Genomic DNA, 72,089 nt, shown 5'->3' with positions numbered 1-72,089 from the left:
TGGGCCACGGGAGCATTGACCCCAGAACATCTTCAATGTATATTCCAGGTATAAATCCAGGTGAGTGCTTCTTACCTGATGGCATCGAACAGGTATATTATCCTATTTCCTATTGTAATAAACTTCAGGAAACACTCATTAGTAAAATCTAGAAAACATTAAAATTATCCCAAGATATAATAATATTGTACTTGTGTTACAAATATAACAATCTTTGGCTGCATGATCAAGTTTGAATAAACTAATGGGACAGCTGGGTTCTGGTAGGAGCCAGATTTGAATGTGAGACAGGAACTGGTTCAGCCAATGACGTGCCTGATAGCAGCTGTAAGGTGCTGATTGGTTATGCTAGGTGACTCAAGAAATCGTAATGACACGATTGCAAACAAACCATACCCCCGGCCGGGATTGAACCCGCAGTCATAGTCTCAAAACTCCAGCCCGTCGCGTTAGCCACTAGACCAGCTAGCCACAATAAGATTCATCCAACTAGGTATATTTCTACACCATAGGAAGGTTAGCACAGGCACCACTGTGACCACAAATGCAAGTTTTTACAGACGAATCTCCAGCCAGCGTGGCCGTGACGAACTCTAGCTCAAGTCCCTTCACTGCCGTCAACATGACTCAAGAAATCGAAATGACACGATTGCAAACAAACCATACCCCCGGCCGGGATTGAACCCGCGGTCATAGTCTCAAAACTCCAGCCCGTCGCGTAAAAACTTGCATTTGTGGTCACAGTGGTGCCTGTGCTAACCTTCCTCTGGTGTAGAAATATACCTAGTTGGATGAATCTTATTGTGGCTAGCTGGTCTAGTGGCTAACGTGACGGGCTGGAGTTTTGAGACTCTATGACCGCGAGTTCAATCCCGGCCGGGGGTATGGTTTTTTTATGCTAGGTGTAATCGAGTACTCTGCACTACTATCATTGACTGTTTTGAGCATGTATAGTCCCTTTATATAAATGGAAGGGGGACAAAAGAGATTGTAAAAATTAGAGGAATAAATTTACTGAGTATACCCAGAAAAGTGTACGGTAGGGTTATTACTGAAAGAATTAGAGGCAAGACAGAATGTAGAATTGCGGATGAACAAGGAAGTTTTAGAGTGGGTAGGTGATGTGTAGAACAAGTGTTTACATTGAAGTATATATGTGAACAGTATTTAGATAAAGGTAGGGAAGTTTTTATTGCATTTACGGATTTAGAAAGGGCATATGATAGTGGATGGGGGAGCAATGTCGCAGATGTTGCAAGTACTATGTGAAAATTTGTGTGGACTGCCTCCAAGTGAGTCGCCTACCCTGGCAAACTCTGTTGACACCGAGCTCTGAGGTGGGTACCTCAGCCTCACAAGTGGCTTATAGGACAGATTTTCACAAATGATTGATGTTGCAAGAAAACTCACCTGCATGCACATATAAAGGGCTAACTTACTTGGTGTTGCAGCATATATCCTGATCTTCAACTTCCCTAAGCTTAGCCTTAGCCCCTCTGGACTTTCCCTCAGAAACCACGGGAGCCTTAATTCCTGCAATATTCAATCGTTATTAGTGTCCTGCCTGCACCTCAGAAATTCCTATATCCAAGAGGGTATGTATCCCCTAGTATAACTATGCAGACATGGACACTAGCTTCCAGACTGCCTTGAGACACTGGTACTTACTGGGCATGCTCTGCCAGCTGCAACACAGGCCCACAGATCAAACTCACTCACAATCTCCCCAGACACTGGCCAGAAATCTACGAGATAAAGTGGAGGTCTTGTCTTACTGTATGGGCCTGACGGAGGTCATCTACGGTACATCGAGGTGCCTCAACCAGATTTCCCCAGGTCTCAAATCTGAAGACACATGGGGGGCGCCGTCTGCTGATCACGGCACGTCTTGTCCAGTTGGTGTCTGTCTTAAGAAGAACGAGCTGGTCTCTCTTCCAGACCCTCGTCTCTTCGTTCAAACTAGGGCTGCCAGTTCTCCCTAGCTAACTTATCCTAGTGTTTGCCTACATTATCGGCCTATTACTACCTATGTTAAGGTCTTAGGTCTACATTATTATCTACAGTTGCCTTAGTAAACCTAATATTAATATACTAACAGTAAAACTACCTACTCCTTCCCTGAAGAGTAAATCTATAAATTAAATAAATGCCTACCATCCACGCCATCCCCCGGGGAGAGAAATGTGTTTATGATTGGGGAGAACGCCTTTTGTTTGGGTGAGTTTAAGGGCCACCCAGCTCAGCCGCTCCATTACGGCCATGTCGGACTGGTCCTGTGGAACTTTAGGGACCAAATAAATTTCCACATACTATATGGAATAGGTGGTAAGCTACTAAATGCTGTAAAGAGTTTTTATGAGGATAGTGAGACTCAGGTTAGGGTGTGTAGAAGAGAGGGAGACTACTTCCCATTAAAAGTAGGTCTTAGACAGGGATGTGTAATGTCACCATGATTAATATATTTATAGATGGGGTTGTAAAAGAAGTAAATGCTAGGGTGTTCCGAAGAGGGGTGGGATTAAATTATGGGGAATCAAATACAAAATGGGAATTGACACAGTTACTTTTTGCTGGTGATACTGTGCTTATGGGAGATTCTAAAGAAAAGCTGCAAAGGTTAGTGGATGAGTTTGGGAGTGTGTGAAAAGGTAGAAAGTTGAAAGTGAACTTAGAAAAGAATAAGGTGATGAGGGTATCAAATCATTTAGATAAATACACAAATAACCCGCACATAGTAGTAGTGCAAGAGATGTATTATATACATCTCTTGTACTATTACTACTACCACCACCTCTTCCTGCCTATATATAGCCGTCCTGCTCCTCCTCTGGTTAGTGTGACTTTGTCAATGGTCCAAGTCGGACCGAAACGTCGTCGTAAGCTTCTCTCTTTTATGTGCGGGTTATTTGTGTATCATTCCAGTCACGGTATTGTGCCTTTTTTGTCATTTAGATAAAAGAAAATTGGATATCAAATTGGGGAGGAGTATGGAAGAAGTGAATGTTTTCAGATATTTTGGAGTTGACGTGTCAGTGGATGGATTTATGAAGGATGAGGTTAATCATAGAATTGATGAAGGGAAAAAGGCCAGTGGTGCATTGAGGTATATGTGGAGACAAAAAACGTTATCTATGGTGGCAAAGAAGGGAATGTATGAAAGTATAGTAGTACCAACATTCTTATATGGGTGTGAAGCTTGGGTTATAAACACTACAGCGAGGAGGTGGTTAGAGGCAGTGGAGATGTCCTGTCTAGGGGCAATGTGTGGTGTAAATATTATGCAGAAAATTCAGAGTTTGGAAATTAGGAGAAGGTGTGGAGTTGATAAAAGTATTAGTCAGAGGGCTGAAGAGGGGTTGTTTAGGTGGTTTGGTCATTTAGATTGAATGGATCAAAGTAGAATGACATGGAGAGCATATAAATATGTAGAGGAAGGAAGGTGGGGTAGGGGTCGTCCTCGAAAAGGCTGGAGGGAAGGGGTAAAGGAAGTTTTGTGGGCGAGGGGCTTAGGCTTCCAGCAAGTGTACGTGAGCATGCTAGATAGGAGTGGAGACGAATGGTATTTGGGACCTGACTAGCTGTTGGAGTGTGAGAAAGGTAATATTTAGTGAAGAGATTCAGGGAAACCGGTTTTTATATAGCCGGACCTGAGTCCTGGAAATAAGAAGTACAATGCCTGCACTTTAAAGGAGGGGTTTGGGATATTGGCAGTTTGGAGGGATATGTTGTGTATATTTATAGGCATATTCTTCTAAACTGTTGTATTCTGAGCACCTCTGCAAAAACAGTGATTATGTGTGAGGTGAAAGTGTTAAATGATGATGAAAGTATTTTCTTTTTGAATATATATATATATATATATATATATATATATATATATATATATATATATATATATATATATATATATATATGCAAAACAACCACTCTGAAAGAATAGAGAAATTCCAGAGTGGTTGTTTTGCATATTTTGAAATCACCTGTTTACTGTGATCTTACTGCATATATATATATATATATATATATATATATATATATATATATATATATATATATATATATATATATATATATATATATATATATATATATAGTAGGGCCCCGCTTTACGGGGTTCCGCTAATACGGTCATTTCAAATTATGACCAAAACTCGCTATACGGCTCCCCCCACCTGACTTTCTAATACGGTCACAGCGCCCCACCCAGTTTGTTTACATTCTTCGTGAGCTCAGTAAGCACTAAGTCTCTCCATTTTGTCTGGAAACTCCAAAATTTCAAATGTTTTTAAAAGTTATTTCATATTTTATATATACAGTGGACCCCCGGTTAACGATATTTTTTAATTCCAGAAGTATGTTCAGGTGCCAGTACTTACCGAATTTTTTCCCATAAGGAATATTGTGAAGTAGATTAGTCCATTTCAGACCCCCAAACATACACGTACAAACGCACTTACATAAATACACTTACATAATTGGCCGCATTGGGAGGTGATCGTTAAGCGGGGGTCCACTGTACTCTGATAATTATGCTTATGTATACCTGTACTTAAATAAACTTACATACTGTGCTGGCATGCAGGTACACATTAAAATCAGGGTGTTCTTTGTCTCACATTTTCATTAATCCATCTATATTTTTTCAAAATTATATAATAAACACGATGCATAACATATAAATATGATCAATACACCCCGCAGTAGAATAAATAAACATAAATATGAGATGTGATAGCAGACGACTTGCACAAGTGACGCCATGTTACAAATAATAATAATAATTATAATCACCGAGTCTCATTAAATATCGTATATTACGTTAATATACACATTTTCATTAATCCATCCATGATATTTTTTTCAAAATTATATAATAAACATGATACATTGCATACAAAGATGATAAATACAAACCACAATAGAATATATAAACATAAATATGAGATGTGGTAGCCAGATAACTTGTACAAGTGATGCCAAGAATAACATTTTCTCTAATCTAACACAAGAGAAAATGTGTTACTGGGGGTAACTGTAGAAAATTATTCCTTTCGTATGTATGTAAGTTTATTCAGGCTTACACAAATATAGTTACATAGATTATCATACATAACAGCATATGTGTAGAGAACCTAGGATAACCCAAAAAAGTCAGACAGAGTGACTTATTCCCAATGCCTTCACTCAGAGCGTCATTTCTTCTCAAAATGTTGTTACATGAGAATGGGAGTGTTCTTCTTTATTTATTCTACCGTATCAATGTAGAGACAACCTGTATACGATGAAACTTGTACACAAACCAGACGTGTACACTTTGTTTACAAAACTTACCTTCGCCTGGTTTGTTTACATGACTCTGCGCCTGTCCTCTCATGCACTCATTCTTTATTCGATTCATCTCATTTATTTACTCCTGACCCTACATTAAGACAACAAATATTTTAAGGTAAGTAATGAGTGAAATGTATATACATTTTATTGCTCTGGGATGCTTAAATATCATAGAATATATGTGTGGGTGGGTTGGCCTGGTATGGTAGCCCAGCTGACTACCATACATACCACACTTGATTTTATTACAATAAATACTACTTGTCTCACCCTAAATTATGACTACAAATATTTTAAGGTAAGTAATGAGTAAACTGTATATGCATTTTATCGCTCTGGGATGCTTAAATGAAATAGAATATTATGTGTAGGTGGGGTGGCCTGGTATGGTAGCCCGGCTGACTACCATACATACCACACTTTATTTCTTACAATAAATACTACTTGTCTCACCCTAGATTAAGACTATAAATATTTTAAGGTAAGTAATGAGTGCACCCTTGACTGGTCCGAACCCTGGACTGGTTTCAAACGGTTTCGTTGTGCACCACCTAGCAGGTTATTAATAGAATATTCAAGAGGTTGCTAGTAGAATTGCAGTAAATCAACCATTCAAATCATTATGAAGCTGTGTGTAGTCTGTGGTCAGTCAAACAAACGGGCTTCCACATGCATAAATTGTCATTTCTGTGGAAATTGGTGTCACGCCCCTTGTGCAGATATCCAAGAACTAGCTACAAGCAGTATTAAAACAGGGAAGTGTTTTTGGGTATGCCCAAATGAGATAAATCTGTGGACTAAAATCACAAGGGTATTAAAAGAGGTCAACATCAAAGCTGCTTTCATAGAAAACCTGGAAGCTTTCTACAACAGATGGGAACATAAAAGTCCGGGCTGAATGGTACTGCCCTTGATACTGGCCATGTAGTCAGAAACTGTAAGGCTGGAGATGATGTCCTGGTAGTCAGTAAATGGGGGGCTGATAGTGCTGTCCTGGGAGACAGTAATGGGGAAGCTGGAGGTGCTGTCCTGGGAGACAGTAATGGTGAAGCTGGAGGTGCTGTCCTGGGAGACAGTAATGGTGAAGCTGGAGATGCTGTCCTGGGAGACAGTAATGGGGAAGCTGGAGATGCTGTCCTGGGAGACAGTAATGGTGAAGCTGGAGATTTTGTCCAGGTAGTCGGGAATTATACGCAGGAAGGAATACATATGAATGACCTCATAGGGGACAGGAGCCATAGTAGGGAAACAAGTGTAGTCAAAGATAAGATAAAACCAATATTGCAAACTAGAAATACCGCAGGAAATAGCAAACAAGAGGACTCCACTAGCAATAGTGAGGATATATTACCAAAAACAAATGGTGGGAGCTCCATTGTTGGTGCTAGGGAGGATAGAAGTAAGACAGGGAAACATGCACCAACAGGGAATACAGTCACAGAAACCCAAGGCAAACGGAAACCAAGCCTGTGCACATACTATGCACTCGGTATCTGCTGGCATGGGAAATCTGGAAAAACAGATGGGACGTGCAACTATGACCACCCTAGGAAATGCCATGCCCATATGACAACAGGAAAATGCAAACTCCCTTCCTGTAAGCTTTTTCACCCTGAACTGTGTACCTCTTCAGTACAGGAAAGACTGTGCTATAACTTAAATTGCCAGGCATACCATCTAAAGGGGACAAAAAGATACAAAACATCCAGGCCATGGGAAAACCTGGGTAGCCACAGCCACTCAAGAGGGAGAGGTTTTTTAGTGCCAGGAAGGAAAAAAAACTGGCAGGAAATGGCAGAAATCGTACACCAAATCCAGTCATTCCTGGAGTGGAACCACAGTCGATGGCCTCCACTCCAAACCAACAGATACAGATACTAATGCCGGAAAAAAAATCCCCCCCCAGTACCAACAATACCACCAGTCCGATAACATTCTTCTTTGCAAATATACAGGGTCTAAAGCCAGCAACAAACAACAAAATACCTTTCATCCGTGGACTGCTTGCAGAGGCAAAGGCAATGTTCGCGGCTTTCACTGAGACCCACATAAAGGATCACTTGGACAACGAAATATGGATCCCAGGTTACAACCTATACAGATGTGACAGAGTGAACAGGCAAAAGGGGGGGGTTGGCCTGTACATTGCAGAGTCACTTGTTTGCACAGAACTGCTAAATGCCTCAAATGATGTAGTGGAAGTTTTAGCAGTAAAGGTCGAGAACCAAAACCTAGTCATTGTGATAGTCTACAAGCCTCCGGATGCAACATCCCAGCAATTCCAGGAACAGCTGTTAAAAATTGACCACTGTCTGGAAAACCTTCCAGCTCCTGCACCCAACATCTTGCTCCTGGGGGATTTCAACTTAAGGCACCTAAAATGGAGGAATATAGCAAATAATATTGTTGCAGTAATAACACCAGGAGGCAGCTCTGATGAAAACTCACACTCACGCGAGCTTTTAAATCTCTGCACAAAATTCAATTTAAACCAGCAAATAATAGAGCCTACTAGACTGGAGAATACACTAGACCTCATCTTCACTAACAATGATGATCTGATAAGAAATATCACCATATCAAAAACAATATACTCAGATCACAACATAATTGAGGTTCAGTCATGTATGCGCGGAGCCCCAGACCGACATAAGGAGATTAGTCACGAGGGAGCATTCACCAAATTCAACTTCAATAACAAAAACATAAAGTGGGACCAAGTAAACCAAGTCCTAACCGATATAAGCTGGGAAGATATACTAAGCAACACAGACCCCAACTTATGCCTAGAACAGATTAACTCGGTAGCACTCGATGTATGCACAAGGCTTATTCCTCTAAGAAAAAGGAGGAGTAGATGTAAAACAGAAAGAGACAGGCGCTCCCTTTACAGGCGACGGAAAAGAATAACAGAGCGGCTAAAAGAGGTCAATATATCTGAAATGCGTAGGGAGACACTGGTCAGAGAAATAGCAAGCATCGAACTTAAGCTAAAAGAATCCTTTAGGAGTCAGGAATCGCGGGAAGAACTAAAAGCCATAAATGAAATCGAAAGAAACCCAAAGTATTTCTTCTCCTATGCCAAATCAAAATCGAGAACAACGTCCAGTATTGGGCCCCTACTTAAACAAGATGGGTCCTACACAGATGACAACAAGGAAATGAGTGAGCTACTCAAGTCCCAATATGACTCAGTTTTTAGCAAGCCGCTAACCAGACTGAGAGTCGAAGATCAAAATGAATTTTTTATGAGAGAGCCACAAAATTTGATTAACACAAGCCTATCCGATGTTATCCTGACGCCAAATGACTTCGAACAGGCGATAAATGACATGCCCATGCACTCTGCCCCAGGGCCAGACTCATGGAACTCTGTGTTCATCAAGAACTGCAAGAAGCCCCTATCACGAGCCTTTTCCATCCTATGGAGAGGGAGCATGGACACGGGGGTCGTCCCACAGTTACTAAAAACAACAGACATAGCCCCACTCCACAAAGGGGGCAGTAAAGCAACAGCAAAGAACTACAGACCAATAGCACTAACATCCCATATCATAAAAATCTTTGAAAGGGTCCTAAGAAGCAAGATCACCACGCATCTAGAAACCCATCAGTTACACAACCCAGGGCAACATGGGTTTAGAACAGGTCGCTCCTGTCTGTCTCAACTATTGGACCACTACGACAAGGTCCTAAATGCACTAGAAGACAAAAAGAATGCAGATGTAATATATACAGACTTTGCAAAAGCCTTCGACAAGTGTGACCATGGCGTAATAGCGCACAAAATGCGTGCTAAAGGAATAACAGGAAAAGTCGGTCGATGGATCTATAATTTCCTCACTAACAGAACACAGAGAGTAGTCGTCAACAGAGTAAAGTCCGAGGCAGCTACGGTGAAAAGCTCTGTTCCACAAGGCACAGTACTCGCTCCCATCTTGTTCCTCATCCTTATATCCGACATAGACAAGGATGTCAGCCACAGCACCGTGTCTTCCTTTGCAGATGACACCCGAATCTGCATGACAGTGTCTTCCATTGCAGACACTGCAAAGCTCCAGGCAGACATCAACCAAATCTTTCAGTGGGCTGCAGAAAACAATATGAAGTTCAACGATGAGAAATTTCAATTACTCAGATATGGTAAACATGAGGAAATTAAATCTTCATCAAAGTACAAAACAAATTCTGGCCACAAAATAGAGCGAAACACCAACGTCAAAGACCTGGGAGTGATCATGTCGGAGGATCTCACCTTCAAGGACCATAACATTGTATCAATCGCATCTGCTAGAAAAATGACAGGATGGATAATGAGAACCTTCAAAACTAGGGAGGCCAAGCCCATGATGACACTCTTCAGGTCACTTGTTCTATCTAGGCTGGAATATTGCTGCACACTAACAGCACCTTTCAAGGCAGGTGAAATTGCCGACCTAGAAAATGTACAGAGAACTTTCACGGCGCGCATAACGGAGATAAAACACCTCAATTATTGGGAGCGCTTGAGGTTCCTAAACCTGTATTCCCTGGAACGCAGGAGGGAGAGATACATGATTATATACACCTGGAAAATCCTAGAGGGACTAGTACCGAACTTGCACACGAAAATCACCCACTACGAAAGCAAAAGACTTGGCAGACGATGCACCATCCCCCCAATGAAAAGCAGGGGTGTCACTAGCACGTTAAGAGACCATACAATAAGTGTCAGGGGCCCGAGACTGTTCAACTGCCTCCCAGCACACATAAGGGGGATTACCAACAGACCCCTGGCAGTCTTCAAGCTGGCACTGGACAAGCACCTAAAGTCAGTTCCGGATCAGCCGGGCTGTGGCTCGTATGTTGGTTTGCGTGCAGCCAGCAGCAACAGCCTGGTTGATCAGGCTCTGATCCACCAGGAGGCCTGGTCTCAGACCGGGCCGCGGGGGCGTTGACCCCCGGAACTCTCTCCAGGTAAACTCCAGGTAAACTATGTGTGTATTGTACTTTTTATTGTTTTTTGATGCCTAGTTCTATTGCTAACTTAATATATGTTAGTGTAAACTTGTTATCTAGTATTTGTATGCATTTATAAGTGGAAAAAAAGGGTGTTCCACTTTACGGCGATTTCCGCTTTATGGCGGTAGACTGGAACCTAACCTGCCGTATAAGTAGGGCCCTACTGTAAATATATATATATATATATATATATATATATATATATATATATATATATATATATATATATATATATATATATATATATATATATATATATATATATTTATCACACTGGCCGATTCCCACCAAGGCAGGGTGGCCCAAAAATGAAAAACTTTCACAATCATTCACTCCATCACTGTGCTTTACACTTCAGTTTTTAAACTGCAACATTAACACCCCTCCTTCAGAGTGCAGGCACTGTACTTCCCATCTCCAGGACTCAAGTCCGGCCTGCCGGTTTCCCTGAACCCCTTCATAAATGTTACTTTCCTCACACTCCAACAGCACGTCAAGTATTAAAAACCATTTGTCTCCATTCACTCCTATCAAACACGCTCACACATGCCTGCTGGAAGTCCAAGCCCCTCGCACACAAAACCTCCTTTACCCCCTCCCTCCAACCTTTCCTAGGCCGACCCCTACCCCGCCTTCCTTCCACTACAGACTGATACACTCTTGAAGTTATTCTGTTTCGCTCCATTCTCTCCACATGTCCAAACCACCTCAACAACCCTTCCTCAGCCCTCTGGACAACAGTTTTGGTAATCCCGCACCTCCTCCTAACTTCCAAACTACGAATTCTCTGCATTATATTCACACCACACATTGCTCTCAGACATGACATCTCCACTACCTCCAGCCTTCTCCTCGCTGCAACATTCATCACTCATGCTTCACACCCATATAAGAGCGTTGGTAAAACTATACTCTCATACATTCCTCTCTTTGCCTCCAAGGACAAAGTTCTTTGTCTCCACAGACTCCTAAGTGCACCACTCACCCTTTTCCCCTCATCAATTCTATGATTCACCTCATCTTTCATAGACCCATCCGCTGACACGTCCACTCCCAAATATCTGAATACATTCACCTCCATACTCTCTCCCTCCAATCTGATATCCAATCTTTCATCACCTAATATTTTTGTTATCCTCATAGCCTTACTCTTTCCTGTATTCACTTTCAATTTTCTTCTTTTGCACACCCTACCAAATTCATCCACCAATCTCTGCAACTTCTCTTCAGAATCTCCCAAGAGCACAGTGTCATCAGCAAAGAGCAACTGTGACAACTCCCACTTTATGTGTGATTCTTTATTTTTTAACTCCACGCCTCTTGTCAAGACCCTCGCATTTACTTCTCTTACAACCCCATCTATAAATATATTAAACAACCACGGTGACATCACACATCCTTGTCTAAGGCCTACTTTTACTGGGAAATAATTTCCCTCTTTCCTACATACTCTAACTTGAGCCTCACTATCCTCGTAAAAACTCTTCACTGCTTTCAGTAACCTACCTCCTACACCATACACCTGCAACATCTGCCACATTGCCCCCCTATCCACCCTGTCATACGCCTTTTCCAAATCCATAAATGCCACAAAGACCTCTTTAGCCTTATCTAAATACTGTTCACTTATATGTTTCACTGTAAACACACACACACACACACACACACACACATATATACATATATATATATATATATATAATATATATATATATATATATATATATATATATATATATATATATATATATATATATATATATATATATATATATATATATATATATATTACATTATATTATATATTATATTATATTACATTATATTATATATTATATTATATTACATTATATTATATATTATATTACAAAAAGAAAGAAAATCCCAGAAAGAAAATACTTTCATCATTCAGTACTTTCACCTCACTCATACATAATCACTGTTTTTGCAGAGGCACCCAGATACAACAGTTTAGAAGCATATACTATAAAGATATGTAACATATCCCTCCAAACTGCCAATATCCCTAACCCCTCCTTTAAAGTGCAGGCATTGTACTTCCCATTTCCAGTACTCAAGTCTGGCTATATAAAAATAACTGGTTTCCCTGAATCCCTTCACTAAATATTACCTTGCTCACACTGCAACAGCTCGCCAGGTCCCAAAAACCATTTGTCTCCATTCACTTCTATCTTACACGCTCACGCACGCTTGCTGGAAGTCTAAGTCCCTCTCCCACAAAACCTCCTTTACCCCCTCCCTCCAACCTTATCGAGGATGACCCCCTACCTCACCTTCCTTCCCCTACAGATTTATACGCTCTCCATGTCATTCTCATATTCATATAGTTTATTTGGACATGATGCAAAGTTGTACAAGGAATTAAAGTAGTCGGGTGTTGTTGCAACCCCTGAATGGGTTGCAATGATTATTATGTATATATATAATTATTATCTTTTCATATAATTTTATATTGCTTGTATTTGCGATAATAGCTAAATCGTAAATGTATTGCTTTATATTGTTATTTGACTTGTTAGGTAGGATGTAACATAATATGTGCTCAGTTCAAGTCTTGATTGTCAAACTACTGTAATTATCGCTCCTTGCTCGTTATATTGCCGGCTTCTTGCTGGGCGACTGCTGTCCACGGAGCTATCACGCGATCGAGGGGGGGGGTGTCCTCACCTCGCCTAAAGTATTCAGTCTGCTCTAGTCTCTCTTGGTGGTTGGACAGATTGTCTGTCTCATTATTCTTGTTAGTTCTGTAGAACTCTGTTCACAGAACCTTGTATAGACTTAGTGAATTTCGACGTTGTACTGAGGTTGTGTGTCTCATAGACACTCTGAGTAACTCAGGTCCTGAACTATAGCTTATGACCTAATTTGTACTGGTTTCTGTGTATTATCACAGTCGGGGATTTTCTTATGCTGAACTTAGATTCAGTAGTATGGGAGTTTTGTGACTTTTGTGGAGGATCTGCAGATGGTCCCTACTTAGTGTCGTTATATTATCTCCTTGTTCCTCATTCTGTGTCGCAGTTGCTTGTTGTATTGCTATTGGGCTTAGCATTCTTTTTATTGTTCAAGCAGACTGTTCTGGTTGCCAGTCGGTCAAGAAGTTAGTTTATTTGAGGACTTTGTCAGTCACTTGTTTAAGTCTAGTCGAGTCGTGAGACATAGCGAACTACTTAGAGCACTTACACACATACATACTTACTTGTACATATTTGTAATATCTTATTAAATGTTAATGTACCAGACGGTACTTAAGAATTATAAATGTGATATGTGCTTTCAGCACAATAATATTGTAAATGAGAGAAGTGATATTATTTTGATTATTGTGATTAATTTAATTTAATTTAATTTGATAATATACCTCTAGACTTAATAAATTTATTAAATTTTAATTTCTCTAGTTAGTAGCCTACCAGTTATAATCCTGAAGCACTATTAATTCGCACTGAATTTTAATGGATAACTGGACAAGGATACTGACTAATTGTTACGAAAACCCAGTAACAGGCTGGATGCTAGAAGGGCAGTCCTTTCTAGTATTCACTGGAGATCTCTAAGCTTTTAGAATCGCGTTTTTTGTAACAGGTGTATATGCCAAAAGCCCCTTGTATGCAGAGCATTATGGGCAGGCTTAAATTTTTGTTTTATTAGCACACTGACCGATTCCCACCAAGGCAGGGTGGCCCGAAAAAGAAAAACTTTCACCATCATTCACTCCATCACTGTCTTGCCAGAAGGGTGCTTTACACTACAGTTTTTTAAACTGCAACATTAACACCCCTCCTTCAGAGTGCAGGCACTGTACTTCCCATCTCCAGGACTCAAGTCCGGCCTGCCGGCTTCCCTGAATCCCTTCATAAATGTTACTTTGCTCACACTCCAACAGCACGTCATTAAAAACCATTTGTCTCCATTCACTCCTATCAAACATGCTCATCCATGCCCGCTGGAAGTCCAAGCCCCTTGCACAGAAAACCTCCTTTACCCCCTCCCTCCAACCTTTCCTAGGCCGACCCCTACCCCGCCTTCCACTACAGACTGATACACTCTTGAAGTCATTCAGTTTCGCTCCATTCTCTCTACATGTCCGAACCACCTCAACAACCCTTCCTCAGCCCTCTGGACAACAGTTTTAGTAATCCCGCACCTCCTCCTAACTTCCAAACTATGAATTCTCTGCATTATATTCACACCACATATTGCCCTCAGACATGATATCTCCACTGCATCCAGCCTTCTCCTCACTGCAACATTCATCACCCATGCTTCACACCCATATAAGAGCGTTGGTAAAACTATACTCTCATACATTCCCCTCTTTGCCTCCAAGGACAAAGTTCTTTGTCTCCACAGACTCCTAAGTGCACCGCTCACCCTTTTCCCCTCATCAATTCTATGATTCACCTCATCTTTCATAGGGAAATCTTAAAGTGGTGCCAGAAACAGAGGACTGTCGGCAGTTATTTTGTGAGACAGGGGTCCAGTGACTCTCAAGCTGGTCCTAGTGGCATTAAAAGACAGAGAAGGGAAGTAACCCCAGAGAAGGCTTTGATACCTAAAGTCCTTATGGAAGGGGATTCCCCTTCCAAACACTAACCCCAGCTCCCTCTCTCCTCCTCCTTATCTTCCAAATGCCATCACCAATCTTCAATAAAGGTAAGTAAAAATGTTATTTTATATGTTTATTTAAATTTATTAATACATAATTGTACACTATATTTGTTGTGTGTATGTAAAACTATAATTAATCTCTATAAAATGTATTTTTTTTTGTGAATATTTTTGGGTTAATGGAACGGATTAATTGTATTTCCATTATTCTTATGGGAAATATTGCTTCACTTTTCAAACTTTTCGAATTTAGAACTAGCTCCTGGAACGAATTAAGTTCGAAATTTGAGGTTCCACTGTAATTATTATAATTATTATTAATTTAGAGAACTGAAGCTCGCTCATTATTATTATTATTATAATTATTATTATTATTATTATTAATTTAGGGAACTGGAGCACAGATCCAATTCCCTAGATCAAGAGCCCCTAACCAGCCTCACAAACACTCAATTTTCAGAAGGGGAAGAATGGGAAGATATGGTCAGTGTGGCAGTGGCAATGGCTGCTGCCACCCCTCCCATAATGACATATTTTATTCATTATAGAGTATATATATACAGTGGTCCCTCGTTTTTCGTAATTAATCCATTCCTGGAGCCGTTACTATAAAAAAAATTTACGATTTGCGAATCAATTTTTCCCATAAGAAATAATGTAAATACAATTAATCCATTCCTGACACCCAGAAGTATTAAAACAAAAAATTTTTTTACATGAAATATACATATAGTACATAAACAATACAATGGGAAATGATGAATGAAACATTAACAGCATAACACTTACCTTTATTGGAGATTCTTCTTAGTGTATGGGAGACTGGAGGAGGAGAGAGATTGGATTGTTTACAGTTTGGAAGGGGAATCCCCTTCCAGCAACACCTCAGGTACCAATTGCTTCTCTGGGGTTGCTTCTCTTCTCTGTTTCTTAATGCCACTAGGACCACCTTGAGAGTCACTCTAGTCCTGTCTCGCAAAGTTACTGTGGAGAGAGCTCTGTTTCGGGCGTCTCTTTAACACTTCCTGAAAATGGCCCAAGACTTTGTCACTGTACATATTTCTCACCTTCTTTACCACAGGCTTGGCACTAGGAACTTTCTTTGGAGCCATGGTAGCTTATTTAGTAATTGCAAGCACTAAAATGAGTGGAATATTATGAAATACAGTACATGTATATCGTAGGAGCACTTGAGGGGACCTTCACTCACTGGTAAACAATGCCAGACTGGCTGGGTAGGGAGGCCGCCCCGGCTCACACCGTGCGTACGCGTCCCAGACGAACTACTATTTGCGAGTCAACCTATGAAAAGCGAGTCCATGTTTATACGAAAATACCCCTATGATTGGCGAAATTTACGATTGCCGAGAACTACGAAAAGCGAGGGACCACTGTATATATAGTGGACCCTCGGGGAACGGCATTAATCCATTCCAGAGAGCTTGCCTTTAACCGATTTTGTCGTTAGCCGAATTAATTTTCCCCATAAGAAATAATGGTTCCAGACACCCAAAAGTATTAAACAAAATAATTTTTTTACATGAAATATACATTTCCCTACACAGAAAACAATGAGACATGCAGAATAAACAATACTGAAATGACACTTACCTTTATTGAGGACTTATTGATGAGTGATTAGATGGAAGGAGGGCAGAGGATGGAGGAGTTTACAACTGTTTGGAAGGGGAATCCCCTTCCATAGAGACTTCAGGTAACAAGTCCTTTTCTGGGGTTACCTCCCTTCTTTGGTTTTTAATGGCACTAGGACCAGTTTGGGAGTTAGTGGACCCCCTGTTGCACCAAACAGCTGTGTCAGAACTGGCAGCCTCACCATGCCTTATCACACTGTGTATGCCACTATGATTCTTAAATCTCTCAAACCAGCCTTTGCTGGCCTTAAATTCATCAATATGAGCACTATTTGGAGGCATTTTCTTAATGAGATCCGCATGTAACTGCCTTGCCTTTTCACGTATTATTGACTGAGAAACACTCTCCTGATAATTGTTTCTCGTTGATCCACACCAACAACAGTCTCTCCACAGCTTCGAGTATTTGCAATCTCTGTTTTGTAAGCATACTTGCACCTTTCGCAATAACAGCTTCCTTGATTGCCTTTTTTGTTGGCCAAGATAGTAGTGATGGTTGAATGGGGTTTGTTACATAACTTGGCCAACTCGGAGACATGCACTCCACTTTCGTATTTTGCGATGATCTCTTTCTTCAATTCAATAGTATTTCTCACCCTCTTTACCACAGGGCTCTGGTGGCCTGGTGGTTAACACTCTCGCTTCACACGGTGAGGGCCTGGGTTCGATTCTCAGCCAGAGTAGAAACATTGGACGTGTTTCTTTCCACCTGTTGTCTATGTTCCCCATCAGTAAAATGGGTACCTGGGTGTTAGTCGACTGGTGTGGGTCGCATCCTAGGACACTGACCTAAGGAGGCCTGGTCACAGACCGGGCCGCGGGGGCGTTGACCCCCGGAACTCTCTCCAGGTAAACTCCAGGGCTGGCACTAGAAGCTTTCTTTGGGTCCATGGTGGCTTATTTAGCAGTTACAAGAACTAAAAACAATGGAATACAAAATATATCGTATGTACGCATGGAATCGTCCTCACTGGCTTGTAAACAATGGCACACTAGCTGTACATGGCGGCATGGAGTGGCTGGGCGGCTCAGGCGGACACGTTCAGGTCAAATGTCCTTAACTGAGTTCTTGAGCGTTAGCCGATCCAATATTTTGACGCAAAAATGTGGCGCTATCCGATTTTGGCGTTAGCCGATGATGCCATTACCCGAGGGTCCACTGTATGGTGTTTCTATGTTATTTATATTGTTTATTATGTCATATTGGATTAATTGTCATAGATAAATGAGCCATAGAGTCGATACTAGCGCTATATTGAAGTACAGTGGTACCTCGGGACATGAACTTAATTCGTTCCAGAAGGTTGTTCAGGTGGCGATACCGAATGAATTTATTCCCATACGGAATAATGTAAATTAGATTAATCCGTTACAGACCCCCAAAAATACATTTATAAAAGCACTTACGTAAATAAACTTACTATATAATTGTTCGAGTTTTGAGCTGTTCGTAACCCGAGGTACCACTGTACTGTATTTTGTCCTGCCTCCCGAGAGCAGGAATTCTGCTGGAACAGATTAATGGCATTTCAGTTAATTTAAGTGAGGAAAATTTATTTGATATACGAGCAAATTGAGTTACGAGCTAGGTCACAGAATGGATTTAACTCGCAAGTCGAGGTTCCACTGTATATATATATATGGTATAGCTTTCAGCCTTGTTTTAGCCAGCCCCAGAAGGCTATCAGCCAGTGAACAGACAACAAGGAAAAGCCAGAAGCAGAGAACAGTGCACCATGTGACATGCAAGTACATTACTGCTAAGACACCCGTGGATCCTGCACCTGGTCATTACTCATCAATGTCATTTAGCTAATCAGCCACTGGGTAACCAGGCCATGGTCAGTAAGTGTCCAGATCATGGCCAGTAAGTGTCTAGGCCACAGCCAGTGGAAGAACACAGTACTAGTTATCAGCATACAGTTTGTACTTGCCCCTCTGTTTCCTTAGGAGCCTCAGTGAGGAGTCATGTGGATAGACAGCTAAAGTCAGTACCTGACCAGCCGGGCTATGGCTTGTACATTGGTTTGCATGTGAACAGCAGTAACAACCTGGTTGAACAGGCCCTGATTCACCATGAGGCCTGGTCACAGACCAGGCCGTTAGGGTGTTGACCTCTGAAACCCTCTCCAGGTATACTCCAGGTATTAGTGACAGTGTCATACTAAAACTGCTATTGTCAAATTCCCTATGAATAATTTCTACAATGTAGTACATACTGTAGTGTGATCACTCTCAGTCACCCAATAAAGTTGTCACTGTGCATTTTTAATTGTAGATGAATGGTTCAGAGAACCGACATGTAGATAAATTAGACACATGTGCAACTCTTGGGTATCTTTATTGAGGAAACGTTTCGCCACACAGTGGCTTCATCAGTCCATACAAAGGAGAATCTTGAAGAATAGGAGGAGAATGAGGTAATCAGTCCCTCAACCTTGAGTCGATGTGGTCAGTCCATCAATCTTGAATAGATTGATGGACTGACCACATCGACTCAAGGTTGAGGGACTGATTACCTCATTCTCCTCCTATTCTTCAAGATTCTCCTTTGTATGGACTGATGAAGCCACTGTGTGGCGAAACATTTCCTCAATAAAGATACCCAAGAGTTGCACATGTGTCTAATTAATTTTTAATTGCATACTTGCTTGAGCTTGTCAAACATGTATGCCAACACCCTAATTCCAAGGTGGTCATTTGCAATAATACAGTGGACCCTCGACTAATGCTATTAACCCGTTCCTGAGAGCTCATCGTTAGTCAAAATTATCGTTAGTCAAGTTAATTTTCCCCATAAGAAATAATGGAAATCAAATTAATCCGTGTAGGACACCCCAAAGTATGAAAAAAAAATTGTTTTTTTACCACATGAAATATTAATTTTAATACACACAAACTGAAGAAGACATGCACAGTTACATGACTCTTACCTTTATTGAAGATCTGGTGATGATTGATGGGATGGGAGGAGGGGAGAGTGTTGATGGTCTTAGTGTTTAGAAGGGGAATCCCCTTCCATTAGGACTTGAGGTGGCAAGTCCTTTTCCGGGGTTACTTCCCTTCCCTTTAAATCTCTCAAACCAACCTATGCTGGCCTTAAATTCACTCACATCACCACTAGTTGCTGGCATTTTTTTAATTAAATCGTCATGCAACTTCCTAGCCTTTTCACATATGATCGCTTGAGAAATGCTATCTCCTGCTATCTGTTTTTCGTTTATCCACACCAACAACAGTCTCTCAACATCTTCGAGTACTTGCGATCTCAGTTTCGAAAACATAGTTGCACCTTTGGCAAGAACAGCTTCCTTGATTGCCATTTTCTTGCCCACAATAGTAGCAATGGTTGATTGAGGTTTTGTGTACAACCTGGCCAGCTCGGAGACACACACTCCACTTTCATACTTAGCAATGATCTCTTTCTTCATCTCCATAGTAATTCTCACCCTTTTTGCTGTAGGGTTGGCACTAGAAGCTTTCTTGGGGCCCATGGTGACTTATTTTGCAGGTGCAATCACTAAAAAGGCTGTGATAATATGAAATGTTCCGAATGTATGCTTGGAAGCGACCGCGGTGGCTGGCTGGCTTGTAAACACTGACCAGAAGTGGACGCGTCTCAGACGGAACGAATAGTACTGGTCGAGTTTTTTAGCGCTAGTCGAGGCAAAATTTTTGCGTTAAAATGTATCACTAGTTGGATTTATCGTTAATCGATGCCATCGTTGGTCGAGGGTCCACTGTACATTAAAAATTACTGAAGGTATTTACAGGAAATCCTGTCAAAATAATATCCTCACATATAGAATTAGTATCACAGATAATTACAGTACACAGAATTACCACATGATTAAAATACTCACAGCAGCATTTCAGTAATTTCCCAAACTACACCTGTAGTACTCCATGTGACCATTTTCAAAGTGTAATAAAAATATATATACTGTACAATCCATGATCCCAATCCCTTACTGTAACACATGATCGAAGTCATATCTTACAACAAGTACAGGTCAGTAACTGCTCTTGATTATCTTAAGAAAATTTATCCTTTGTTAGTGCTGCTTCCTTAATTCGTTAAAGCCTACATTCAATCATGAAATTTTAAATCTTTAAATATAACATTTAACTTACTGAGGCAATATAAAACAATAAATTTACTTTATAAATAATTTATCACCTAATTCCTATTGGCTTTATCAAGTGGAAAAGAGCACTTCGATGAACTTAAGGCAAATTTTAAAATTTTGTCGTTATTGCACCTATTATACAAAGGACACAGCTGCCTTTTGCTGCATTGGACGGTTTAGTTAGTTTGATAGTTTTATCAGGTACTCCATACCCATTCCCTGGGCAATGATCCAAAGATTAGAAGCACATAGTAAGTGAAGGGACTAGGCTCTAACACTGATGTTAGCTAGGTAAATTACCTATAGAGACAGGTGACTACATGGGCACCTTGACTATCCAGTCTTCCTCTTCTCTTAAACATTATTTTCTCTTTATAACACTGTTACTGGAATATTACAATACATTACTTACACAGCTGAACCTCATAATTTGCATGCTCTATAATCTGTATCATTCAAGCATACTATTTTTAATGAAGGCTATTTAGAGAAGAGCTTCAATTATTAACAGCTTTTCTTGGTGACCACTGTTATTTTCTTTTACTTGGCAAATCAGAGCAATATTTAGAGAAATAAAGGCAATTTTTTTTAAATAACTCATACATGTGAAATTTTCTATTATCTGCAGCTTCACGATTTACAGTACCTCCAGGAACCTAACCCCAAGAACTACAGGGTTGCATTGTACACTTAAAATTTGTACAGTATAGTGCAAGTATTGTATAGTATTACAGTCTTTTTAATGCCAAACACCATTCAAAATACAGTGAGTCTATGATTAAACAGTAAGTTATCATAGCCTTTGGTGATATGTTTAACTGCGGTTGAATTCTTGAATAAAGTCTAGAAGAGCATCAGTATGAGGATCAGGAACCACTGCCAGCCAGGCTAACACTGCTAATGATGACCGAGCAACACACACCCATCGCCACCACATCACTAATTCTGTTACCTGAAATAACAAATAATGCTTGGATCTTTAGAGTACAGTCAATTTTAACACTGTAAATCTATTAATTTTTCCCCCCAAAAAGAAATTAGATTGCAACCAAGTGTTAATAATGGAAGAGTTTTAGTAGCATCAAATGACGCACACACACATGCACACACACCAAATTGAGGGGGAGAGATTACAACATTTTTGCAGGTCATATTATGTGTAGTAAAGTCTTTACTCGAGATGTTAATCTTCTCACTGTCTTCCATGTAGATCTGCCAGTGTCGCTCATAGAGATCTACATCTTAGGGACAGTGCCCTCAAACATTTAATGAGCAGTAAATTTTGGCCTAGACATGAGAAGATGGTTCTGTGTGGAGGGTGTGCACAGCATAGAAAAAATCCTGCCTTACATAGTGCATGACAGGTTTAATCTAGAGACTTTGACGAGCTTTCTGGGATGGTTTTTATGGTTTTACTGGCTGTTTTTCAGCATCAGTTGATAGATGAAGATATAATATGAAACAGGGATGATTCTGGACAGTTTCAGACCAAAAGTAGATTATAATAGGCCTGAAAGTGGTAGAAATAACTGATTTTGGGCAATTTTCTTGAGGAAGGATTGAGTCCCCTACCCAATCAATCTGTTTTATGGCTTTATACTAGGTCTGCTTCAGTTATTAGGATGGCCTAAACATAACCAATTATATTTGATTATATTTCATTATCTGAGAAACAGGGTAAAAATCAAAGATTTTTTGTGTGATGGTGGATTTAAAATGTGAGGGCAGATATTATATAAGAGAAGCTTGGGAATGTAATTAATGAACAGAGGAAAGGCTGCTTTATTGATTGAAACAACTGTTTTCAAATTGGAATTTGTTGAATATTGTGTAAAACTGGCTAAATTACTGACTTCTGTGCACTTTATAGGATAGCTGAATGGACCAGTTTCTTGCACTCAATCAATAGAACAGAAGCTAGGAAATGGAATGAATTGAAAGGGGATATTAATAAGGTCTTGAGGATGTCTCTCCAAGAGAGAACCCGCAGTAATGGATTTAAATTAGATAAGTTTAGATTTAGAAAGGACATAGGAAAGTATTGGTTTGGAAATAGGGTAGTTGATGAGTGGAACAGTCTACCTAGTTGGGTTATTGAGGCTGGGACTTTGGGTAGTTTCAAATCTAGGTTGGATAAGTACATGAGTGGGAGGGGTTGGATTTGAGTGGGACTTTCACATCAGAGCTTATTTCTTGGGTGGCATTGAAAATTGGGTTGGGCAAATGTTTTGTTAGTGGGATGAATTGTAAAGGACCTGCCTAGTATGGGCCAGCAGGCCTCCTGCAGTGTTCCTCCTTTCTTATGTTATGTTCTTATGAGCAATGTAATTAGTTAAAACTGCACACAGACTGCCAACTTTGCTCCTGTGTACCTACATAAGTTTTCCATAAAATTTAGCATTTCTGATGTCATTACCTTCAGAAAAAGATTACCATTTCAGAACTATTTTTTTTTTTTTTTTTTGGGGGGGGGGGAAATTGCAACACTGTCAGCCCTTTTAATTTCAGGGGTCATGACAGTGAAAGGGTTAATAATCTCTCAACACACGTGAGGTTGTAAGTGAGGCAATCAGAAAAGATCCTTAGTTCTTCTTTATTACTATTATTTAACTGGAATTCATTACCAGAAGATACTAAAAAGTAACCCGGTCTGAAAATCAATTTAAGACTACTCAAAAGCCACTTAATCACCCTAGACTAAATGTTAAATACTCAGTACCCACATACTCAATATGTATTCCCATATCATAATTTCAACAATTACTTTTAAACCTTTTATCCATTGTTGACAGGAATATAATTGAATCATTGTTTTCACAAAAAGCATTTTTGAATATATGAATATATCTCTTGTCTTATATAAATTAGATTCACTTATAATTAATAATCTACTGAACAACTATGATATAATTCTTAGTGTTAAGTAGTCAGTAAGCCAATAATGTTAAGTCAGCCCATAATGCCTAGGCATAATAGAGGCTCTCTTTGCATTGCAACCCATTATTGTAAATACATAATCTATTTGCAAAGACATAAATAAATAAAAAATAAATTAAAATAAATTTTGTGAATGGTTGCTTCTTCTAGACACCTAAGTCTGGTTTTATCTGGATCTCGAACAGTAACAGTTTACCTGTTTTGTTTTGTTTTTCATTGCAAGAGAGGAGAGTGTAGGTTGTTAAAAGGTGTTACACAAGCACTGATAGTGTTCCTTGTTCTCCATGTATATTTGCATTCTTTAACTCTTTTGCTTAGAGTGTTGCAGTTTTGTGTCTCTCCAATGAGACACAGAACTGCAATCTATACAATGAATCTTGTAAAGACCAGCAGTAGTGTTGTAACTATTGTCATGTTTTGGATAACTTAAGCTACAAACTTGGCAAAAAATATGCAAACTAATAAATTTACAAATCTCAGCGATGGTTTGAACAGTGTGGCATGCTAGTAAAATAATAAAGGTCAGCCATAACATTTTTCTTTGTCTTTATTGAATTTCGTCTAGTTTTTTCTTAACCCTTTGACTGTCGCAAGCCCATTTCTGAAACTGTCATTCTATGTCGAAAAATATTCGGAAAAAAAAAAAATTCTTACCAAAATGTTAGGATTATTTTACTGAGTGTTTTAAGTCTAATTTTTTTTTTTTTTTTTTTTGCCATCAGTACTTACTGAGATATAGAGATGCAAAGTTGGCAGAAAATGAGCCGCATATGGCAACAGCGGCGAATGCCGCTCACCTGGTATTCTTTTATTTGCTCCAATTTGAAGATTTCTTGTATTTCTATCTAGGCTGGAATATTGCTGCATACTAACAGCACCTTTCAAGGCAGGTGAAATTGCTGACCTAGAAAATGTACAGAGAACCTTCATGGCGCGCATAAAGGAGATAAAACACCTCAATTACTGGGAGCGCTTGAGGTTCCTGAACCTGTATTCCCTGGAACGCAGGCGGGAGAGATACATGATTATATACACCTGGAAAATCCTAGAGGGACTAGTACTGAACTTGCACAAGAAAATCACTCACTACGAAAGCAAAAGACTTGGCAGACGATGCAACATCCCCCCAATGAAAAGCAGGGGTGTCACTAGCACGTTAAGAGACCATAAAATAAGTGTCAGGGGCCCGAGACTGTTCAACTGCCTCCCAGCATACATAAGGGGGATTACCAACAGACCCCTGGCAGTCTTCAAACTGGCACTGGACAAGCACCTAAAGTCGGTTCCTGACCAGCGGGGCTGTGGCTCGTACGTTGGTTTGCGTGCAGCCAGCAGCAACAGCCTGGTTGATCAGGCTCTGATCCACCAGGAGGCCTGGTCACAGACCGGGCCGCGGGGGCGTTGACCCCCGGAACTCTCTCCAGGTAAACTCCAGGTATTTTCCAATATTTTTCTTTTCTAAGTAACTTATGTGGCCTGTGAGACCAAAGGAAGTGCACTGTTCAAATATACACTCATTGTATACAACACAATAACTGCACAAACATTATAATTATTATATTGTTTACAAAACTTGTTTACATAAATCAACAATACAAAAGATTGTTTATTACTACTGTTCTATAATATATATACATATGTACAGTCACTGAACACTTTCTAGAACTGCTGCAGCTTGTGGAACTCTTTGAAACATGGGTATATGCAGAGTGGCACTTGACACTCCTCACATATAGAACGAGTGTCTCTGCATTTTTGTGGGCATTTTGTGGTATGTGCACAGACAAAACACCTCTTCCGAGTACTTTTCTTGAAAGCAGTAGGAGGCAGTTGTATGGGGTAGTGATCACCAGGCCTCAGACGAGATGGCATGTGTTGGTAATTTCGTGGGTGCTGGTTTATTGCAGGTGTTGCTCCTTGGTACTTGAATATTATTTGTCTGATGACTGACAAACAAAATTCACCATATTTTGGTTTGTTGTTGGTCTTCAACTTGTATATGTTATAAGCATTCAGCATGGAAATATCAAGAAGATGGAAAAAAAGTTTTATGTACCACTTATAACTCTTGCATACACAATCAGCAAACCCAATCTGCACGTCACATTTGTCCACTAAGCGCATACTGAGGTTGTAGTCCATCACAGCTGTAGGTTTTAGAATGTGACATCACGTTTGTCATGCCACCGAAATGCCATGATGTCATTGGCAACAAAGGCCTGCACCTCACCTCTGCGAGTGCCACCGTCGAACCTAGGTATATGCTTATGATTACCACGCACTGTGCCACACACATCTGTCATGTTCACTCGCAAGAAATCACTGAGTATGGGGCTTGTGTACCAGTTATCAGTATATAATATATGCCCCTTACCAAGATATAGTTCCATCATTGTTCTAACCACATCACCAGAGATACCCAATAACTTCCTGGTATCTCTCAATGTATTACTGCCAGTGTACACAATTATATCCAAAACCAGGCCACTTTTGCAATCACACAGTACAAATAACTTTATACCAAAGTGTTTCCTCTTGCTTGGTATATACTTCTTGAATGACAGTCTGCCTTTGAACAAAATCAAAGACTCATCAATAACAAGCTTCCTGAAGGGATAAAAATGCATACAGCACTTTTGTTTCCGGTACATGAACACAGTCCTGATCTTACATAACCTGTTGCTTCTGTCAGGCCTGGTTTTGTCTGAGAAGCGCAGCATACGTAACAGTATATAAAAACGATTCACTGGTATAACATCCCTAAAACCTGAGGTTGAAATCAGGCATTCCGTTGACCAGTATGTGGTGACAGTGTGCTTATACACGTGTGGCATAAGCATTATTGTGGTAAAGAACAGGTACATCTCTGCCACAGTTGTGTCCTTCCACTGGTGTAGCCATGACCTTGGTGAAAGAATTGTGTTTGCCATGGTGTACTCATAGTATGTGTTGCTTTCCCTGACAATAATTACCATCAGGGGTTCATCGAAGAATAACTGAAAGCATTCCAGCTCAGTGGCATTGTTCTCAAGTGTACACGATGGCCGTATTCCACTTTGTGTTTCATCAAAGTCACGAGGATTGGGAACAAAACTGGCAAGTTGCTGCCAATCCCAGATGCGGTCTGCTGGTGAGTTCCGGATATTGAAAGGTGGTTGTGGTTGTGCAGGTTGTGGATGTTGTGGGAGTGTGGGGATGGTTGAGGTTGGTTGTGGCTGTGCTGAGTTAGCACAGCCATCACCACCACCATCACCTGCCCCATGCACATTACACATCTCCATTGTAACAATATCGTCATCGTCATTCTCAGGTCGTGGTGTAGGGCCACGGGAAGTACTCCAAAATTTACTCCTTTGCCTTGGAAGGGCATATGGCACACTACCAGAACGCATGCTGCGTCATACATACTGCCGTTTCACTGGCGAATATTTCCCCTCACTGTCACAACTCGAGCTGCTTTCAATAACTTGGAAATCACTATCATTATCACTTTCACTGCTCAGATCCGAGTCCTGTAGACAGGGAAATAGTTTCCTTTTTTGTCCTGGTACAGGTGAACGTGAATGAGACAGCCCAGCACCAGAGGTGGAAGGTTGAGGGTCATCTGGGTTTTCATCACTAAATATGTTATCCTGGGCACTGCTTTCGGTCACACCCTCTTGAAAACCACAGAATACACTTTCACTGGCACTTCCATCACTGTTAGAACTATCACTTGGGAACAGAAGACCTCCAATTCGGCAAGGAGTGAGGTACTTCTTATCGCGAGGCATGGTGAACATGGACTACCAAGATGGCATTCCCACAATGCACCACTGAGTCCCTGATTTTTTTCACAGGGCACACACCCACCACGCAGACCCATTCTCTTACATGTAGGCCAACCAGCTTTCTCACACTTGATCTGAAGCCGCTAGAATTTACGCGTATTAATACATCGGAAACATTGGCATGTAAGACATACACCTACCATCCGACTTACGACCTGCTCAACTTACGACCACTCGACTTACAACCGTGTTTTTTATGCCAAATTTCTGGGAAATAAACAACTATTTCTGTTGTACACAGTGTTTATCCTAAACCTTACAATATAAAATACAGTACTAACAGCATAAAAAGTAAAGTAAAACATGAAATACCAAAATAAAACAATAAAATAAAGTCATTACAAAAATGTTTTGTTGATATTCAGTAGTAAAGTTCGACTTACGACCATTTCGACTTACGACCGGTTTCTCGGAACCGAACTCGGTCGTAAGTTGGATGGTAGGTGTATATACACGACCGAAACAGTCAAAGGGTTAAAGATAGTCAAAATAATCTTGGAGCTGTAAATATTAAGGGCTCTTAAAAATCCATGATTACACCTCTCTTTATATTTATGTTATGATTGCAAAAATAATGTATGAGGTTTGTTTATATGATGGCATCCTGTAAACGTTTGAAGAAAAGTTTTTTGTCTTCCTTGATGAGTGGAGTACTTAGAAAGGGAAGCTGGTGGTTAAACCCTGTCTCTAGAGTGAATTACCAGCACTTTCCATATAAATATAATGTTGATGCATTTATCATTGCAGTTAGTGAAAACTTTAACCTAAGCACAGTATTTTAATCCCTTGATATATTTTTTTTAAATTAACTTCAAACACTATAGTCACAGTCTATACATTTTTAATGGATACATTTTATGGTACAGAGAAATTTATATTGAAGACAATTTGTTAATACCATACTTTATATTCAGACAACTTACCTCTTTCTCTGAAAATCCTGAGCTCTGATAAACTTGGAAATTAATGAGGACATTTTCAGTGCGTATAGCAACCAGAGATAGCACCAAGGAAGAGATGTAGAATGCTGTGGTCCATGGTACCTTAATACCATGACCAGAAAACACCCCAGTTCCAATAAGGTCACTTCTGCAATCATTTAGTAAAAAAATAAACAAATACAATTAGTTTCTCACTAAAATAAATAAAAATAATACCCCTAATACTCAGTCTTAATTTAAAAAAAATCTAATTCTTATCTGATGTCCTTTACTAAATGCTCAATTTTCACTAAATTTTGTATTGCAATATTATACTATAATTTTATATTTTAGTATATATGTATTATATTTATATTCACTGAGCAATATATTTTATTTGTAGTATACAGTGGACCCCCGCATACCGTTGGCCTTACATAACGTTAAATCCGCATACCAATACATTTTATCGCTAAGATTTTGCCTCGCATACCGCTAAAAAACCCGCTCAACGCTGTTCATCCGAGACGCATCTAATGTGCGGCCTTAGCCAGCCTCACATGTTCCCCCAGTGGCATTGTTTACCAGCCAGCCTCCGCGGTAACATCCAAGCATACAATCGGAACATTTTGTATTATTACAGTGTTTTTGGTGATTTTATCTGCAAAATAAGTGACCATGGGCCCCAAGAAAGCTTCTAGTGCCAACCCTACAGGAATAAGGGTGAGAATTACTATAGAGATGAAGAAAGAGATCATTGATAAGTATGAAAGTGGAGTGCGTGTCTCCGAGCTGGCCAGGTTGTATACAAAACCCCAGTCAACCATCGCTACTATTGTGGGCAACAAAAAGGCAATCAAGGAAGCTGTTCTTGCCAAAGGTTCAACTGTGTTTTCGAAACAGAGATCGCAAGTGATGGAAGATGTTGAGAGACTCTTATTGGTGTGGATAAATGAAAAACAGATAGCAGGAGATAGCATCTCTCAAGTGATCATAAGTGAAAAGGCTAGGAAGTTGCATCAGGATTTAATTAAAAAAATGCCTGCAACTAGTGATGATGTGAGTGAATTTAAGGCCAGCAAAGGTTGGTTTGAGAGATTTAAGAAGCGTAGTGGCATACATAGTGTGATAAGGCATGGTGAGGCTGCCAGTTCGGACCACAAAGCAGCTGAAAAATATGTGCAGGAATTCAAGGAGTACATAGACAGTGAAGGACTGAAACCTGAACAAGTGTTTAATTGTGATGAAACAGGCCTGTTTTGGAAGAAAATGCCAAGCAGGACCTACATTACTCAGGAGGAAAAGGCACTCCCAGGACATAAGCCTATGAAAGACAGGCTTACTCTGTTGATGTGTTCCAATGCTAGTGGTGATTGCAAAGTGAAGCCTTTATTAGTGTATCACTCAGAAACTCCCAGAGCATTCAGGCAAAAGAATATCCTCAAGGCTAATTTGTGTGTGCTGTGGAGGGCAAACAGTAAGGCATGGGTCACTAGGGACTTTTTCTATGACTGGTTACACCATGCATTTGCCCCCAATGTGAAAGATTACCTAACTGAAAAGAAATTAGACCTTAAGTGCCTCCTGGTGTTAGACAATGCCCCTGGTCATCCTACAGACGTGGCAGAGCGACTTTATGGAGACATGAAGTTCATTAAGGTGAAGTTTTTGCCTCCTAATACCACTCCTCTCCTGCAGCCCATGGACCAGCAGGTTATTGCAAACTTCAAAAAACTGTACACAAAAGCTCTGTTTGAAAGGTGCTTTGTAGTGACCTCAGAAACTCAACTGACTCTAATAGAGTTTTGGAGAGATCACTTTAATATCCTCAATTGTGTAAACCTTATAGGTAAGGCTTGGGAGGGAGTGACTAAGAGGACCTTGAACTCTGCTTGGAAGAAACTGTGGCCAGAATGTGTAGACCAAAGGGATTTTGAAGGATTTGAGGCTAACCCTGAGAGGAGTATGCCAGTTGAGGAATCAATTGTGGCATTGGGGAAGTCCTTGGGGTTGGAGGTTAGTGGGGATGATGTGGAAGAGTTGGTGGAGGAGGACAATGAAGAACTAACCACTGATGAGCTGCTAGATCAACTTCAACAGCAAGACGCCAGACCTGAGGAAACTGGTTCGGAGGAGGGGAGAGAGAAATTGAAGAAGTTGCCTACTACAAAGATTAAGGAAATCTATGCAATGTGGCTGAAAGTGCAAACCTTTATGGATGAAAATCATCCTCACACAGCTATTGCAAGCCGTGCTGGTGACTATTACACTGACAATGTTGTGAAACACTTTAGGGAAGTCATAAAGGAACGAGAGGTACAGGCCACTATGGACAGATATGTTGTGCGACAGAAGTCCAGTGACTCTGAAGCTGGTCCTAGTGGCATTAAAAGAAGAAGGGAAGTAACCCCAGAAAAGGACTTGACACCTCAAGTCTTAATGGAAGGGGATTCCCCTTCTAAACACTAGACTCTCTCCTCCTCCCATCCCATCAATCATCACCAGATCTTCAATAAAGGTAAGTGTCATGTAATTGTGCATGCCTTTTTCAGTTTGTGTGTATTAAAATTAATATTTCATGTGGTAAAAATGTTTTTTTTTCATACTCTGGGGTGTCTTGCACGGAGTAATTTGATTTCCATTATTTCTTATGGGGAAAATTCATCTGCATAACGATAATTTCGCATAACAATGAGCTCTCATGAACGGATTAATATCGTTATGTGGGGGTCCACTGTATTGTTAATATTAATCTTAGCTTAAGACTTGCAATAATATGTGGTCCTTATGGATTTAGAGCTTAATTTGATTACAATAATAATAATAAAACTGTAATTAGCTTAAGATTGCTTGAAATGCTATACATAGTTCTAGAGTTTTCCTTATTAACCTGCTATTGTAATTCTAACTTATATACGTATACGTATGTATTTGAAAAGTAGTTATCTAATCTTTTAATTTCATACATTTTTTACCACATCAGTCATTTCTCACCAAGGTAGGGTGACCTAAAGAAGAAAACACATTCATCACCACTCATTCAATAACTGTCCTGTCAAAGGTCAAAGACATCACAATTCAGATAACCCTCTGAACCGCAACATCCACAAGACCAATTTGTTTTCCTCAAATGATTTCATTCCATACATTTCATAAGTTTACACAACAGAATATACTGTACAGTAGCTTGTGTTTACAGGTGATTACAAACCATAAAAACATGTGAACAGCTAAGCATTCATCAATATCTGATGTGAGAGCTACCCTCGTCCACTGGGATCCCAAGCAGTTGGAGATGACTTCATTAAAGGCTCTTTCATTCCCCTACACACATGACTCACACACAAAAAAAGGAATATTTTGGTACATACCTATCACAGGCAGCCACCAGACATATGGTAGTGAGAAAAATGATGAGAGCAAAAAATGCATGAGCCAAGCTTGAGGGATACAATAGGCCAGGAACTTTCATGGGATCTTTGTCCAGCAAAAATATCTGAAACAAAATTTCCTCTTAATTTATATAAGCTAACCTATAAAGATTCATTAACTTATATTAGGTACAACTTCCACCTGAAGTTCTCACAGATCACATACTTTTGGTCTATCTCAACTCATATCTGCCTTATACAACTTCACATTACCTCAACATTATTTTATTTAATGAATGCTTTCAAACAACTCATAAGTTACAGTATGTATAATCTTTTTATATTTTTATATGTATCCTTTTTTTACCTATATATTTTTTTCTAATTTTTTGAGTATTTACTATATGTACTCTGAATTCTCTTATTTTCTACAATATTGTGCAAGTTACTAGTACATGTAATATAGTTTCACTTGCTCTTATTTCCAACTACTGATATTGCAATTTGTTTTGTAAGCATATACTGTACTGGAATTACTTAGTAAGTTTATTTAGGTACAGGTCCACATAAGTACAATTATCATATACTGTATAGTAACATAAGTGTAAATTACTTAAGATAACCCAAAAAAAGTCAGACAAAGTGACTTATTTCTATTGGATTCCTTGTAATATCTTATTATCTTTTAACTGCAATACATTTTTTACCATATTCACTGTAGCAGCAAATCATTCCTTGTATCAATTTCTTGCACAATTCACAGTTTACGTATTTATTTCTCTTTGATCAGAAGTTTAAATTACCATTAATTTTTAAATATCTCTAGTGTTTATTAGCTTAAGAAATACCCTCACACAGAATACATACAATAAACTCTCTCATTCATTCATGTTGATTCGCCGGTACTTCCAGCCCGGGTCTTCTCCAGATGGTGACCCGGCATTTAAAATTTTTTTATGTTAATGCCCAGGGTTTGTTACCTGGACCTTAGCAATGAGAGTCGCTACTCTCACCGCTGGGCAACAGCGACCAGTCCAATAAACTCTCTTATAACTTGTGCAATACATTCCTGAAAATAAGTACTTAATGAAAATTACAGGCATGTGAAAAGAACATATGAGAAAAAACAGGGTTACATTCCAAACACCTCCAAATTTGCCAAACATTGTTTTTTATATTGACAAAGATGTTAGGCCTCAATCTGAGAAGAACCAGACTGGCAGAGGCCCATTAGTCTTATGTTTTAATAGTGAGTGAAGTATGGAGAAACTTAAAACTGTATTGCCAAGTTGATTTATCCTTGATCAGGCAAGCAAGCAGGTAGGGTGGGTAAGTGGGTGGATTTGGGTAGGAAGGTGGCTAAGTGAATGAGTCTGGGTAGGTGAGTGGGTTTGGGTAGGTTTGGGTAGGTTTAGGTAGGATTGGGTAGCTCAGAGTTGGTGGGTGGGTGTGTTTGCATTTGTGCATGCATGTACAGTAGGCATATTTTTTTTTAACATATCAGTTATTTCCCACCAAGGCAGGGTGACCCAAAAAGAAAGAAAAAACTTTCATCATCATTCAACACTTTTACCATCACTCATACATAATCACTGTCTTTGCAGAGGCGCTCAGATACAACAGCTTAGACATCCCTCCAAATTTCCAATATCCCAAATCCCTACTTTAAAGTGCTGGGATTGTACGTACTTCCCATTTCCAGGACTTGAGTCCGGCTAACCGGTTTCCCTGAATCCCTTCACAAAATATTACCCTGCTCATACTCTAACATGCTCACACATGCTTGCTGGAAGTCCAAGCCCCTTGCCCACAAAACCTCCTTTACCCCCTCCCTCCCTCCAACCTTTTCGGGGATGACCCCTACCCCGCCTTCCTTTCCCTACAGATTTATACGCTCTCCAAGTCATTCTACTTTGTTCTGTTCTTTCTAAATGACCAAACCACCTCAAGAGCCCCTCTTCAGCCCACTGACTAATACTTTTAGTAACTCCACACCTCCTAATTTCCACACTATGAATTCTCTGCATAATATTTACACCACACATTGCCCTAAGACAGGACATCTCCACTGCCTCCAGTTGCCTCCTCGCTGCAGCATTTACAACCCATGCTTCACACCCATATAAGAGTGTTGGTACCACTATTCTCTCATACATTCCCCTCTTTGCCTCCGTGGATAACATTCTTTGTCTCCACAGATACCTCAATGCACCACTCACCTTTTTTCCTTCATCAATTCTGTGGTTAACCTCATCCTTCATAAACCCATCCACTGACAAGTCAACTTCCAAATATCTGAAAACTTTCACTTCTTCCATACTCCCTCCCTCCAATGCGATATCCAATTTTTCTTTATCTAAATCATTTGATACCCTCATCACCTTACTCTTATCTATGTTCACTTTCAACTTTCTACCTTTACATACGCATGTACGTATATCAATAAATTAAAGAAAAGTTAGCTTTGTGTTAAATAAACACATATGAAGTGAATATATTCTTTGATGGTAAAGGTTTCAGTAACTCAAATTACAGTCAACTTACCAACAGACAATGTGCTAGAGTTATCCCTGCAAGGAGACCTTGGCTTAGTACTGAGAAGGTTCTGAAGCCTCCTTGGAGAAAAATTGCATGGGAAGATCGTGTTGGAACCTGGCTAACATCATGAAGGTCTTCATTCTTTCTACGTACACCATTAAATTCATTTCTGGCCACAACAAATCCACCCAGTTTTTCATGATATATTGTACTTATATTATTAAGTGGATGTGAAGTTGAAGCAGCAAATATGAGCTTTGGTACTGATAATGGACAATCTTTATCCTCTTTAGTAACATTTATTATGTCATCATCCATTTCTTTTAGCTGAAGGCTTATGTAAGATTCTTCATTTGCATTGGTCACCAATAGCAACGTTGAATCCCTTTTTTTTTTGTGCTTCTTATTCTTAGGAGTCTCTTCTTCATCCGATGGTAGAGGTGGTGCTGAGGCCACATAATCTGATTCTTCATATTCATTTTTCATCAGAGGAATATCTGCCACTTTGAGTGACTTCGTTTCAAACTTATCATTAAGTATCTGTGCTTTATCATTTCCTTTCAAAGGTTTAATTTTTAAGTTATCAATGATGTAATCTTCTGACACATTGTCTCTGGTTGGTCTCTTTTCCTCTTGATACTGAAAATTATTTTCTCTGTTTTTATTTGTATCTAAGTCAGGTTCAGATTTCTGCTGTTTATCTTTTTGTTTTGCAGATCTCCTCTTTGTATCTTTAACTGTTACACTTGCTTCATCAAGTAATGCAGAAATCCTAGAAGAAAGAAGGTCTGTATCATTGGAGTCTTTCTCCTCATTAATTTTCTGTGGTGGAGCTTTAGGGAATGATGCTTTTGTGTTATCTCTGTAAGAATTACTAAAGCTGTTCTTCTCCTTTAGGGATTCTGCAGATGGTTCAGTTTTTATTCCTTTCTTATTACGATATGTCTTCTTTTCTGGAGATTCAATTTCTATAGCCAAGGAGGTTTCAAAGGATTCTTTGGATTTAACCTCCCATCGTCTTCTGCGGCTACCTCCAATACTTTTTGCAGAAGGTACTCTTTGCAAATCATTCATTATCCTGCAATGCATTGTTACAATTTGTTAATTAGTATATTGCATTTCAATATGAAATGTCTATACAATTTAAAATAATGGTTTACTTTGTTAAGTTAAACATTCCATACCATGTTAAGTTAAATGAAAGAAAACTATTTTCATGCCAAGTAATATATTATAATAATAATAATAATAATAATAATAATAATAATAATAATAATAATAATAATAATAATAATAATAATACAGTGGAACCCCAAGTTGCGGTCATAATTCGTTCCAGAAGGTTGTTCAAGTGCTGTTACCAAACGAATTTGTTCCCATAAGGAATAATGTAAATTAGATTAGTCCGTTTCAGACCCCCAAAAATACACTTACAAAAGCACTTACAATAATGCAATAATACATACTTATAATAATACATAATTGTTCGAGTTGGGAGGTGGCCGAAACTCAGGGTACCACTGTACAGTAATTTTATAATTTTATAATAATTTATAATAATTTATAATAATTTATAATAATTTATAATAATTTTATAATAATAATATTAATAATAGAGTGGAACCTCAGTACTCAAACAGCTCCCTACTTGAACAATTCAAACACTTTGTTCAGTAAAAAAACTGCTCGGTAGCTGACCATTTGCTTGTTACTCAACCAAACAAAAATGACTTGCCAGAACTTCACTGAAACTATTTCATGTTCACATTTTTGGTGTGTTTTTTGTATTATTTGTATAAATAAGTCATCACCATGGTGCCTACAAAGATTAGTGATAACAGTGAACCAAAAAGAAAATTGGTTGGGAAAAATTCATTTAGTACTCGAACAGCCTTCTGGAATGAATTAAGTTCGAGTACCGAGGTTCCACTGTAATAGTTTTGAATTTTGTTATTCTTGAGCACCTGTTCCTTCAAGTCATAAATGCATCAACAACAATGAATAGGAAATACCAAAGTTTACATTCAAGAGTGACGGTATACTATACTGGTAATTAAGAAGTACATACATTATTACTGAAGTAATAATGTACATGTATCAGAATTGGGCCTTTAAAAACCCAGCAACTATTTTAAGACAAATTGCTATTACAGGCTGAGTGACAAGCATGCGTACATGCACGTTATTCTGTAATTTACTTCCTATTGTAAACTTAAGAATCTGGGGCTTTGTTTAGTTATCCTTGATAAAATCTTCATAATTTATCACAACTATATGCTTAGAACAATTATGTGCTTAACAGAAATAATTTAGAAATTAAAAAGCACCATACCTGTATATAATATCATGAAACCTAGCAACTCCTCTGTACTCGCCTAGTTATGATTGCGGAGGAGGGGGTTGGAAGCAAATCTCACATTTTGTTCTTTCCCACCTATTAACCTCTGGGATCTTCCTCACTCATCAGGATCTGCATATCTCTTCACTTGTCAGCCTCTGCAGCCTCCCTCATCCATCAGCCTTGGGGCTCTTCCTCACCTGTAAGCCTCTGGTATCCTCCTCACCCATCAGCTTCTGGGATCCTCCTTACCTGTCAGCCTCTGGGATATTCTTCACTTATTAACCTCTGGGGTCTCACCCATCACACTCCAGAATCCTCCTCACCCATCACCTGGGATCTTACTCACCCATCCCATCACCCTCTAGTATCCTCCTCACCCATCCCATCACCCTCTAATATCCTCCTCACCTATCCCATCACCCTCTAGTATCCTCCTCACCCATCCCATCACCCTCTAGTATCCTCCTCACCCATCCCATCACCCTCTAGTATCCTCCACACTCATCCCATCACCCTCTAGTATCCTCCTCACCCATCCCATCACCCTCTAGTATCCTCCTCACCCATCCCATCACCCTTTAGTATCCTTCTCACTCATCCCATCACCTTCTAGCATCCTCCTCACCCATCCCATCACCTTCTAGCATCCTCCTCACTCATCCCATCACCCTCTAGTATCCTCCTCACTCATCCCATCACCCTCTAGTATCCTCCTCATGCATCCCATCACCCTCTAGTATCCTCACCCATCCCATCACCCTCTAGTATCCTCCTCACTCATCCCATCACCCTCTAGTATCCTCCTCACCTATCCCATCACCCTCTAGTATCCTCCTCACTCATCCCATCACCCTCTAGTATCCTCCTCACCCATCCCATCACCCTCTAGTATCCTCCTCACCCATCCCATCACCCTCTAGCATCCTCCTCACTCATCCCATCACCCTCTAGTATCCTCCTCACTCATCCCATCACCTTCTAGCATCCTCCTCACCCATCCCATCACCCTCTAGTAAACTCCTCACCCATCCCATCACCCTCTAGCATCCTCCTCACTCATCCCATCACCCTCTAGTATCCTCCTCACTCATCCCATCACCTTCTAGCATCCTCCTCACCCATCCCATCACCCTCTAGTATCCTCCTCACTCATCCCATCACCCTCTAGTATCCTCCTCACCCATCCCATCACCCTCTAGTATCCTCCTCACTCATCCCATCACCCTCTAGTATCCTCCTCACTCATCCCATCACCCTCTAGTATCCTCCTCACTCATCCCATCACCCTCTAGTATCCTCCTCACTCATCCCATCACCCTCTAGTATCCTCCTCACTCATCCCATCACCCTCTAGTATCATCCTCACCCATCCTATCACCCTCTAGTATCCTCCTCACTCATCCCATCACCCTCTAGTATCCTCCTCACTCATCCCATCACCCTCTAGTATCCTCCTCACCCATCCCATCACCCTCTAGTATCCTCCTCACTCATCCCATCACTCTCTAGTATCCTCCTCACTCATCCCATCACCCTCTAGTATCCTCCTCACTCATCCCATCACTCTCTAGTATCCTCCTCACTCATCCCATCACCCTCTAGTATCCTCCTCACTCATCCCATCACCCTCTAGTATCCTCCTCACTCATCCCATCACCCTCTAGTATCCTCCTCACTCATCCCATCACCCTCTAGTATCCTCCTCACTCATCCCATCACTCTCTAGTATCCTCCTCACTCATCCCATCACTCTCTAGTATCCTCCTCACTCATCCCATCACCCTCTAGTATCCTCCTCACTCATCCCATCACTCTCTAGTATCCTCCTCACTCATCCCATCACCCTCTAGTACCATCCTCACTCATCCCATCACTCTCTAGTATCCTCCTCACTCATCCCATCACCCTCTAGTATCCTCCTCACTCATCCCATCAGTATCCTCCTCACTCATCCCATCACCCTCTAGTATCCTCCTCACTCATCCCATCACCCTCTAGTATCCTCCTCACTCATCCCATCATCCCTCCTCACATATCCCATCACCCTCTAGTATCCTCCTCACTCATCCCATCACCCTCTAGTATCCTCCTCACTCATCCCATCACCCTCTAGTATCATCCTCACTCATCCCATCACCCTCTAGTATCCTCCTCACTCATCCCATCACCCTCTAGTATCCTCCTCACTCATCCCATCACTCTCTAGTATCCTCCTCACTCATCCCATCACCCTCTAGTATCCTCCTCACTCATCCCATCACCCTCTAGTATCCTCCTCACTCATCCCATCACCCTCTAGTATCCTCCTCACTCATCCCATCACCCTCTAGTATCCTCCTCACTCATCCCATCACCCTCTAGTATCTCCTCCTCACTCATCCCATCACCCTCTAGTACCATCCTCACTCATCCCATCACTCTCTAGTATCCTCCTCACTCATCCCATCACCCTCTAGTATCCTCCTCACTCATCCCATCACCCTCTAGTATCCTCCTCACTCATCCCATCACCCTCTAGTATCCTCCTCACTCATCCCATCACCCTCTAGTATCCTCCTCACTCATCCCATCACCCTCTAGTATCCTCCTCACTCATCCCATCACTCTCTAGTATCCTCCTCACTCATCCCATCACCCTCTAGTATCATCCTCACTCATCCCATCACCCTCTAGTATCCTCCTCACTCATCCCATCACTCTCTAGTATCCTCCTCACTCATCCCATCACCCTCTAGTATCCTCCTCACTCATCCCATCACCCTCTAGTATCCTCCTCACTCATCCCATCACCCTCTAGTATCCTCCTCACTCATCCCATCACTCTCTAGTATCCTCCTCACTCATCCCATCACCCTCTAGTATCATCCTCACTCATCCCATCACTCTCTAGTATCCTCCTCACTCATCCCATCACCCTCTAGTATCCTCCTCACTCATCCCATTACCCTCTAGTATCATCCTCACTCATCCCATCACCCTCTAGTATCCTCCTCACTCATCCCATCACCCTCTAGTATCCTCCTCACTCATCCCATCACCCTCTAGTATCCTCCTCACTCATCCCATCATCCCCTGGTATCTTCCTCACTCATCAGCCTTTGGAATTTTTCTTCAATCATCACTCTCTGGGGTCCCCCTTACCCGTCACCTTCTAGAATCTTCTTCACTCGTCACTCTGGGATCTTTCTCACCCATCAGCCTCTCTGATCTTCATCCGTCATCCTTTGGGATAAATTTTACCCAACAGCCGCTGGGATATCGTTCTCACCCATCAGAGTGGAATCTTTCTTACCTGTCAGCCTCTTTAATCTTTACCCGTCAGCCTGTGGTATCTTCTTCACCCGTCAGCCTCTGGGATCTTCTTCACCCGTCAGCCTCTGGGATTTTTTTCCTCACCCGTTAGCTTCTGGGCTCATTTTTAGAGCTGGAATCTGTTGTTGTATTTGTTGTTAGAGGTTCAGAGGGCCACCACAGATTTTACCGTACTGAAGCCTGCTTCCTGGGAGTCCGGGGAGTATTTATTGCACATATCTGGGGTGGAACTGGAAAAAAAAATTTCCTTCGGAAACAGAAACAGTAGCAATTGTTCCTTATTAGGTTAGAGATTGTTTTTTCTTTGCACGAGCCCCGGCAGAATGGAATGTAAGACGCCGCCAATTAGTATTGCAGTTGTTAAAGGCTGCCGAAGCTGTTGCCTTACTAAGCAACTGTTCCTAGCTCCGACTAACCCATACGAAGTCTCCCTTATTATCAACGCACTAAAAAACAAGGCAGGAGATTTAAATACCTTACCACCCTTTATATACAAAAAACTGTCACAAGTGCTATCACCAATCATTGCAACACTCTTTAACAAATCCATAAAATCCTCCACCTTCCCTACAGTACTCAAAATAGCAAGGGTCACCCCGATCCACAAAGGAGGAGACCAAACAGAGTTGAATAACTATAGGCCAATATCCAACTTACACCCTCTCTCAAAAATCTTCGAAAAATTAATTCATAAACGAATCTACTCCTACCTTATCTCCCAAAACATACTCAACCCCTGCCAATTTGGGTTCAGGCCTAATAAAAATACTAATGATGCTATTATACACATGCTAGAACATATATACACTGCAATAGAGAAAAAAGAAGTCCCACTGGGGATCTTCATTGACTTACGTAAAGCTTTTGATACAGTTGACCATGACTTGCTCCACGTAAAATTGTCACACTATGGTATAAGAGGGCACTCCCTCAACTACCTCAAGTCATACCTCAGCAACAGAAGCCAATATGTGTACGCAAATGGGGCAAACTCTTCTGCGCAACCAATTACAGTTGGTGTCCCACAGGGAAGTGTCCTTGGCCCTCTTCTCTTTCTCCTATACATAAATGACCTTCCAAATGCTTCGCAATTACTCAAACCCACACTATTTGCAGATGACACTACATACGTCTTCTCTCACCCGAGCCCAGTCACGCTAGCCAATACTGTAAATACCGAATTACAGAAAATATCTACCTGGATGAGGACTAACAAACTTACACTAAACATTGACAAAACCTACTTCATTCAGTTTGGTAACAGAGCTACAGATGTCCCTCTTAACATAATGATAAACGGATCACCTATCACAAAGCTAACAGAGGGAAAATTCTTAGGAATCCACCTTGATAATAGACTCAAATTTCATACACATATACAACAAATTTCTAAGAAAATTTCCAAGAATGTAGGCATACTATCGAAGATACGGTACTATGTTCCACAGTCAGCCCTCCTGGCCCTATATCACTCTCTTATTTACACCTATCTCACCTATGGAATTTGTGCATGGGGCTCAACAACAATTAACCATCTCAGACCACTAATTACCCAACAAAAGGCTGCAGTTAGAATGATAACAAATTCTCACTACAGGCAGCACACTCCACCAATATTCAATACACTAAACCTTCTCACCATACAAAACATCCATACTTATTACTGCACCTATTACATACATAGAACACTTAACTCTGATATTAACCCTCCCCTCAAACATCTCCTTGCCAACCTCAACAGAACACATGACCATAATACAAGGCACAGATCACTCTTTGATGTTCCTCGTGTCCATCTCACACTATGCAAAAACTCAATGCACATAAAAGGCCCTAAAATCTGGAATTCATTACCTGTAAATATAAAAGAAACACTACCTGTTTATAAATTCAAGTCTCTTCTCAAAGATCACTTACTCACCCAAAACCAAATAAATACTGAATAACTGAACCTTATAAATTGTATATCTTAAATGTTTCTCACAATTATATCACATAAATGTTAAACCTAAAACCCAATCTAACTTTATTATTTTTTAAATACACTACCTAACAGAATACTCCATACGACTGAATGTACAACAATGCATGCAACCATATGACCTGTCTTTGTAATACTCATTTGTGCTTTATAGTTATCTGTTTACAATAATGTATTATCACTGATTTCATCATTGCTTAGTTAATTTTAAGCCAGCCCGAAATGCTATGCATAGTATAAGTGGCTTTGGCATGCTGCTCTTATCTGTATTTTTTTGTACCTCTGTATGTATGCTCAAATTGTTAATAAATAAATAAATAAATGAATAAGCCTTACCTTCTTGAGAATTGGAACTATGCTCCAGTTCCCCGAATTAAGCCTGAATGCCTTCCATATCCCCCCCCCCGGGCGCTGTATAATCATACGGGTTTAGCGCTTCCCCTTTGATTATAATAATAATAATTCTTGGGAGTCGGAAAAATGTTTTTATTTTTATTTATTTATTTTATTTATTAATTTGAACATGATACAGAGAAGTACAAGGAATACAATTTTTAAAGTGCAGCATGTCATAGCCCCTTGTATGCAGAGCATTATGGGCAGCTTAAAATTAACTTAAGATTACTAAGCAATGATATATTTAGTGGTACAAAAATTATTGCAAAACAGATAACAATTTAGTACAAATGAGTATTACAAAGACAGGTCATATGGTCATTACTGTGTTGCTGTGTAATCAGTAGTATGGAGTATTCTCTTAGGTAATGAAGTTAAATAGTAACAAAGTTTGATTGGGTCACAGGTTGACATTTATGAGATACAATAATGAGATACAATTATTCAGTATTTATTTAGTTGTGGGTGAGTAAGTGATTTTTGAGAAGAGACTTAAATTTATAAACAGACAGAGTTTCTTTTATATTCACAGGTAATGAATTCCAGATTTTAGGGCCTTTTCTATCTAGGCCTTGTTCTATCTAGGCTGGAATATTGCTGCACTCTAACAGCACCTTTCAAGGCAGGTGAAATTGCCGACCTAGAAAATGTACAGAGAACCTTCACGGCGCGCATAACGGAGATAAAACACCCCAATTACTGGGAGCGCTTGAGGTTTCTAAACCTGTATTCCCTGGAACGCAGGAGGGAGAGATACATGATTATATACACCTGGAAAATCCTAGAGGGACTAGTACCGAACTTGCACACGAAAATCACTCACTACGAAAGCAAAAGACTTGGCAGACGATGCACTATCCCCCCAATGAAAAGCAGGGGTGTCACTAGCACGTTAAGAGACCATACAATAAGTGTCAGGGGCCCGAGACTGTTCAACTGCCTCCCAGCACACATAAGGGGGATTACCAACAGACCCCTGGCAGTCTTCAAGCTGGCACTGGACAAGCACCTAAAGTCAGTTCCTGATCAGCCGGGCTGTGGCTCGTACGTTGGTTTGCGTGCAGCCAGCAGCAACAGCCTGGTTGATCAGGCGCTGATCCACCAGGAGGCCTGGTCACAGACCGGGCCGCGGGGGCGTTGACCCCCGAAACTCTCTCCAGGTAAACTCCAGGTATATGTGTTTGAAATTTGAGTCTATTATCAAGGTGGATTCCTAAGAATTTTCCCTCTGTGAGTTTTGTGATAGGTGATCCATTTATCGTTATGTTAAGAGACACATCTGTAGCTCTGTTACCAAACTGAATGTAGTAGGTTTTGTCAATGTTCAGAGTAAGTTTGTTGGTCCTCATCCAGGTTGATATTTTCTGTAATTCGGTATTTACAGTATTGGCTAGCATGACTGGGCTCGGGTGAGAGTAGACGTATGTAGTGTCATCTGCAAATAGTGTGGGTTTGAGTAGTTGCGATGCATTTGGTAGGTCATTTATGTATATGAGAAAGAGAAGAGGGCCAAGGACACTTCCCAGTGGGACACCAACTGTAATTGGCTGTGCGGAAGAGTTTGCCCCATTTGTGTACACATATTGGCTTCTGTTGCTGAGGTATGACTTTAGGTAGTTGAGGGAGTGCCCTCTTATACTATAGTGTGACAATTTTACGTGGAGCAAGTCGTGGGCAGCTGTATCAAAAGCTTTACGTAAGTCAATGAAGATCCCCAGTGGGACTTCTTTTTTCTCTATTGCTGTATAAATATGTTCAAGCATGTGGATAATAGCATCATTAGTATTTTTATTAGGCCTGAACCCAAATTGACAGGGGTTGAGTATGTTGTGGGAGATGAGGTAGGAATAGATACGCTTATGGATTAATTTTTCAAAGATTTTAGAGAGAGGGTGTAAGTTGGATATTGGCCTATAGTTATTCAAGTCTGTGTGGTCTCCTATATGTATCGGGGTGACCCTTGCTATTTTGAGAACTGTAGGATTATTATTATTATAATCAAGGGGGAAGCGCTAAACCCGGAGGATTATACAGCGCCTGGGGGGGGGGATGTGGAAGGCATTCAGGCTTAATTCGGGGAACTGGAGCTCAGATCCAATTCCCTAAATCAAGAGCCCCTCACCAACATCAAGGAACCTTCCTTGAGGGGAGAGAACTGTAGGAAAGGTAGAGGATTCAATGGATTTGTTAAAGTGTTGCAATGATTGGTGATAGTACATGTGACAATTTTTTGTATATAATGGGTGGTAAGGTATTTAAATCTCCTGTCTTGTTTTTTAGTTTGTTGATAATAAGGGAGACTTCAGTTGGGTTAGTCGGAGCTAGGAACAGTGTATTCGGGTAGTTGCCAGTGAGGTAGTCACTGGGTGGGGTATCTGAGCTTGGGATTTTATTGGCAAGGCTTTTTCCTATAGTGGAGAATTTGTGGGGGAATTTTAAAGGAGGCAAAGTTTCCTCCGGAAAGAGATATAGAAACACTAAGTTCCCGATTAGGTCAGGTAAATTCCCGTGTTTAAATCCTTGCAGAGCTAGACACCCACACACCATCCCCATGACTAAGTAATATCAGGCTTTCCTGAAGCTGATATATGCCCGAAATGTTCATGCATTTTACTACATGTAAACTGCTGTATAGCCCTTGTGGCTTAGCACTTCTTTTTGATTATAATAATAATAATAATAATAATACATGTAAACTACACATTGTATAATATGCAAAGAAAAAATTTTTGAATTTTGAATTGAATTGCCCAGCATTATTATTACAATCAAAGGGGAAGCGCTAAACCCGGAGGATTATACAGCGCCTGGGGGGGGATGTGGAAGGCATTCAGGCTTAATTTGGGGAACTGGAGCACAGATCCAATTCCCTAAATCAAGAGCCCCTCACCAACATCAAGGAACCTTCCTTGAGGGGAATTGCCCAGCAGCAAGCAGTGTATGATGATGATGATGACAAACGTCCCAGATCAAGAACCCCTCACCAGTATCATGAAACCTCCCTTAAAGGGGGTTGAAAAAGACGCTCGCACTCTGCTGGCGCAGATTATTATTATAATCAAAAAGAAGCGCTAAGCCACAAGGGCTATACAGCTTCTGCTGGCGCAGAACCACGGCCACATGAGTCATTGTTTAAGGGCTGATTTATTTTATTTTTAAATCAGAGGGGAGCGCTAAACCCGTAGAGGTCATATAGCGCAGGAGGGGGAAGGAATGGCAGATAATTAGGTTCGGGCCAAGAAAAGGGAAGGTCATTTTCCTTGGATCAAAAGCGCCTAGGCTTGAAGGGTCGTGGAAACTAGTTCCAGCCTTATGAGCTTGTTATTCAGTTATTTCATGCATGAAATACTTTATTATTAACGTTACGTGGAAGCGCTAAACCCATAGTAGCCATACAGCGCTTGGGAAAATGCCCAGACCATGGCATCTTGGTATAGAGGATATATCTTCTGCAACTCTATTGCTATCCTTTGGCATCCTAATAGATATGACTACTTCCACAAGTGGGTCCCGCCCAGCTCTCTCTAACTGTTGCAACTCTCCACCTCTTGCATTGGCTCTACTGTCAGTCTCTGCCATAATGTTCCTGTGTAAGAAAAAATAGCCTGGTGTGGGTAATTATTACAATCAAAACTAAGAGCTTAACCCATCAGGGTCATACAGCGCTGCACTGTGCAGGTAAAATGTCTCCAATAGACATACTTAAGTGTTGAACATGTATCTTATTTATCAAGCTTGGTCTCCATAGTTTAGCTTAGCAAAGATCGGTGCTTAATAAAGGCAAAGAACAACTTGTCTTTCAGCTCTCCAAGAATAATGGGCTGAAGTTTTAGGCAGGTTCAGCTGACTAAGACATGTAGTAGGAAGGTGAAGTAGCATTTTTGTGACATTTGACAATTTAATTATTATTAGGAGAGCCATAAAACCTGTAGGGGCCATACAGCCCCTAGGGAATTGGAGGCAATCAGGTTCGATCCAAGGAAAAGAAGAACAAGTTCAATTTCTTGGATCAAGAGTCCCAACCAGCATTAAAGAACCTCCTTTGAGGGATCAAGGAAGCCTAGAAATTTAAGAATACTACGCACTGGGACAGGGACATCATACAGGTATGAAGCAGGCTGCAGGAGGATAGAGCATCGTGTAAAGGTTATTATTTTAGCAAAAGAAAATCTGAAAATGTGTTAAGCGAGTCCAGTTGGCAACATGATCGATATTATTATTATAATAAAAAAGAAGCGCTAAGCCACAAGGGCTATACAGCACTGCAACATGATGGATAGCGTATTGTTAAGTGGTTACTACAGTCCGACACTCAAGCAGATATTTGTAGTAAGAACTGAGGCAAGTCCTTGAATAGCTACAGGGGATAACGTGGTCCAGTAAGGGGGGAAAAGGATTTCATGTACTCGAACACTGAAATATTTCTCCGGTAGAAAATCCTTGATGGAAAATGGTAAATTGCCTCACAGACCTAAATGCGCATGTTATTATTATAATCAAAAAGAAGCGCTAAGCCACAAGGGCTATACAGCGCAATGCGCATGTAAAAAAATGCTTTAAAGCCATTTAATGTCCCATGAGTTTTATAGATTAAAAAAAAAAAAAGCAATGACCGATTGTGAAGGCATTTCAAATCTTCTGTCGATGGTGGAAAGACCTCTTCTGAATGACATACTAATGATAGTGGGTTTCAGATTTCAAAGTACCACGAGTCATTCGTTAACCAAATATTCTAGCTTATTAAAATATCAGTAACAGTTCTATACATGGAAGGATTCTGAAGGTTATGGAATCAGATGAAATAAGAGATAATGGGTATTGCATATATTCATGCATTTGGGTTTGGAATACTTTTATTTGATGGAAGGTACTAAACCACATAGGGTTTATACATTATTATATTTACGGTAAGGAAGCGCTAAGCTCGTAGGGTTCATACAGTATCTAAGAAATGGGAGGTAGTCTGGTTCGACCCAAGAGCTATGACAGGAGGTTGTACAGCACCTCAGGAATGGGAGGCAATTAGATTCGATTTAAAAGGAAAGTGAGGGGTACCTCCCTTGCAAGGGTACCTCGTTGAGCTTGAGTTTGAGATACATTTCGGGCTTTGTCTCTGATGAATAGGAACATGACCTCAGTTATTCCTGTGGTCAGCTGGGTAGTGTGATGCACAAGGTGAGAGAAAAATGGAACTGAGAGGGTTAAGACATTAGCAGCTGCCAAGATAGGAAGAGGTTTGAGAGGTTAGTTGTCTCCCGAGATGCAGGGAGTGAGTGTGAGTGAGATTGTGTGTGTGTGTGTGTGTGTGTGTGTGTGTGAAGGGGGGGGGATGTATATCAGCAACTGTCACAAATGTAGGAGTCAATGGTCGAGGTAGACTTAGAAAAAGGAAAGGATAATAGGTTGGTAGGGTTCTGGACTTTTTTTTTTTTTTTTAGTTTCTTAAGTTGTAGAAGAAATATCAAAAGGAACATCTGAAGAATACTGTGGGTGGAGTTATAACAGATGGCAGCAGATGAAGAAGTAGGAATGTCAAAGGCAAAGATTTCGTAAGGGTTCAAGACCTTGGTAACTGTTAGAGGTTTCTACTAGATGTTGAAAGTGTCGAGGAGCTCTGGGTTAAGTATACTCATGGTATTTTCCCGTTGAAGTTGAAGCCAGGTTACTGCCATAATGTATGACAATCGTTTTTCCCCATTAGGAAGTGCATTTTGCTCAAACAAATACAGGGCATAGATAGAAATATGCAGCATGCTCTGCTGCAGTTATTAAGGCAAGTAGGATGGACTACTGTGACTTGCATCTCTGCAGATTGGACATTCTGCCTGTGATTTGCACTATTTTCCTAGGTAACCAAAGCTTCAATGTTGTTGATTTGGACTCCCTTACTGCTAAGTACTGCCCCGCAATGTAGATTGAGAATGCTTGCTTTAGTTAAAAGTGAGTTTAGCTACATCGCTATGACTTTGGTGATAAGACGTTATAGGTCAGGTTACTTGTGAACATCCAGGCTGCATTGCTTAAACTCCTGTAGTAGTGTGAAATGAGGCCAGTCCCACAGTTTAAATTGAGGAATGTTGCTGTATTGTGATCGAAACATTGCCAGTAGTGCAGATATGCGCTATTGTTATTTACGGTGACAATACTCAATTCACTTATTTGCCGTTGTAAGTCACGAGTTCCTGGCTAAGTTCATTTTAAGGTAAATCCATTGGGTATGTTTACTAGTGAGTGTTTCGGCAAGTATGTTTTCTAAATACCTTCTATAAGGAAGAAATTTCCCTTTGGTAAGTTTCCTAGATCGAGAGTGAGACGGTACATTAACTACAGTATCGATACTGTATTGTCTATTGTGTGTCGAGATCTTCTGGAAGACTGCTTTGATTTGAGAATTGTTACTGCATTCTAAGAGCGGCTTGGCTCATAGTTAATGTAATGTGAGTCAGGGTCCATGGCTACACTGGGGTACCTATGGATGTCAGTTACTTGGGAGTCAGGAGAATTAGCCATTGTCTCACTCAACTAAACCTGTAGGATTATACAATGCCTGTAGGGAAGGGAGTGGAAGGTATTCATACTCAATTCAGGGAACTGAAGCACATCCAATTCCCAAGATCAAAAGCTCCTCACCAGCATCAACAAATCTTCCTTGAGGGGTGACTTGCCCAAAGGTAACTGATGGAACAAAGACTACTGCAGGCCACAACAGTGTTATTAAATCACAGAATGGGTGGGCTTGAACCCATGGCAGGCCAGTTCACTAACCACTTAACCAGCTGGTTCTAATTAGAGGGGTGATGGGTCACCATCTGGAAAAACCCATGTCATGACTGTTCCTGGGAAATATATTATCAACATCACATAAGTCATCCAAACTAAGTATACATTTCTGTGTCACAGTGGTTTGTTTGCAATCATGTTTTCACAATTTTGTGAGTCATGATGGTGGCTTTGAAGTGAATTGAGCTAGAGCACGTCAGTCATACTAGTGTGATATTTCTAAAAAATCTGCTTTTGTGTTCACAGTGGGGCCCATGCTAACCTCCCTATGGTGTGTTATAGATATATACCTAGTGGGATGAATCTTATTAAAACCAGCTGGCTGAGTAGTTAGCTGCAGAAAGGCCCAAATGGACTCTAGAGAGAAATACCATGTACTGCAACTGCAGGAAAATGTAAAAAAAAAAAAGAAAAACAGGCAGCATAAGCATAACTCTTTTCCTAACTACAACAGATAAACAGAAGTTTCTATTTACAAAGATCCCCCTTTTCCTTAGAGAGGGGTGCATCAATACGACTCTTCAATACTGACTCAAAAAAAAACTGCTACCCACTTTGGTGAAGTATTGAAGGTAATACTGCTAGTTTACTTAAATTTGTAAAAATTTTGATTCTAGCTTAATTTTCCTAACAAGTGCTTGATTTGCCCAGCTACTGCTGCTTGTAGACTGCTAGTTACAGAATGCCAGCTTATATACAATAACAATGTTTTTTACACCATTGAACTTGGTGTAATTAAAATAGTTTCAGTTAAATTTGTATAAAAATTAATTTTGTGCATTCCACACTTAAAAAAGCGTAACACAAACGTGCAAAGAGACGTGTTAGGATGGGAAGTGTTACGTTGTTTAATATCTAGAATACTTTGAGACACTTCACTCCCTAGTTTAGTAACTTTTCTTTTTTTATAAAATCACTATAACAGTAAGGAATTGGACACAACAAATGTAAAGACAAATAGCTTTATTGGACAAGTCAGATAGTTACTTACATGACAAATTCACAAACGAGACTTCATAAGCTACAACCGGAGTTGGAATCAATTGAAAAATCCCTCATATAACAGTGTGCGGGTCCCATAGACGGTGGCGGCGACACATCGTTGGTCATGTATCATACACCTGGCAGTGGCGGGATAGGGATACGAGAGGGGTTGATCATTACGCCCTCACACTCCCAACAGCTCCTGCTACCCATCTCACTGACACTTACTAGTCTGGTGGCTACCGCTGACCCGCCTTGGGGCCCGCCTCGTGTAAAAGTAACGCCTCTGCGGTGGACTTTTCTTCTACAACTCACTGGGTATTAGAAACCTCATGTTGAAATAAAAATCATACCTTGCTTAAGTTACATAAATTCATTGTTTGCATGTAAAATAACAATTTTGTAGCAGGAGTGACTTTGCTGCACACTTGTCTGTGAGTGTTGGTAGTGGGGGAGGGGCATGGCGGGCAGCCCCCACATGGGGACTGAGGCAGGGGCTGGGCGCTGCTGGTCGTGGTGGAGAGCGACTGCCCGGCCCCTGCCACGCTGCTTCTACTACTGGCCCGCCCCACCCCGCCCAGCACCACCGCGCCCGCCATCTGGAATCTCCTGGCTAAGGCGCTGGAGAGAGGGTTCCATTTGGCTTAGTATCATTACAGTTATGGAATTATAATGCTACAATTGACACTTCACACTCCCGGAAAAGGGTTTTAAAATCTGACTACTATTTATACCATTTTATCTTTACACATGTTTTTGGCTGAGAAAAAACTACTACCATTATTCTTTATTAGAAACTTGGACATCCAAGTGAGTGTGTGGCCTCACTTTAAGTCCCTCGAGACATGACCGCGGGGCTGGATGCCAGCAAGAGTTCTAAGCTGTGCTCCCAGGGAACTGGGCCAGGAATCAAGGGTGGATGGTGGGGTACTCTACACCACCATGCACACAAACAAGAGGGGCACGGGAAGCAGCAACTGAAGAAGACGGTACCCCAGGGGTGCACAGTGAACCCCAACTGGCACCCTGTCACCGAATGACCAAACAAACCCATCCCAGACAGGCTCCCACCTACAGCCAGAGGGCCATAGAACAGCCCTGAGCCCTTGCATTTCTTAAAGGTGTTCACTAAGAAATTGTTTGGCTGTTCTATGAGCTTCCGGGTGGCGGAGAGAGCAGGGACAGATCCAGGCTAAAACACCTGTTTATCTGCTCTTGTTCGGTAATGCCGAGAGGGCAGAGGCCAGACACTCACCGCTTGGCAAAATAATCATACACAATTAATCAACATAAATGAAGGGATAAATAATTCATGAAACTTTAAGGTAACCTGAAATGCTGATATTGTGTTCAAATTGTTTGGTTCAGCAATCATTGAACATATGCACAACAAAGCTTGGCTTTCTTGTGACATTTATGGGGAAAATGGGCAGCCACAGAAGGAAACTGGGAGGAGGGCAAAATGAAGAAGGTATGGGTGTACAGAGAAAGCTGCAGCTGATTGGGTCCTGACACACAGGAGATATGGGCCAAAAATAATTACAACAGTAGAATTGAGCTAGGATTGTTCTTCGTGTCCACCAATGTCACAGATTCAACCAGGAAAATTACCCTTTTGTGCTTTCTCCTTACTAATACTTGTGCGTAACTTTAAAATATTTTACGCTGTTTAAGTAGGTGGACATACCTAGGAGCAGTTCCCCGCTACCTTTAAACCATTTAACATAAATGTTTTTCCAATGGGGTACAAAATAGAACTACATTGTATTCTAATCATTTTTCCATATTTCATAGCAGAGCAGTGCTTTTTAGGGGAAGTTTATCTATGAACTTGTATCACTTTCTACATATAATGCAATCTGAGCAATTTGTCACTGAACTCAATTAAAGCCATTCATAATTTCTTTTTCAGTAATCTTATCAACACTCATTCCAACTAGACTTTTGACTGCCCTTCAGCACATTTGGCATCACAGATGTTTACTACAAGATAAATAAATGCAGTAATATAACCCAACAAAAGTCAATACAGATACCAACAAACAGTGATAGTTATGTGATGTGCTCCAGCTTGAGGAGTCCAATGCAAGGTTTCTTTTTATCAAAGAGATAACTTTAGCTCTGGGGCTACACTAATGCAACAAGCTATCATGGAAATATTTCACTGATTACCATCTTAAGAAGATTGAATAAAGCAATATGATTGATTTTCAGATTTGGATTAGCTTGAGGGAGTACAAATGTTTATCTAACTAAGAATTGCCCAAATTAAAACTACATTGGCAGTTGAGGTCACCATGAAAATGGCACTTAAATCCAAAATCTAAGTGCACGCTCATAATCATATGCAGGAAGGGTAACTGTATCAAAGATTTCAGCTTCTCTGAACGATTCCAATTTTACACTATCACCACGTGGTCCCAATAAGGATAATAGCATTCCCCTGTTAGATGAATCCATCAATGGGTGCTTGGCCTGACAAGAGCAGAACATGCGCGCAAGAAGCAGCAGTGGAGCAGGGAACATGACAAAATTTTGTCTTACTCAAGCACCTCACTTCTCCACACTGACACAAGGGAGTGTAGAGGTTGCCTTAAGGCATTATGAACACATTACCATAGCGTTCACCTGGGCTTACCCCCCAGCCCTGACCTGAGCATCAGGCGTGGCCGATACAGGTGCAGTCTTCACTCATCCACATGGCAAGCAGCAGCAGCGGCAGGAGCAGAGGGGTGTGGGGAGGGAGGAGTGACAGTACCAGGCGTGGTGTCCTGGCAACCTGCCACCGCCACCACAGGGACCTGCCAAGCTCCTGCTAGAAGTCTGTCGGTGCCTGCTCGCCCGCACAATTCGGAGGGGTGGAGATAATGCGCCGGCCACCGCCGCTTCCACTGAAACACTCAGCATCAAAGTCATGCAGCAACTCCATCAGGCTGACTAGACATCAAAGGAAGAGAATGATGGGCGAGCTGAACTCAGGTGGGTCCAGCATCCCCCACCACTGGTGTGATGCTTGTGATCATCTTCACCATCTTCAAGCTGGCTGCACATGAGCCAGCGCCACCTTGGCTTCTGCGTGTGTGCTGTCACCACCATCGTTGGGTCACAGCCTTAGGGCCCAAAGGTTGGAGGACATCAAGCACTGAAGAAATTACCCTATTTCTTTTCTTGTTGATCAGACTTGTCTAAGTGTTGTGCCAGATGCACTTGTGTCCACTATCCTATGGGCCTCTTCATTTATCAACACTAATGTTTTACCCAATATATTACCACTCTCACTAACTCATTTACACTGACTCATCTAATTTTTTCCATATCAAAAAATGAAAAAGAAAGATCCACTCGAGTCCACCAAGCATGCTTACTCGGTATACAACTACTTGAGTGACCCATACCAACGGTGGCTATGAAGCAATGAGTGGTGTTACCATAAGCGTGGGCTGCACAGACACACACGCAGGCATGCAGACACCAAGCTTCTTGACTGTGTATCCTGGAGAGGGAATTTGGTTCCTTGAGAAGATACTGATGTTGATACTGGAGTGGTGGTGGTGGTGGTGGGACTAGTTTAGTTCCAGATCTTGAGGAAACTGTCCCACGAGCCAGTAGCCACTGCCATTCCATCTTCTGTAACACCCAGGCAACTGACGCGGTTGTCATGGCCCGCCAAAACTCCTGCAAAGACAGTAACACTTGAGACAATTTGCTTTTATATACTGTATTAAATCATGGATAAGTACAATGAAGACAAATTTGAGTAAATAATTTCATATAATTAGCTAAAATAAAGATAAAACAACTAGATTCTACATTGTGCTATTCCTTAATCATTTAGCTTAAGGGTATGCCAAAATATCAGTATTGGTGGTGTCGGTTAATTTTGATGATATTGGCCTAAATCTGAGTATCAGCATCTGCAAAAATTTTGCATCATCCCATCCCTAGTTTAATTATTATGGAAGTAAATCATATGAAATCCCACTTAATGAAATGGATGCAGTCCATAAAAATACACCTAAGCAAATTTACATAAACCTAATTCCAGCTTCCCAGTAAAATAATAGGAGTAGTCTTGGAAAAACTATAGTTTATAAACCATGGTATGGGTGGGGGCTAGAACTCATGGCAAGTGAGTCATAAAACTCCAGGTCAGTGCATAAGCCACTGGGCTAGCTGGCTATACAGATTCATCTAACCAGGTATATAGGTTTTACTTTTCCTATTAACACCATATTTTCATAAAAGCACAATATATGTACAACTGGCATGCACAAGAGGGATGAACTATATAGCTTAACCCAAACTTCTTTAAAAAAAAAAAAAAAAAAAAAACCTATGTAGAAACACTAAAACCTCTTAACCCTTTTTGTGTCCATCCTGTTGTTCAATGGCTTTGAAGCCAGTGTCAGTTATTTAGTACTACGCCACAAGCTCAACTCGCTCAGATCAAGCTGTGAGAAGTAAATCTGGATCTATATATGAGAGAATGGATCTATGTGGCAAGTGTGCACTGTATAAAAAAATCCTGCAGCACACAGGATATTTTTCATTATGCATGTAGTGCCAAGTGATTGTTTTACATGATGGTAGGATTGCTGATGTCTTTTGTCTGTCTCATAAATATGCAAGATTACAGGCATGTCTTGCTACTTCTACTTACACTTAGGTCACACTACACATACATGTACACATTTATTTATACACACTCATCTGAGTTTTCTTTGATTTTATCTTAATAGTTCTTGGTCTTATTAATTTTCCTTTTATATCCATGGGGAAGTGGAATAAGAATCTTTCCTCCGTAAGCCATGCGTGTTGTAAAAGTCAACTAAAATGCCGGGAACAATGGGCTAGTAACCCCTTTTCCTGTAAAGATTACTAAAAAGAATAAGAAGAAAATTGTCAAAGTGGGAAGTCTGAATGTGCGTGGATGTTGTGCAGATGATAAGAAAGAGATGATTGTGGATGTTATGAATGAGAAGAAGCTGGATGTCCTGGCTTTAAGTGAAACAAAGCTGAAGGGGGTGGGAGAGTTTCAGTGGAGAGGAATAAATGGGATTAGGTCAGGGGTTTCAAATAGAGTTAGAGCTAAAGAAGGAGTAGCAATAATGTTGAAGGATAAGCTATGGCAGGAAAAGAGGGACTATAAATGTATTAATTCAAGGATTATGTGGAGTAAAATAAAGATTGTATGTGAAAAGTGGGTTATAATAAGCGTGTATGCACCTGGAGAAGAGAGAAGTGTAGAGGAGAGAGAGAGATTTTGGGAAATGTTGAGTGAATGCGTGGGGAGTTTTGAATCAAGTGTGAGAGTAATGGTGGGTGGGGATTTCAATGCTAAAGTGGGTAAAAATGTTATGGAGGGAGTAGTAGGTAAATTTGGGGTGCCAGGGGTAAATGTAAATGGGGAGCCTTTAATTGAGCTATGTGTAGAAAGAAATTTGGTAATAAGTAATACATATTTTATGAAAAAGAGGATAAATAAATATACAAGGTATGATGTAGCACGTAATGAAAGTAGTTTATTAGATTATGTATTGGTGGATAAAAGGTTGATGGGTAGGCTCCAGGATGTACATGTTTATAGAGGGGCAACTGATATATCGGATCATTATTTAGTTGTAGCTACAGTTAGAGTAAGAGGTAGATGGGAAAAGAGGAAGGTGGCAACAACAAGTAAGAGGGAGGTGAAAGTGTATAAACTAAGGGAGGAGGAAGTTCGGGTGAGATATAAGCGACTATTGGCAGAAAGGTGGGCTAGTGCAAAGATGAGTAGTGGGGGGGTTGAAGAGGGTTGGAATAGTTTTAAAAATGCAGTATTAGAATGTGGGGCAGAAGTTTGTGGTTATAGGAGGGTGGGAGCAGGAGGAAAGAGGAGTGATTGGTGGAATGATGAAGTAAAGGGTGTGATAAAAGAGAAAAAGGTAGCTTATGAGAGGTTTTTACAAAGCAGAAGTGTTATAAGAAGAGCAGAGTATATGGAGAGTAAAAGAAAGGTAAAGAGAGTGGTGAGAGTGCAAAAGGAGAGCAGATGATAGAGTGGGAGAGGCACTGTCAAGAAATTTTAATGAAAATAAGAAAAAATTTTGAAGTGAGTTAAACAAGTTAAGAAAGCCTAGGAAAAGTATGGATTTGTCAGTTAAAAACAGAGTAGGGGAGTTAGTAGATGGGGAGAGGGAGGTATTAGGTAGATGGCGAGAATATTTTGAGGAACTTTTAAATGTTAAGGAAGAAAGGGAGGCGGTAATTTCATGCACTGGCCAGGGAGGTATACCATCTTTTAGGAGTGAAGAAGAGCAGAATGTAAGTGGTGGAGGTACGTGAGGCATTACGTAGAATGAAAGGGGGTAAAGCAGCTGGAACTGATGGGATCATGACAGAAATGTTAAAAGCAGGGGGGGATATAGTGTTGGAGTGGTTGGTACTTTTGTTTAATAAATGTATGAAAGAGGGGAAGGTACCTAGGGATTGGCAGAGAGCATGTATAGTCCCTTTATATAAAGGGAAAGGGGACAAAAGAGATTGTAAAAATTATAGATGAATAAGTTTACTGAGTATACCAGGAAAAGTATACGGTAGGGTTATAATTGAAAGAATTAGAGGTAAGACAGAATGTAGAATTGCGGACGAGCAAGGAGGCTTCAGAGTGGGTAGGGGATGTGTAGATCAAGTGTTTACATTGAAGCATATATGTGAACAGTATTTAGATAAAGGTAGGGAAGTTTTTATTGCATTTATGGATTTAGAAAAGGCATATGATAGAGTGGATAGAGGAGCAATGTGGCAGATGTTGCAAGTATATGGAATAGGTGGTAAGTTACTAAATGCTGTAAACAGCTTTTATGAGGATAGTGAGGCTTAGGTTAGGGTATGTAGAAGAGAGGGAGAATACTTCCCGGTAAAAGTAGGTCTTAGACAGGGATGTGTAATGTCACCATGGTTGTTTAATATATTTATAGATGGGGTTGTAAAAGAAGTAAATGCTAGGGTGTTTGGGAGAGGGGTGGGATTAAATTATGGGGAATCAAATTCAAAATGGGAATTGACACAGTTACTTTTTGCTGATGATACTGTGCTTATGGGAGATTCTAAAGAAAAATTGCAAAGGTTAGTGGATGAGTTTGAGAATGTGTGTAAAGGTAGAAAGTTGAAAGTGAACATAGAAAAGAGTAAGGTGATGAGGGTATCAAATGATTTAGATAAAGAAAAATTGGATATCAAATTGGGGAGGAGTATGGAAGAAGTGAATGTTTTTAGATACTTGGGAGTTGACGTGTCGGCGGATGGATTTATGAAGGATGAGGTTAATCATAGAATTGATGAGGGAAAAAAGGTGAGTGGTGCGTTGAGGTATACGTGGAGTCAAAAAACGTTATCTATGGAGGCAAAGAAGGGAATGTATGAAAGTATATTAGTACCAACACTCTTATATGGATGTGAAGCTTGGGTGGTAAATGCAGCAGCGAGGAGACTGTTGGAGGCAGTGGAGATGTCCTGTCTAAGGGCAATGTGTGGTGTAAATATTATGCAGAAAATTCGGAGTGTGGAAATTAGGAGAAGGTGTGGAGTTAATAAAAGCATTAGTCAGAGGGCAGAAGAGGGGTTGTTGAGGTGGTTTGGTCATTTAGAGAGAATGGATCAAAGTAGAATGACATGGAAAGCATATAAATCTATAGGGGAAGGAAAGAGGGGTAGGGGTCGTCCTCGAAAGGGTTGGAAAGAGGGGGTAAAGGAGGTTTTGTGGGTGAGGGGCTTGGACTTCCAGCAAGCGTGCATGAGCGTGTTAGATAGGAGTGAATGGAGACGAATGATACTTGGGACCTGACGATCTGTTGGAGTGTGAGCAGGGTAATATTTAGTGAAGGGATTCAGGGAAACTGGTTATTTTCATATAGTCGGGCTTGAGTCCTGGAAATGGGAAGTACAATGCCTGCACTTTAAAGGAGGGGTTTAGGATATTGGCAGTTTGGAGGGATAAGTTGTGTATCTTTATACGAATATGCTTCTAAACTGTTGTATTCTGAGCACCTCTGCAAAAGCAGTGATAATGTGTGAGTGTGGTGAAAGTGTTGAATGATGATGAAAGTATTTTCTATTGGGGGATTTTCTTTCTCTTTTTTGGGTCACCCTGCCTCGGTGGGAGACGACCGACTTGTTGAAAAAAAAAAAAAAAAAAAAAAAAAAAATGTAGTGCATGAGAAAAAATAACTGCAACTATGTTTTTGGTTTAAAACAGATTTTCTGGTGTATTTTCATGCAGTTTTTATGGTCGTATTTTCAGTCTTCAAGTTTCAGTCTTCAAGCTGGCACTGGACAAGCACCTAAAGTCAGTTCCTGATCAGCCGGGCTGTGGCTCGTACGTTGGTTTGCGTGCAGCCAGCAGCAACAGCCTGGTTGATCAGGGGCTGATCCACCAGGAGGCCTGGTCACAGACCGGGCCGCGGGGGCGTTGACCCCCGAAACTCTCTCCAGGTAAACTCCAGGTCCAGGTATATTACAGAAACAGAGATGATATTGATTGGTTTCAAAATGGAAAGTAGCTTGAAATTGAGCTCAAAGTAGCAGAAACATCCAATTTTTGGAGATATTCTAGGACACAAAATGATATCACCTGTTCAATGTGTGTAACTGGCTAGTCTGACATGCATTAAGAATGGAATGACATTACTTATGCAATTATTACAGGTTAGGTTAGGTTAATAATACAGTAGTTTGCATAACAGTAAATCTTCTATTTTCTGTGAATAAAAATTAAAATTGGAAAGCAAGCATAACATAAGAGGGCCCTGGATATGTGACTAGTGCCAGGAATATCTACACTGTTTATCTTGGACCCTATTTTTAAACTGGCAGTTTTTCAATTTTGTGTGAAATTGGCCAAATTACCAATTTCTGATCACTTTAATGGGTAGTTGAAATAGGTATATAGGCAGTTTCTTGTATTCAATTGACAGAAGAAATACTAGCAAAACAGCTATGAGTTTGGTCAAGTGGAACAATGGAACTGGCCAAAAATAGGATGCAAAGTAGGCAAAATTGCCGATGCATAAATATCGCTGAGATCGCCACTTACTTTGTAAGAAAGTATAATTCCGTAAGTTTTCCATCAGATTTTGTACTATTGGTTTCATTACCTTTGGAAAAAGATTCTCCATCATTTCATATATACATACATACATGCAGTTTGGAGGGATATGTTGTGTATCTTTATATGTGTATGCTTCTAGACTGTTGTATTCTGAGCACCTCTGCAAAAACAGTGATAATGTGCGAGTGTGGTGAAAGTGTTGAATGATGATGAAAGTATTTTCTTTTTGGGGATTTTCTTTCTTTTTTGGGTCACCCTGCCTCGGTGGGAGACGGCCGACTTGTTGAAAAAAAAAAAAAAAAAATACATACTTTTTTTTTTTTTAAATTCTTCAACCCTAAGAGCAAATATGAGATCAGGGGTCTCGGCCCTGAAAGGGTTAAGAGAAACAAAAGGATAACCATATTGTTGATGGTTCTATTACATCCCTTGATAGTACTTTCAATATTTTATTAATCTATAATCTTCAAGTGCCTGTTTTTTTTTTTTTTTCATTTTCTCATCTCCATTATTAGGCAATTTTTTTTTTAAACACCCTGGCCATCTCCTACCGAGACAGGGAGGATATTTTACAGGAAAAAATAAACATACCAAGGTTTTGCAGCATTAAATAAAATTAAATGTCTAGAAATATTAAAAATAAAAAATGCCTTACCAGCTCTTTCTGTCCTCATGGAATCCCAAACATTGCAGTTGAAATCATCATAACCAGCCAGCAGAAGTCTGCCAGATTTGCTAAATGCCACTGATGTGATGCCACAAATAATGTTATCATGTGAGTACATTGCCAATTCCTGGTCTGCACGGATGTCGAATAAGCGGCATGTGGCATCATCAGAGCCCGTAGCAAATGCATGGCCATTAGGGAAGAACTGTAACAAAGATCAAACAGCAAATAATTAAGTTTTTATAAAGTTTACCATAAAGTAAAAACTATACAAAAATCAATATACAATAGGTTCCAGACTTACAATGTTCAGGACTCATGATATTGGCACTCTGAAACCAATTAATTACTTGTGAAAGTTAATCTGTAGTTAGGATCATTGCTAATATTGAACTAAATTATTTTAAATATTATTCAAAATGCATTTATATTTTGTCTAAGCTCATTTTGTGCATCTATAAAGAGCTCATTTGTCTGTCAAGCTAAATCAAAATTACGGATTTAATGTTTATGATTTTTTAACATTAAATTACAAATTCTGTATAAAAAATTTTACTCTATTAGATTTTACCAAATGCACTGGAATTTTGTATGCTCTTTTTATGCATGTGTGAAAAGTTCAATTTTATTTATAAAGATTAACCCTCTTAGTGGTAGTCACATCAACGATTCCAGCGTCTTTCATGTATTTCTACGTCACGAACTCGGAAAAGCCGTGAACGGTATATTTTGACCTAGATATGAGAAAATGGGTCTGTGCAGCGAGTGTGAGCAGCATAAAAAATCTTGCACCATGTGGTGCACGATGGGTAAAGCAAAACACTGCCCGTGTGTTTGGTTTAAAACAGCAACTTTGAGGTGTTTTCTAGGATGGTTTTTAACAATCTTACTGTTTCTTGGTATTGATAAAATGGAAGACAATACTGAAATTAGAAATGATTTTGGCTGGTTTCAGGAACTAAAGTACCTGAAATTGGGTTCAATGTAGCCGAAATATTGACTTCTGCAAATTTTTCTGAAGACTGGTAAGGCCCCCCTACATCCCCTGGTTTGTTTTATTTTTTTTAATAGGTCCGTAAACCATGACCAATCATTTCTTGTTGTATTTTATTATCTGGGAAATAAGAGTAAATCCTCTATTTTTGTGTGATTATGAATTCAAAATGGAAAGCAAGTGCAATATAGGAAAGCCTGGGGATGTGATTAACCCTTAAACTGTCTAAATGTAGATCTACGTTTGCACGCGTAGCGCTCCACACGTAGATCAACATTTTATTTTTCATTCCTTCAAATTTGGCACAATAGGGTTGAGTCGCCTAGACATGAAAGAATGGGTCTGTGCACTTAGTGCGCACAGTATTAAAAAAATCTGTGAGCACCAGTTCAATTGAGCGCCAGCTAGAGCAAATAGCGTGGCAAGCACTGGGGATTCACTGATGCCATGTCGCATCAACACTCGCATTTTAAAAGGAAAGTAAAAATAGGTAAGATAAATACACGAGTGAGTGTGGGTGGGTGTGAGCTGGACCTGACTAGCTTGTGCTACTAGGTATGGTGTCATGCTCCTTCCTTCAATGGATGTGACTTAACTAGGTGGGTCATTGGTCTAAACCAGGGGGGTGACATAGACCTGACTTGCATGGGCTAGTAGGCCTGTTACAGTGTTCCTTCATTCTTATGTTCTTATGTATTTGGCAGGCTGGTCGGCTGGCTGGCTGGCTGGCTTGCTGGCTGGCTTGCTTTGGCTGTCTCTGGCTGTCTGTCTATATCTGTCTCACATGTACACATAAGTACAGTTATTATACATAGTGTAAATTACCTAGGATAACCCAAAAATTCCAGGCATAGATAGATAGACAAACAGACAGATGGACAAACATGTTTGTGTGTATCAGTGAAAACAAATAAAGCCAGGGTTCCCCCAAGCGTTCATTTATCAAATGTCACTGAGCTGATAACAGTTGTCATAACACAATTCTTAAAGGAGTTTCATATATATGTATACTCCAGGCAGACAGAACATAAGAAAGGAGGAACACTGCAGCAGGCCTGTTGGCCCATACTAGGCAGGTCCTTCACAGATCCATCCCACTAATAGAATATTTGCCCGTATAAGAACATAGAAATAAGGAACACTGCAACAGGCCTACTGGTCTATGCAAGGCAGCTCCAATTCTCCTGACCAGCTTAAGCCAATGCCTTGACCTAGTGAGGTCAGACACGTCACTTATGGGAGGAGCACTGCATCCGACCTAGTAGCTAGTCAGGTCCAACTATCACCCACCCACACCCACTCATGTATTTATCCAACCTATTTTTAAAACTACACAATGTCTTAGCATCTATGATGGTACTCAGGAGTTTGTTCCACTCATCCACAACTCTATTACCAAACCAGTGCTTTCCTCTATCCTTCCTGAATCTGAGTTTTTCCAAATTAAAGCCATTGCTGCGAGTCCTGTCTGTGTTAGATATTTTTAGCACGCTATTTACGTCCCCTTCATTAATTCCTGTTTTCCATTTATACACCTCAATCATTTTTTTTTTTAAACAAGTCGGTCGTCTCCCACTGAGGCAGGGTGACCCAAAAAGAAAGGAAAAATCTCCAAAAAGAAAATACTTTCATCATCATTCAACACTTTCACCCCCTCACACAATCACTGTTTTTGCAGAGGTGCTCAAAACACAAATCCCTTCACTAAATATTGCTCACACTCCAACAGATCATCAGGTCCCAAATACCATTCGTCTCCATTCACTCCTATCGAACACGCTCATGCACGCCTGCTGGAAGTCCAAGCCCCTCACCCACAAAACCTCCCTTACCCCTGCCTTCCAACCTTTTCGAGGACGACCCCTACCCCGCCTTCCTTCCCTTACAGATTTATACGCTCTCAATGTCATTCTACTTGGATTCATTCTCTCTAAATGACCAAACCACCTCAACAACCCCTCTGTCCTTAGACAGGACATCTCCACTGCCTCCAATCGCCTCCTCACTGCTGCATTCACAACCCAAACTTCACACCCATATAAGAGTGTTGATATTACTATACTTTCATACATTCCCTTCTTTGCCTCCACAGATAGCGTTTTTTGTCTCCACATATACCTCAACGCACCACTCACCTTTTTTCCTTCATCAATTCTATGATTAACCTCATCCTTCATAAATTCATCCGCCGACACATCAACTCCCAAGTACACATCTGAAAACATTCACTTCTTCCATACTCCTCCTCCCCAATTTGATATCCAATTTTTCTTTATCTAAATCATTTGATACCCTCATCACCTTACTCTTTTCTATGTTCACTTTCAACTTTCTACCTTTACACACACTCCCAAACTCATCCACTAACCTTTGCAATTTTTCTTTAGAATCTCCCATAAGCACAGTATCATCAGCAAAAAGCAACTGTGTGAATTCCCATTTTGTATTTAATTCCCCATAATTTAACCCCACCCCTCTCCTGAACACCCTAGCTAGCATTTACTTCTTTTACAACTCCATCTATAAATATATTAAACAACCATGGTGACATTACACATCCCTGTCTAAGACCTACTTTTACTGGGAAGTAGTCTCCCTCTCTTCTACACACCCTAACCTGAGCCTCACTATCCTCATAAAAACAGCATTTAGTAACTTACCACCTATTCCTTATAGTACTTGCAACATCTGCCACACTGCTCCCCTATCCACTCTATCATATGCCTTTTCTAAATCCATAAATGCAATAAAAACTTCCCTACCTTTATCTAAATACTGTTCACATATATGCTTCAATGTAAACACTTGATCTACACATCCCCTACCCACTCTGAAACCTCCTTACTCATCTGCAATCCTACATTCTGTTTTACCTCTAATTCTTTCAAATATAACCATACCATACACTTTTCCTGGTATACTCAGTAAACTTATTCCTCTATAATTTTTACAATCTCTTTTGTCCCCCTTCCCTTTATATAAAGGAACTATACATGCTCTCTGCCAATCCCTAGGTACCTTCCCCTCTTTCATACATTTATTAAACAAAAATACCAACCACTCCAACACTATCCTCCCCTGCTTTTAACATTTCTCTCATGATCCCGTCAGTTCCAGCTGCTTTATCCCCTTTCATTCTACGTAATGCCTCACGCACCTCCCCCACACTCACATCCTGTTCTTCTTCACTCCTAAAAGATGGTATACCTCCCTGGCCAGTGAATGAAATTACCGCTTACCTTTCTTCGTCGACTCTTAAAAGTTCCTCAAAATATTCTCGCCATCTACCCAAAACCTTCATCTCCCCATCTACTAACTCCCCTACTCTGTTTTTAACTGACAAATCCATTCGTTCTCTAGGCTTTCTTAACTTGTTTAACTCACTTATTTTCATTAAAATTTCTTGACAGTGCCTCTCCCACTCTATCATCTGCTCTCCTTTTGCACTCTTTCACCTTTCTTTTACTCTCCATATACTCTACTCTTCTTATAACACTTCTGCTTTGTAAAAACCTCTCATAAGCTAACTTTTTCTCTTTTATCACACCCTTTACTTCTTCATTCCACCAATTACTCCTCTTTCCTCCTGCACCCACCCTCCTATAACCACAAACTTCTGCCCCACATTCTAATACTGTATTTTTAAAACTATTCCAACCCTCTTCAACCCCCCCACTACTCATACTTGCACCAGCCCACCTTTCTGCCAATAGTTGCTTATGTCTCACCCAAACTTCCTCCTCCCTTAGTTTATACACTTTCACCTCCCTCTTGCTTGTTGCCATTTTCCTCTTTTCCCATCTACCTGTTACTCTAACTGTAGCTACAACTAAATAATGATCCGATATATCAGTTGCCCCTCTATAAACGTGTACATCCTGGAGCCTACCCATCAACCTTTTATCCACCAATACATAATCTAACAAACTACTTTCATTACATGCTATATCATACCATGTATATTTATTTATCCTCTTCTTCATAAAATATGTATTACTTATTACCAAACCTCTTTCTACACATAGCTCAATTAAAGGCTCCCCATTTTCATTTACCCCTGGTACCCCAAATTTACCTACTAGTCCCTTCACAACATTTTTGCCCACTTTAGCATTGAAATCCCCAACCACCACCTCAATCATATCCCCCCTAAATCTATGCCTTTCTAGAGAGTGCAAATTCAGGGCCCTCAGTCTTTTCTCATAGGGAAGATTTCTGATACATGGGATCAACTCTGTCATCCTCCTTTGTACGTTTTCCATTGCATTTATATCCATTCTGTAATACAGTGACCAAAACTGTGCAGCATAATCTAAATGAGGCCTAACCAAAGATATATAGAGTTGAAGAACAACCTGAGGACTTCTATTATTTATACTTTTTGCTATGAAGCTAAGGATTCTGTTAGCTTTATTGCGAACACTAATGCACTGTTGTCTTGGTCTTAGATTACTACTAACCAGAACTCCTAAATCCTTTTCGCAATCCGTAATATTAAGATCTACATTATTTAGTTTATATGTGGCATGGTTATTTTCCTGTCCAACATTTAGAACCTTGCATTTGTCTATATTAAACTGCATCTGCCACTTCTCTGACCACTGCATGAGTTTATTCAAATCATCCTGAGTGCTCTAATGTCCTCATTAGAATGAATTGGACAGCCCATTCTGGCGTCATCAGCAAATTTACTTATGTCGCTATTTATTTTCTCATCTATGTCGTTTATGTAGATTGTGTACAAGGGGCCCAAAAGACAGATAAGCAGAGACAGACAGACAGGCAGATAAAGAGAGAGAGATAGATAGACAGACAGACAGACAGAGAGACAAGACATGTGATAACAAATACAGCGAGGGTTAGCTGGAGCAATGGGCATTTATGAAATGTCACTGGGCTGTCAAAAGTATAGAGATGCCTTTCATAACAACATGCTTCAAGGTATATGCCAGGGTATCTAAAACCTTGCTGGGACCTATAAATACTTTGTATATATTTCTAGACAATAATAAATAACCCAAGCAGGTGTAAATGTTCACCTGTCAATGTGATTGTGACTATTTGAGTACTATTTCAGTATCTAATATTAGTGTCAGAACAAAGATTGGCTATGAAATTACAAGAACTATTATAAATTGTAATTATCAAAACATAAAAAATATATAAATTTAAATAAAAACAAGAAAAAAAAGGTACATCGCAACACTTCTGCAAGCGGCAGGAGTCGATGCTGCTGTCAGGTGAGCATCCAGAGCCAACTTCACGGTCTTATATCTCGGTAAGAACCGATCCTAAAATTTTTTTTTTAATCCTATAATATGTAGAAAAATGTGTTCATTTTAAAAGGGAAAAAAAATAATTTTTTTATTTTTCAAAATATTCAGAGTGCCTTGCGAGTGAACGTAGATCTACGTTTGGACAGTTCAAGGGTTAATGAACAGAGGAAATCTTTTAGTGCCAGAAATGTCTACACAGTTTATTTTGCACTATTTTTTAAATTTTGTGTAAAACTGGCTAACTAACCGACTTCTGAGCCCTTTATAGGGTAGTTGTAATACTTGAATGGGCGGTTTCTTATGCTCAATTGACAGAAACAGCAAAATAGCTAAGAATTTGGTCAATTGGAATTTACTTGAAATAGGACTCAAAGTGGGTGAAAATGCCAATGCATATTTTGTGCCCAGCCTGCCAACTTTGCACCTGCATAATTCCACAAGTTTTCCATCAAATTTTGTACTTTTGGTGTCATTGCCTTCAGAAAAAGATTATCTACCATTTCAGGACAATTTTTTTTTTAAAGAGAACACCAGGAGCATTATTAATTTTGTGGGTCTGGACGGTAAAGGGTTCAATACGAACTGTAAAATTAAATAATTATGTTGTTGTTAGGCTGTGGTAGCAGTCACCATTGCTGAAGGTGTAGAAAAATGTATCATACCAGTCATTTTAGCATATATAGCTAAAATAAAGAACTATCAGTGGAAAAAAAGGCACCCACTTTACTCCCAGACAGCAGTATTTTTCCTGAGTAGCCTACAACGACTGATCTGCCACTAGTAATTCCGGTCTCTGATTAGGCTTCCTAAATTATAAAGGAAATTTTGAAGAAATAATAACTATTAAGAAATATGCAAAACAGCAAGCTAAGTGTAATCCAAATCTGTGTAGCAGTTTCTAAGATTTACTTGCCATCTTTTGTGTTCATGAGATGAAGAGTACCTGTGCAAACTAAGTTTTGTTAGGTAAGACACATATGCAACAGTTAGGTATCTTTATTTCGAAACGTTTCGCCTACACAGTAGGCTTCTTCAGTCGAGTACAGAAAAGTTGATAGAAGCAGAAGAGACTTGAAGACGATGTAATCAGTCCATCACCCTTAAAGTTTTGAGGTGGTCAGTCCCTGTGTAGGCGAAACGTTTCGAAATAAAGATACCTAACTGTTGCATATGTGTCTTACCTAACAACCTGTCGGTATTTTATACCATTTTAATGTTCAACCTGTCAGACACTGCAACACAAGGGTATCTTGGTACAGACCTTAAATCAACTTCGACAACCTCTACTAGTGAGAACGGCTGGATTTGGGAGGGACCTGACCTCCCAACATCTGTGTTCTACTAGTGACCTACGTCTCACCTCCTGGCGCTATATAAGGCTCCATCCTGTCACTTCAACTCCATATTGTTTCAGACTTTGGAACAATGCTCTTCTCCAGACTGAGGGACTGACCACCTCAAAACTTTAAGGGTGATGGACTGATTACATCGTCTTCAAGTCTCTTCTGCTTCTATCAACTTTTCTGTACTCGACTGAAGAGCCTACTGTGTAGGCGAAACGTTTCGAAATAAAGATACCTAACTGTTGCGTATGTGTCTTACCTAACAACCTGTCGGTATTTTATACCATTTTAATGTTCAAACTAAGTTTTAAATCTTCATTTCCTGTATTCACTGGGACTCAATAGAGCATTTATTACAATTCACTTAAATGTATAACATCATCAGAACTTTTCTCAAATTAAATGCCTTTAGAAATTTCTTTCTACTGCATCATCTCCAAAAGTTGAGAATAATTTTTTTGATTAACAGAACTGGCAAAACAGTCTGATCTCTTATCAATCTCAAGACAGTTAACCTCTTAACCAGGCACAATTAAAATACTTACTGGTAAGTTAACTTAACCACCAACTAAAATGAAATGCAAATTATTAACTTACTGTTACTGCATTGATATCAGATTCGTGTCCAGGGAAAGTCTGGCGGCACATGCCATCACGAATATCCCACAACTTTGCTGAGGCATCACAGGCACCTGATGTGAAGGTCCTCATATTTGGCGACAAAGATAGGGACATCACATCCCCAGTATGTCCTGTAAATTGTGTGCACTGCTGACCAGTTTCAATATCCCAAAGAGCACTGAAATAAAAAGAAATTATTATTAAATATATAAAAATGTAGTGTAATACTATTTCCTATTTATGATGCCAATAATCAGTACATACCTCATACAAATATATAAGCTGGTAAGAAACAAGGAAGCTTAATTAAATTTCTACATCTCAGAGGATCATTAATCAAAAGATGAGTAAACTAAAACATGCACTGAAATCTGTATATGTAATAATACAAGGAAGCTGGTGGATGTAGTAAGAGATTATTAAGAGGTACAGTACAATACTGCCCAGTGGCAAAATAAAAAAATCTATTGACAAATGAGAAAACCAACTTCATCTGAAATCCTTATTTCTGAATAGGTAAGAGGTACACAAAATATTCTCTATGAACTACAATGAAGTGCACAAAAGAATGTCAGCTCATATCTACCAGCTCCCAACAATGTTTAAGTAACTGCTGATGATTATGAATGATACAGATGAACATCACATAATACACAGTACAATGGCTGTAATTTGTAAGGATGGAAATAATCCTTTTCGAATATTTGGTGAACAGTCTTGCTGACACCACTCTAATGTCACACAGCGAATAGACCTTGTAGAGCTAGACGCCATCTTAGTAACCATTTTTTTTCTTTAACACATAGGCAGTTTCCCACTAAGGCAAGAAGACCCAAAAAAGAAGAAACACTTGCATCACTCACTCCATCACTGTCTTGCCAGAGGTGTGCTGATACTACAGTTCAATAACTAACATATTTCCACCCCTCCATCATAGTGTAGGCACTGTACTTCCCACATCCAGGACTCAAGTCCAGCTTAGTGAGTTCCCTTTATAAACATTACCTTGAACATCAAGTCTTTATAAAAATCACTCGTCTCCACTCTAATGTATTCACGTGAAGTTGTTGGATGTTCAAGCCCAAAGACAACCCTACCCAACAGTACCTGCATTCTACGCGATGTTAGGGTTCAGAGGATCACTTGAATTATGTCGTCTGTGCACTTTTGGCATGACAGCTATTTGAGTATGTGATGGTGAATACGTTTTTATCTCTGTCTTACCTAACTTTGTGGAAAACAACCGACGTGATAAGAAAAAACTAGGCACTTTAAATATTTTTAAATATTTTTTTTATAATGATGAGTTTGTAATATACTGTATGTAGTGAGACACACAGTATAATAATGCAGTCCTCAATAAAACAAAATAATGCAAAAAAAAATCTTATTGGCAAAACTCACTCCTCCACTTTACAAGGCATCAGAAACAGAGGGAGAAAGAAACACAATTTGCATCTAAATGATCATGTTTTTAACTATTGCAATATACCAGGAAAAATATATTAAACACTGAATACTGTCAAGCCAACAAATGTCACCAAGGAGAAAATTCAGGATAAGAGTACAAATATGTTAATTACCATAGTACTCACCAAGTCATATCTCCAGAACTTGTGACTATTTGGTTGTCATCTACGAACCGACAGCAACTTAGGTAACCAGTGTGACCAGGTAACTCCCTACTCACTCTCACATTGCCTTCTCTTGTCTTTAGGCTGTGGATGTAATATTAATAACAATAAAATTTCATAACATTATTTAAAAGTTAAATAACAACAAAGACAAAAAAAAGTACAATCAAGTTAGTTAGAAATAAAACTTACACTGGTTCTCTTAAGACAGTTTATCCTCAAACTTAATTTAAGGCTAACCTTCCTCATTGATTTATGTGATCAGCCTGGCTATGCCATTTCTAACAGCACACAAGCCAGTGAGGCACCTCAACAAGTAGGGCTCGTTAGGCACATTCTTAAAAATTGTCAGATTCTTTCTGTAACATCCATCTGGCTTTATATAACTTTCACTAGCTTCCAGCAAGTCTAATAGCTTAAGCCTCATATGATAAAACTATTTCCTACTTTATTTACTTATCTATTTTTCATGAGTTTATTTTGCTTTCTCCAAAGCCAGTCTGGAGAATAAAAATTATATTGTGCAAGTCAGGAAAAACAAATATTTACCAGTAATTTCTTCTATGAATGCAATCATTTTTCATATTACAATATATATTATACAGGAGCTATCATGCATTCTTAGTACATTAGGAATTAGCTAAAATGCAGTGAACATTTTAGGCATATTCTGCATTTCTAAAATTTCAGTAGTTTTATGGAGAATTGTTTACATATATGCTCTAATCTCTAAAAATTGTAAAGGATTTGAAACTGTTTTCACAAGAAAAACAGCTAATCTGAAAAATGCTTATTAGCCATAATCTAGTCATCTTGACACTTGCTTTGTTTTGCCCTCAAAATACCAGATTAAATAACGACCACTTCCCAAACCTGTGAGGATAACAACACCTTTCAATGTATTCCACTTCAATCTTAATTTATTGGATATTTCACACAGGAGAGAGGCTCCTTTTTCAAATTTAACCCTTTGACTGTCGCAAGCCCCTTTCTGAAACTGTCATCTGTCGCAAAATTTTTTTTTGGGGAAAAAAAAAAAATCTTATGAAATGATAGAGAATCTTTTCCTGATGGTAATTCCACCAAAAGTATGAAATTTGGCCCAAAACTCTTGGAATTACGCTCCCACGAAGTTAGCGATCTCGGCGACATATATGCATCGGCGATTTTGCCGACTTTGAGCCCTGTTTTTGGCCAATTCTGTTGTTCCAGTTGACCAAACTCGTAGCTATTTCTTTAGAACACCATTTTTTCTACCAGTTCAGTACAAGAAACTGCCCATATACCGATTTCAACTACCCAATAAAGTGGTCAGAAATTGGCAATTTGGCCAATTTCACGCAAATTAAAAAGATGCCAGTTTCAAAATAGGGTCCAGAATAAACAATGTAGACATTCTTGGCACTAAAATAACATATCCTCTGTTTATTAGTCACGTCTCTAGGCCCCTCTTACATTACTATTGCTTTCTATTTTGATTTTTTATTCAAACAAAAAATACAAAATTTGTTGTTATGCAGACTACTGCATTATTGTAAAATTGATATAAATAATATCAGTGCACTAGTGAAAGAATATTAGACTTCCCAGTTGACGTGTATTGGACGTGTGGTGCGATTTGCTTACTCCTGAACATTGATAAAAATCGAACATTTCCGCTACTTTGAGCTCAATTTCACGGTCATTTTCATTGTGAAACTAATCAAAATCATCTCTATTTCTGTAACATGTTTTCCATTTTATCACGCGAGACCATGAAAATGAGAATACAGGTCCGCCATCACAAATCCCGCGATCAGTTATTCGGTTCCTTCAGTTATTCGGCACTAATTTTGGCTAGCATAATTTCAAATTTCCAGGGTCGCCACACCAACCTGCTGGTACTGTTTGGTGGCGCTACTTGCTGCATAAGTCATTCCAATTTCTTTTTCTCCATTTATTGTTTTAACCTATTTACTTTTAGCCCTAGCCATGGTTCCAATGAATAAAATAAATGCTTCTCATTATGTAAAGCACCTACACAGTACATTATCCATTAAAGATAAGGTGGCTTTGAAGCCACTGTCGGTTGTCATGATCTCAGTCTCATGAAGCAGGAGAATATGCTTTATTATTATGCTAATATCAACACTACAGCTTATTTGCCTATCACAATTGATCTAATATGACATAATAAACAATATAAATAACATAAAACATGTTAAGTACTCCAGAATGAATAATATTTGGCATAACATAGAGCAGTTCGACAGGGTATGAAGAGGATATGGTATACAAATACCATTCTCCTATCCCTGTCTTGGGGGCTTATATTAGAGAAAACGGAGTGT

General features: G+C 39.9%; 2 protein-coding genes across 9 annotated transcripts in view; both read right to left on the bottom strand.

The window, feature by feature from the left end:
• Positions 1-20,772: 20,772 nt before the first annotated feature.
• Positions 20,773-40,309, bottom strand: LOC128685794 (uncharacterized). The gene is made up of 5 exons (XM_053772453.2): positions 39,976-40,309; positions 34,349-35,420; positions 31,805-31,929; positions 28,437-28,602; positions 20,773-21,698 (listed from the first exon to the last, which is right to left on the bottom strand). Exons 2-5 carry the CDS (start codon positions 35,414-35,416, stop codon positions 21,561-21,563), a joined length of 1,497 nt encoding a protein of 498 aa, XP_053628428.1. The 5' UTR covers positions 35,417-35,420; positions 39,976-40,309; the 3' UTR covers positions 20,773-21,560.
• A 9,789-nt stretch (positions 40,310-50,098) lies between these two features.
• Positions 50,099-72,089, bottom strand: part of Gbeta13F (guanine nucleotide-binding protein subunit beta-1) — a 161,997-nt gene continuing 140,006 nt past the window's right edge. For all 8 annotated transcript variants that reach the window (XM_070087876.1, XM_070087881.1, XM_070087874.1 and 5 more), the window contains 4 exons: positions 69,721-69,843; positions 68,102-68,303; positions 59,880-60,096; positions 50,099-53,811 (listed from right to left, as the gene is read on the bottom strand). In XM_070087876.1, the coding sequence (XP_069943977.1) occupies positions 53,705-53,811; positions 59,880-60,096; positions 68,102-68,303; positions 69,721-69,843 (649 nt within the window). In that variant the 3' untranslated portion in view covers positions 50,099-53,704. The remainder of the gene's footprint in view (positions 53,812-59,879; positions 60,097-68,101; positions 68,304-69,720; positions 69,844-72,089) is intronic.

Source organism: Cherax quadricarinatus, chromosome 23 (assembly GCF_038502225.1).
Source record: "Cherax quadricarinatus isolate ZL_2023a chromosome 23, ASM3850222v1, whole genome shotgun sequence".
Lineage (NCBI taxonomy): Eukaryota > Metazoa > Arthropoda > Malacostraca > Decapoda > Parastacidae > Cherax > Cherax quadricarinatus.
Note: the sequence above shows the minus strand (reverse complement) of the source record. Positions and strands in the feature narration are given on the sequence as shown.

Coding starts and splice junctions, on each gene's coding strand:
- LOC128685794 (XM_053772453.2), bottom strand. CDS start 35,416: ATGAATGATTTGCAAAGAGTACCTTCTGCAAAAAGTATTGGAGGTAGC. Junction 31,930..34,348: donor CTCTAGCACATTGTCTGTTG/GTAAGTTGACTG, acceptor ATTTTGTTTCAG/ATATTTTTGCTGGACAAAGA. Junction 28,603..31,804: donor CTGGTGGCTGCCTGTGATAG/GTATGTACCAAA, acceptor AAATGATTGCAG/AAGTGACCTTATTGGAACTG.